Source organism: Telopea speciosissima, chromosome 11 (genome assembly GCF_018873765.1).
Source record: "Telopea speciosissima isolate NSW1024214 ecotype Mountain lineage chromosome 11, Tspe_v1, whole genome shotgun sequence".
Lineage (NCBI taxonomy): Eukaryota > Viridiplantae > Streptophyta > Magnoliopsida > Proteales > Proteaceae > Telopea > Telopea speciosissima.
Genome location: NC_057926.1, coordinates 31,021,492 through 31,093,580, shown reverse-complemented (window position 1 = coordinate 31,093,580; position 72,089 = coordinate 31,021,492). Strand labels below are relative to the sequence as shown.

General features: G+C 39.1%; 2 protein-coding genes and 1 long non-coding RNA gene across 5 annotated transcripts; all 3 read left to right on the top strand.

Annotated features, from left to right (window-relative positions):
* The first annotated feature begins 23,295 nt into the window (after positions 1–23,295).
* LOC122644656 (E3 ubiquitin-protein ligase RNF144A-like) lies at positions 23,296–24,641 on the top strand. Of its 3 annotated transcripts, none has more exons than XM_043838045.1 (2): positions 23,296–23,408; positions 23,520–24,641. In XM_043838045.1, exons 1-2 carry the CDS (start codon positions 23,319–23,321, stop codon positions 24,462–24,464), a joined length of 1,035 nt encoding a protein of 344 aa, XP_043693980.1. In that variant the 5' UTR covers positions 23,296–23,318; the 3' UTR covers positions 24,465–24,641. The 3 variants fall into 3 exon arrangements, with proteins under 3 accessions (XP_043693980.1, XP_043693981.1, XP_043693979.1); XM_043838046.1 differs by having other exon boundaries at positions 23,303–23,404; positions 23,516–24,641; XM_043838044.1 differs by having other exon boundaries at positions 23,303–24,641.
* Positions 24,642–38,438: 13,797 nt separating this feature from the next.
* On the top strand, positions 38,439–62,429 carry LOC122645650. The gene is made up of 4 exons (XR_006330496.1): positions 38,439–38,449; positions 43,180–43,184; positions 52,534–52,540; positions 62,390–62,429. It is a non-coding gene; the product is annotated as an uncharacterized LOC122645650 (long non-coding RNA).
* A 62-nt stretch (positions 62,430–62,491) lies between these two features.
* On the top strand, positions 62,492–63,106 carry LOC122644947 (protein FAR1-RELATED SEQUENCE 1-like). Its single transcript, XM_043838307.1, has one exon. It carries the CDS (start codon positions 62,492–62,494, stop codon positions 63,104–63,106), a length of 615 nt encoding a protein of 204 aa, XP_043694242.1.
* The last annotated feature ends 8,983 nt before the right edge of the window (positions 63,107–72,089 follow it).

Here is a 72,089-nt window from a genome sequence, read left to right as displayed (position 1 = left end):
AGAAGCCCAAAAGGTACTAATGTAGTCCTAGGTGGCAAGGGAACCAGCTAGGAGCCAAAGCAACAGGATCTGCTATGAACAAGCAGTCCGATTGGGCAGAATAAGGGTTCTAGTCCAAATTAGGGTTAGGGTTTGAAGGTATGGTAATGCTAGGCAGGTGTAGGGGAGTCTATTAGTATTGGTCCAGTGATGTTTTGATGAGTGGAAGGGTAAGAATTTAAATGTCAGCTAGTTAGGGTTTCGGGTTTTTGAAAAGATGGAAGTGAGGGATCTAGGGTTTAGAGATGGAATTAGGCAGGGGGTTAAAGTCGAGTTCTCTAGGGATAGAGATAGCTACTCGGCCAGGGTATAGAGGTCTGATGATGGCTGGATGTGGCTGGACAGTATTTTAGGGTTTGGGTTTAATGGATATTAAGGAAATTTATGGTTTTTGATGGTGGGATGGAGCAGAGGTCAGGATCAAGTGTGAGGGATGTTGTGAGGGGGCTGTTGTTTGAATTTGAATGAATTCTGATGTAGGATTAGGTCTGTGAGTGAATTCGGTTGTGGAAAATTGAAGAAAACAAAAGGGGGAAATTAGGGTTGGGCTGTAGAGGGTTTGGAAGAAGAAGTTTTGGGTTGGGGAGCCTTCAAACTTACTTGGAGATGCAGTGGAGGATAGGCAGAAACAGAACCTTGCTTAAAAATCGAATCTTGAAGAAGAGAACTTGAAAGAAAGCTTGTTCGAACCACCCGGGCTTCACACCGCAAGGTGTCGATTGGATCACATACCAATCCCACCTTGCTTTGATCACACACAAAGCAGTCTTCACAAGAGAAGAGAAGCAGCAGCTTGCAAACAGAAGTTTTAATTTCAAGAAGTGGAGAATGAATGAGCTCCACGATTTCATTAATTAAATAGGCTTAACAGCCTTTACTTCTACTCAGGCTAGGAGTCTAAAAGACCCCTAGCTGGCTACCTAAACACGTACTCCTTTCTAAATCTTGGGAGCGTGGTGTGGACCCAAAAAAAAAAGAAGAAAAAAATACATAATAAATAAAAGGTGACTCAAGTCACTTAAATTGAACCACTGGTTCAACCAGGTTGGGCAGGTCAATTTAAAAGCCTAAAACACTTAAAAAAAATAAGTGTGGATCCATCATTGACACTACTAACACTACTAACACTACTAACACTACTACTTGGACAGCAGCTTCCTATTCTTATTCTTCTTGCGGATGTAGTGCTTCTGCTCTGCATCAGGTACTCATGGTTTCTATAAGGCAATAAGCGATTGCTGTGGTCCGACTATCCGAGACTAATTACTTCCGAGTAACTCCCTGGAGACCCCCTCTTAACTTTCTTCCGTCTACATTGGGGACTCCGGTGCCTGTATCTACTATCTACAGCTCGCCGGTTTCAGTTCTCTTTTATATCCTTAACACGACAGTCTCCCAACCAAAACTGAGGCTTCCTTACCTCTAACACAACAAACACCTTTTGGCCAAGTAAATGCCATACCAAATGCTGCTGTTTTTACTACCCAAGTTGATCCTCAAGCAACTACATCAGTTAAGCCCTCTTTTGCCTCTACGGCTTATGTCCCATTGGCTCTTCCTGCCTTTCAAGCTCCTTCACAATATCTTATGTCTTTGTTGGATTCCACTCATGGAGCAACATCATATGCCTACAGTGTCGATCCACCTTATCCTCGATAGGTGCTGGTTGCCCTTTATTTGGACAAATACAAGAGTCTAATGTTTCATATGTATGATGCTGAAACTGGAGTTCCTATACAAGTGAGAAACTTAGGAAATTCATGAGATACTTCATAGAACCCATGCTATTAACCAAGAGTTCCCCAGTATGTGGTTTACAATTCTGAGAATTTGACTTAGAGCCTAGTCTGCCGAGCACTTGATATCAATGGGCGCTGTTACTTCTAAAACGCCACGAGTTAGAGACATAATATACGAGAGAGACATTGATTTGACAGAAAGACGTAAAAAAATTCATTTCTTTTCATTTCAAATTACATCTCATGTGCTTGTTCGCACCACATGGAAGAAGAAAATGCAACAGAGAATTCCCTAAGGACAATTTAAAAATCACTTGCTGGTTTCTAATGGCATACCGCTTCTCTGGAAGAAGCGAAGACCTCCATCAAGATAAGGATGGATATTTCAAGTTCGAACTTCAGGAAAGACAATCTTTGCAAATTCCAACCCACTCACCATTTAAAGCTAGGACCTTTCTACCCAGAAAGACAGTGGGTTGGTTGACAGTCAGCTTCCCATACCACAATCTGACAAATTATCTAATAAAGGTTCCACCAAATCTGTACTGACAAGTCCGTTGACAATCAGATGTTTAAAAGCCCCCAATATCCCTCATCTGTGGTAGAGAGAAAGCATGACGCCTCACACCTCTGGACAGCATCACCAACCACAACCTTGCCTGTGTAAGCGATGTTGGGTTCTCTCCGTATCATGAGGTAGTGATTCCAGGAGGGAAGGCACGCTAGTGCACTACAACTAACATAACAGACAGCTGAAAAACGTTAGCTAGCTAGGCTAGCGTGCTACTCTGCCTTGCTTCTGAAAGTAGAAATCGCTACTGTTAAGCCTACGCTTGCTGGCTTAACAGCCTGCAAACTCCAGTCTGGGACCCAGCAAACGGAGCAAATGAAGGCTTTCAAGCTGGAGTGCGCTAGTGCACAGTTCCACTTTGCATGAGTCTCGGGAATTTCCCGATGTTTCAAATAAAACAAACTAAACTGGGAGAAAGCATTCCTATCTTTCTTTGGCATATCGAACTATCCAGTGGCTATGTGAAATGAACCGAAGCAGGATACTGGTCAATAACAACTTTTAGAGAGCTTGGTATCCACCTTCTTAAAAGCAGAGAATGGGAAAGACTCCACAGGTTCCCATTTTCCCCAGAACCTTCTCTCTTCAACCAGGCTTCCCTGAAACATCCTAGCAGTCCATTGACTAAGAAGGGGGCCTGGAACTGAGTCTAATGTAATACTGGTTTATAAAACTAAGACAATACCAAAACAGAACTGAATGTCTGAGAATAAATTTTCAGAATAAGGAGAAAAAGTCATAAGATAAGATGAGTGTAGCAGAGATGAGGATGTTGAGAAGGATGTGTGGCAAGACCAGGAGAGATAGAGTAAGGAATGATTGTTTTAGAACTGAACTGGGAGTTGCACCAATCCAAGAGAAGCTCCGTGAGAGCCGCTTGAGGTGGTATGGTCATGTACAATGGAGACCTATGGATGCACTGGTAAGGAAGAACGACCAGATTCAGTTTGACTGAGCTAAAAGAGGTAGGGGCAGGCCTAAATTGACTATTGGAGAAGTGGTAAGAAAGGATATGCATGTGGTAGGGCTCGATCCTAGTATGACCACAGATAGAGTTGTTTGGAGGACAAAGACCCGTGTAGCCTACCCCTTATAGGGGAATGTTCTTGGGATGCTGCTTTGACTACTGCTAACCTTTACTTATTGTCTTTTTTACTTCTTTTTACTTCTTTTATTTCTATTACTGTCATAGCCTCTATCGGATCCATGTAGCCAACCCCATTTAGTTGGGATAAGGTTATGCTTCTTGTTGTAAGGAGAAAAGTCATATAACCAAATCAGAAGGTTTGATAAGATCAAAACTCAGGTCTGCTTCTGTTCTTAGGCTGAAGAACCCTTGCTGAAAGCTGAAGAACGATCCAATAGTTGGATCTGAAAAGTTTAAGATCGATCCAATGGTTGGATCTGAAATTGTAGAACAATTTTAGTGATACTAGGAGAATGGCACAACATGTTGAGTCATGGTTGTCATTGTTGTCAACACTGACAGTTGGCAGTGATGATGTGGCAAGTTAACTGATGCAGATTGTGTACCGTGGGCAATGATGATGTGGCAGTTTGTAGTGAGTTCATGCGTCAGTTGATGATATGTAGTGTGGGTCCCACATGCCATTGATGAGGTGGCCTGCATGTGTTTAGTGATGTTGCATGCATGTGCTTAATGATGTGGCATACATTTGCTTGGTGCCATATTGTGGCTTAGGTGGCAACACAGGCCATAGGCCATGACAGCATGGGAGCAGCATTAGAACAGGCACATAGGTCGGGGGCCTCACATGGGGCAGGCTGCAAGGCAAGTAATGTAGTCCTAGATTGGTAGGAGACCAACTAGGAGCCAGTAAACCAGGATCTGTTATGACACAGGTGAATCGGCTAGGTCAAAATAGGGTTTTTGATGAAATTAGGGTTAGGGTTAGGGTTTGATGTATGGGTTATGTCAAGTTGAGGTAGAGGAGTCTATCAGTGAAGGTCCTGAGATATTTTAATGGATGGAAGTATGTTGATTTGAATTAACAGCAAATTAGGGTTAGGGTTTCGGGTTTTTGAAAAGTGTAAAATAGGGGAATCTAGGGTTTAGAGTGTGAATTTTGGGCTAGCGTTTGGATCGATTATTCCTAGTGTGGGGAATGAAATTCGATTCAGGTATGGTGTGTTTTTGATGATTGGATTGGTTCGTGAAGAATTTGGGTAATGGGGGTGACCTCTAGGAATAGGTGGGATGTTGTGGTTTGAATGGGGTAATGGGAAAACAGCTTGGTTCGAGTATTCCAATTGGGCAGGGGAATACTCAATCCAATTATGTGAAAGTGTTGTTAGCTGAATGGGTTGTTAAAAATTTTGGAAGATGGGATGGTTTCAAGAGATGGGTGGGAAAATTAGGGTTTTGGGGTGGTTTGGAGGATTAGGAGAAGAATGTGTATTGATGGAATCAAACACCGATCCCACTAGCCTTGATCAAACACGAGACAAAAATCTTCAATTTAATATCAAAATTCGTGTTCAATACTTGCCCCCTTACAACCTTATATAAAAGACTCAAAAATAGATTCCTACACTAAAAAGGAAAGGCCTAACTTAATCCTCAACCTATTAGGTAACTTAAACTAACTAGAAAACTGAAATAGACTCAAAACAGAGTCCTAATCCAGCTCAATTAAACACTTAAAAGAAAACTACTAAAATCACTTAAATTGAACCATTGGTTGAACCGGTTCAATTTATGAACAAAAAACCAAAATAAAACTAAGTATGGAACTAAAACAACTAATCCCGTGTGCAACCAAATTACCAATATTTTAGGCCCATAAAAGTTGCCTATTACATAGAAAACCCATGGGATCAAAGGCCCAATAACATGTATATAACCTAACCCTAGACATATTCCCATCAAAATAAGCCTCTTTTGGTGATGTATCTGCATCAGCCAGGGGCCACGCCCAGGCCACAGCCCAGGTGGGCAGCCAAGGCCGCACATGGCAACAGGGGCCATGCGGCTAGGCCTGTGCATCTGCAAGGCCGCGTGCACACAAGGGCCGCAGAACAAGCTGCACGTGCCCAGCACGGCCTAAAGGCTTAGAAATATGGCTAACACGCTGTGCGTGCCCAGCATGACCTAAAGGTTTAAAAAAATGGCTGAGTATGGGAGTGCGGTCATAGTGTTCCATGTATTTCTTGACAGATGGGCGAAGATCGTGTTCTCTCAGGAATGAATTCCTGAATATGTGATTAATTGTAGCTCGTGACACACCATTTTGCCACGACCTGGCTTCAATGATGGTGAAGATCCTTATCTGAGGCCCACCAGCACGCAACGTCGACTAGATTATGATCCAGTGGCCGAATTCAAAGCGCACTCAAGGCGTGAGTCCAAGACGTGGTTGATTCCAGCGCGACTCCTCTCATTGGTCGTGCACTCCAAATCACCATGCACCACGAAACATGGTATCTCTGTGACGATCAAATGGATCATGCACACCGATGCATGATTAGGTTGATTCAGTTTTGAGAAGTTTCGCTGGCCGCATCGTTCGACGAATTCATGGGATTCAGAACTGCTCTATAAATAAAAAAAGGGTCATAACGGCCCCATGATTTGAGAGACTAGCCTTGAGCTTGTTGAGTTTTGTGAGAGACAAAACATGGTTCTGTGGGATTCAGAACTGCTCTACTGTGGTATGCAGTAGGTAAGTCTTTGTGTGATGCTGATAATTACTTCCACTCTTCTTCTTCAACTTCAAAGTCAGTTTCTGATTTAAACTAACGGCTGCTAAGAATAGAGTTCTGTTTCAGTTCTGGTTTTCATTCCTTAAATCTGATAATTACTCTCATTGATTAGTCCTAGTATTGTTCTAACCACAAGTTTGATTTTATTGTTGTGAATCAATTCAGATCTCACCTAGACATCAGCCCTGAGGTTTGGAGTGGCCTGCTAATGCAAAAGTCGACCTTGAATCAGGGAGAAACCAGTGAGAAATCGATTGCAGACAGGATCAACACGATAAGGATCTATTAATGGTGTGCAACAGTAGCAAATCTCACCCTGGTTGGGAGGAAGGATGCTAAGATTAGGATCTTCGAAACAGCAGCAGAGACTATGAAACTGACGCAGCCGCAGGTGTGAGAAGTGGTCTTCTTTGCGTCTGAACAGAAATAGCAGATTGATTTGATGTTTAGGATGCTTTCTAGGTTGTCGCAGATGTAGAAGCAGCACTTGGGTGCAGTCACACAACAGAAGGTACAGTAAGGAATCAAATAAGAGAAGGAGGAGAAGATAGAAGAGAAAGGGGTTAGGGGAATGGGCTCTCTCAGCCCTGGGTCTCTCACACACAGCTATCCCAGCTGTTGAACAGGGATTTTACTTCCATAATTGATTGCAAGAATGCCTCAAAACTTCATTCATTAATTTTGTCAATCAATTATAACAGCTGCCTTTATATAGACTGAGGCTAGGCTACAAAAATAGATATTAAAACTTAGCAACTGTTCGGAAAATAGAAACTAATGAAAATAGAGACTGAATAAAATTAAAAACTACAAAAGGCTTTATAACTCAGCCTTCTAAGCATGCAAAGATAACCAAATTAGAAACTAATATAATTAAGAAACTACCTAATATAAACTGAAAATATTTTCACCAAGGCAAAATAAGGGGCTGTGACACTGTTCACGTGAATAGTAATGTGAACATGTGTTCATGTGAATAGTAATGTGAACAGTGTTTGGTCTCTTTTTCTTCATATTTCGATCTACATCACCTGCATATGCAGGTTCCTAACTCCTAAGTCTGTTGAGCAAAAGCCTAGCCCCTGCAGTTGATAAGCAAAATCTAGCTTCAGTTACTAATTCTTGATAATTTCTAAATCGTGAACCTGCTTAGTCCTAGTTTCTAAATCTGATATTTTGAGTGTAACTTCTAATTGTTTCAGTGCTCGCTGGAATCTTCAACCAACTCGCTTTGATGGAGAAACTTGAATCTTCTAGTGCAAGTGCGTGTGGGAGCCCTTTTTTCTTCTCTTTCTTCTCTTGCTTACAAAACCCTCTTTAAATCTTCATCAATGCAAACCAACCCTTCAATGGCCTTTAATGGAGCTTAATGCCACTCAAGAAATGGTGGTTGAGAGAGTTACTGCAACATACTTGACCTCCTTCTTCTTCCCCTTCTTTTTCCTTGCTTTCTAGGGCTTAGCCTCACCTTTTCTTCCCACAAAGTCCATATTTCCAATTTTAGGGCATTTTGGAGCAAGGTACAAAAAACTACTCCTCATTTGGACTTAAAATCAGCTCACAATGCTCAATTGAAACTCAGCCCTTGGATCGGCAAAGGGGGAAGGGCTTAGATGGACTCAATGAAATCCAGCAGATTCCCGTGATAAAACAAAGCTTCACGACTTGGCGGCATGGCTCTAAGCGGTCCGATCATCTAAGCAGAAGGCAAGTTTAATATTAGCCCTTGGATCCCCATATCTGGTAGAAAGCCGGGGGGCTTGTATATAAGCGCACGTATTGGAATCTTTTGCATGGGTACGCTTTTTGAGGTGACACACAGGAACAGATTCAACCCATGGCTCAATTCTGGCCATTGGATCAGCTCTCAAATAGTAGGTGAGATTAAGGCTGTTCGATCATTCTCATCATGTCATGGCAATGCGGGGTTCATTGCTGTGCTTGGATTGGAATCTCGGGCACGATATTCGTTTATGCACGCAACATTGAAACGTAAGGATGATCAAGTGTTACGTGGTGCATTGTTTCACTTGCGCTTCAACCAATCGTAGAGCCCGTGCAGGTATCATAGCATTAAAATACCCTGTGCCTAAGCGCATTTTGAATTCGGCCATCGGATTTGAATATGGACAAAGTGGCTTGCTGTTGGTTGTCTGATGAGCACCTTCCGCATCAAACCACCTCTCGCGACAATTTGGTGCGTAACGCACCATACACATTCTCAAGCTACACTCCCCAAGAGCACCATGAACTTGGCCTTCATTGCGGCATTCCGTCGAATAACTCGTGGGCATTCCCATGCTTAGTCGAATTTTGGACTTTAACTCGCTGCCGCGCATGCAGGCTGCTGCATGTGGCCTGGTTGCATGTGCAGCCCACGGCCTTGCGTTGGAAAGAGGACTCAATGCTCTACAATTCTCCGGTTCATACCTCCTTCTAATTCTGCCCCTTAGCATGCCCAAGTTAGCTCCAAAGATGACATACATGCTATCACTGCTGTTCTCAGCCAAACTTGCCACTGTACACAGCTCCGACTGACAATGTTGACAATAATGACAACCATACAATAATGATATAGTCGTTCTCTTTTTATAGCTCGCAGATGATGGTTGAACCATGCGCTGTCCAACTGGGAGTGGAAATGAAGCTTGTTTTTGGCTTCTTAAGAATGGAATTTCTTAGCAAAAAAGTGAGAAATCCTTTGGAGAAACATAATAGGTAGGGGAGAGAAGTTAGAGAGGAAGAGGGAGCTTCCATGTACAAATCCTTTGCTACCTACCACTCTTGAAGGCAAGATGCATTGGTTGAAGAAAATTTTGAAGACTTAGCAAGGGTTTGAGAAGATTGAAAAGAAAAAAAAGGGGAAGAATCAGGGTTTTTAAGAAGGAAAAGAAGAGGAAGAAAAGAAGAGAAAGAGAAGGAGAGAGAGCTCCAAGTAGTAGAGCCCTAACTTCTCCAAGCTTCAATCTACATTATGCAAGTTTGGTGAATTGACCTCAAAAAGACATCACAAGGGTTTGAGAAGAAGAGGAACGACGAAGAGAAAGAGAAAGAGAAGAAGAGGAAGAAGGAATAGGAAGAGTGTTACATTGATTGGAGCCGTTCAATCTATGACATCTCCTGAGGTTACCCAGCAGTGTAGCTAACCCTTTGAACAAATCCTTGTATTGTATTTCACAGTAGGCTAGATGTTTGTGTAAATGCCTAAGTGAATACCAGTGATGTATTTGGGTGGGATTTGTAGTTGATTGAGCTTGTAATTGGGGCAACACAGATAATCCCATTATTATTTGTAATCTGGGTGTTCAATGGGTGCTGGACAGAGAGGTGTTGTAGCACTTTCACAGTTGTAGCTGTGTAAACCAGGGGTCGTAGCTTCTTGGCAGTTGTGGCTGTCTAAAGTCGGGTGTTGTAGCACCTTCACAGTTGTAGTTGTGTAAAAGCAGGAGTTGTAGCTCCTTGCAGTGGTTGCTGCTAAAGATTGTTAAGCATATGTTGAGTTTGGTGAGAGCATTACTTCGTGGATGTAGTCACATTGCCGAACCACGTATGTTCTCGTCTTGTGGTGTGTGGCTTTCTATTTGCATAGTATATTAGTTGGTATATGATGGTTTGTGTGTAAGGAGGATGGCATGTATGTTGGGTGGCTGGTGATACCCATATGTGTTTGTTGCTGCTTGTGTGTGGGTTGTGTGTGTGTGTGTGTGTATGCTCCTGCATGGTTGAGTGACTGTGACACCACCTAGTGAGTTGAGAAACGAGCGAGTTGGGGTTGTGTTTTTTAGGTAACTGATCCACCCCCCTCTCAATGACGCATTGGGACCAACAATGATGATTGTGATGTTGAACAAATCGAGGTTGTCATTCCACCCGAATAGGTGAATACTTTGAAGAGCTTGCTCCATGCTTAGAAGATTATATTCTCAACTTTCGAGAGTTTGTTATGGGTTAAAGTGGGCTGGCACCATACTAAGCTCATTCCTCAACTCTCCAAAACTCAAGGTAGAGTTTTTCCAAGTCAGGGAAAGCTGATGCAGATCTTATCATGAGGGAAACGGAGGACTTGCGGCTGTAGGAAATCAGATATTGGTCCTATGGTTCTTGTTGAACCAGATTCTTGGTCTGGGTCTGGTCTATGAGTTTGTTCATGGTTTGGTTGAATCAAATTTCAAGTCTTGCGCAGAAATAATTGAAGATTTTCTGGATTTTTCTTTACCAAGTCATTGGCTATTTCTATTATATATTTTCTTTTAGTGTTCTAGAAGGCTGGACAGTTGTCCAAGTCTCAGCATTAGTCCTAAAGGCTTGGTTCCTATTCCTTGTAAGCTAGAACTTTCTATTTTGTTTTCACTAGAAATCTCTTGCTTGTGCATGATGAGTTTCTATTTTTCTTGTACTGTTGCTAGTCTATAAATAAAGAAGGGGTCATAGCACCCCCCCACGATTTGATAAAAAGCCTTGAGCTTGTTGAGTTTGTTGAGATAGAGCATGGTTCTTGTAGGATTTAGAACTGCTCTGCTATGGGATGCAGTAGGGAAACCTTGGTGGGATGCTAAGTTTGGAGTTGGTGGGATTCCTTCTCCACATGGTTAGGTGAGAGGCTTAGCATAACTTTCTATCGTCTACTCTTCTTCAACTCATAGTCAGTTTCTGATTTAGACTCACGGCTGATAAGAATACAGTTCTGTTTCAGTCCTGGTGATCATCCCTTAAATCTGATAAATGCTCTCATTGATTATTCCTACTATTGTTCTAACCATGAGTATGGTTTTATTGTTATGAATCAATTCTAATCTCCCCTTTGGTTTCAGATTTCTTACTTCTTAGACATCAGCCTTGGGGTTTGATTGGCCCATGTATGCAGGTTCCTAAATCTGTTGGGCAAAAGCCTAGCCGTTGCAGTTTATAAACAGAACCCAGCTTTGGTTACTAATTCCTGAGAGTTTCTAAATCATGAACCTGCATGGTCCTTGTTTCTAAGTCTTAATTTTTGAGTGTACCTTGCAATTGTTCCAGTTGTACTATTTCCTGATCAGTTTCTAATTCTTTTTTGGGAACTTTCTATTTCCAAAGGCAGTGCCATATCTCTTGATCTTTCTTTTGGATTTATTCAATTTTTTTTGGGGATTCTTTCTATTATCCCCTACACTTCACCAGAGCTTCATAGAGATTTGATCCTCTGATTGAGACCACTATGTTTTAACTAGTCTCTCTTGTTTTGTGTCCTGCAATCCTATCTGCTGGGCAAAATCTGAATCCTATTTCTATGTTAAACCAGATTCTAATACATTCACTAACTGTTTTCTCTAGCTCCAATAGTAGGGCTGTAGGTATTCATTTGGGGATAAATTAATGGAAGTTCTTGGAAGCATCACACATTTGTTTGACTCAAAGAATTTCCCCTTGGATACAGAAGAAATCTTTTATACAAGAAGATCTGCCACAAAGCAAAATAGAATAGGTTATACTGAAATCATTTTAGTATGACAAAGAATTTTGCCTTGAGATCCTTGAAAGCATCACACCACATTTGTTTCAAAGATCAGATTAGCTTCATGGTGGATGAAATGCTTAACAATCTTATTATGAAAAGTAATTGAGGTATGGTTTTATGTGCGGTCCAGTTAGGGAGGCCTCCCTGAATGGCTTCAATATCTACCATGTGTCAGATAAAGTGGTGACCAAATTTGGTGACAAATATGGCACCATACCCCGCACTCGTATGTCAAATTCCAGCCAAACAAAGTTAGCAATATGAACAATCCTTCTAAAATTTATTCGAAAATCAAAATTTTGAAAATTGTTGCAAACAAGGGAACATCAGAAGAGATAAAGAGAAAAATGCCAATATATGGGATACATAATTGAATTTTCTATGATATTACACAGCCTTTTTTTCTGCCAGGTGGCAAATTTAGTGGTGTCCAACATCGTGGACGGGCAACGGTAAGGTTGCTCCTTCAGTCTATTGTGATCAAGTGGTCACTTCGAGTCTGGAAATAGCTTCTCTGCAAAAGCAGGGGTAAGGTTGCGTACATTATGACCCTCCCTAGACCCCGCAATGGAGGGAGCATCGTGCACTGGGTACCCCATTTTTTTTAACATTGTGGACGGGTACGGCCTAGGACCCCTACCTATATGTCAATTTTACTCCAAACATACTTGGCCATATGGTTAAAACAATGCTTAGAGAAATCATAAGTCAAGTTCTTGGAAATGGTTGAAAGCAATTGAGAGGCTGAAAACAGGAGAAAAATGCCAATACATGGGGCTACATAATTTTCACTATGAAATTTGTCCCATGGTTGGAATTGCCAACCACCCCTCTATATGGTGTAAATTTTGTGCACTGTAAGCGATGGTTAATTTTTGTGAGCTGCCTAAATGATCTTTTGTCAAACCACTCTAGGCCCTTCCATGAACAGCAAATGGCTAGATTCCTTGCCTTGATAGATTCAAGCTCCAAAGAACATTTCATTGCTGACTGATACAGTACCCATACTTTGGCCCTTGGCTCTCCCAGGTAACATTTGATTCATGAGGAAACCAAATTAAACAAGACAGTTGAGTTTGGGACCATGGAATAAGGCATGGAAAACTGATTGGTATAAAATACCAAGGTCAGACAAAAATAAAATGAGACAACTCGTGATTGATTGAGTTCAACTACAGCCCACAATTAAATCAGAAGTTCAAATTACAAACAGAAATGACCAAATTGATGTCCAACATCAAATAAATTAGTAGAGCTAAATGTATCAAAGTTCCCTGCAATTTCTAAATAGCTGATTTGTTCATTAACACAAATCTGATGGGTACCATTGTTTAGTTATTCAGCACTGTTTTCTATTCTGCAGAGATGAGTTGCTTTACTGGATCTATTGATCCCCAATTTTGGTGACACAGAAATTCAATCCTTTCGTTCAACTGGATCTTCTTGACTTGAACTTTCCCTCAGGTACCTGCTCAGCATAACTCATTCTTCAGCTACTATTTTTGCTCTTTTTGAGATGTTTAATGTCCAGCTTGTCTATGCAGCCCATTTATGCATGCCTATTGAATTGGTTGGTGGTCCTTTTGTCTGCCTAAAGGCAGTTGAATTTCTATGCAAACTGAAACTTGGAGTAGAAACCATAAAAAAGGAGGACTTGCACCATCTTATCTCGCATTTTTGTGAGTACCCACATACCTTGCTGGAGATAAAAAAACTCATTAGCTAGGAGTCTACAAGTCTCTTTCCTCTGCAATTTGCCTCAAGCAATACCGAGGGACTGGTGTTTTGTTTGTCTTTTCAAGATGCTTAGTTGACCTAGTGATGTGTTCAGGGTAGGAAAAGATAGGAGTAATAGAACCCAAACCCACAAGGACAGAGTTGCAATGATCCGAGTCAAGCACAATATGGCAGAATACAGATAATTAAATAATACAGAATCTAACGCTCGGATGAATCTGAAATTTGAATCAGATAACCCTCATACTAAGGTGATCCTTCCCTCCAAAAATCAAACAGATTCAAGGGTGGGATCAGATGGCACCTAACAGAATTAGAAAGTTAGCTATTAACAGAATTATAAAGTAACAAAGAAAATGATATAACTCCCAATTGGCTTGTCTGATGAGTATCAAATTTTAAACTAGGAGTACTAACATTGAGGAATGACATACTAGAAGATGGTATTCATCCAGTGGCTGGATTACTCAAATTAGTAAGTTGCTTCTTGCAGCCAGAATTAGTACTTGAATGAAGGGAAATTTACACATACCACCCCTGAGGTATCACGAAAGTATAATCATACCCCCCAGTTTTGGAAAATTCTGCATACCCCCCTGAGGTTCACAAACATTAACACACACACCCATTCCGTCAGTTTCTGACTAACAACGTTAAAAATATGAGGTGAACTAACAAAAATACCCTTGGCAATTGGGTTTCAAAGCCAATCAACCTTTTAGGGTTTGAAATTGAGGAAAAATCCCAAATCCTCTCCTTTGCGCACCTGCAACAATCAAACACAAATCTTGTCAATTTCATGTTTTGGTTTTACAGAACAACATCTGCTGCTACTAATATTACACTAACGTAACAATTTCCCCTCAAAAGTTTTGGATATAAACCAGCTAGATCACTGTGAAATTCAAGCCAAACTGGCAAAGCCCTCGTCTACTTAGCTTCTCATAGATCGCTCAGTGAAACTCCCATCTAGGACCAAAAATACTAACTACCTGAGCCTCCAAATTAGCAGAAGAATATTCAAATGTACTAATTCAAAACCTTAAAGAAGCATAGATTTGCTGAAATTATCAGCTTCAAGACAAGGAAACAGAAACCCTAGATTCACGGCCAGTAGAAAAGTATTGCAGTTTCACAGGGAATCACCATGAACCCAGTTGAGTTCATACTTTAGAATCAAAGAAATTATAGCTCAGAAGAAGAAAAAGTCTTCGATTTGGTGGGTCAGAAACAAGAAGTAGAAGAAGAACACCAAAAGTCTTTGATTTGATGGGTCCAACTCCTTGTTGTTCTCTCTCTCAAGTCTTAACGCCACATCCAGATTCAGGAACTTTTCTTTGAATTAGTACTTGATTGTTGCAGGTTCTTATTATTTCTGTGATGGACTGAGACTTTCTTGGGGGCCATACTTGAGGGTTACAGCTCTGTCTTCGTTGATGTCTCTGGTTTTTGTTTCCTTTAAGGCTTCATATTGGGGAGGAAGATGAGTTACAGGTGCGCAAAGGAGAGGATTTGGGATTTTTCCCCAACTTCAAACCCTAAACGGTTGATTGGTTTTGAAACTCAATTGCCAAGGGCAATTTTGTCAGTTCACCTCATATTTTTAACATTGTTAGTGATAAACTGACAGAATGAGTCTGTGTTAACGTTTGTGAACCTCAGGGGAGTACGCAGAATTTTCCAAAACTGGGTTGTATGATTATACTTTCGTGATACCTCAGGGGTGGTATGTGTAAATTTCCCTTAAATGAAACAAGCCCTTACCTTGCTCATCAGTGGAAATCAATTAACATATGAGGGCCAGAACACTAGGAAACAATGGAGCATAAGATCAGGCACACACATTGATGCGTGGCCTGTTACAGGAAAGTTATTATCAGAGGAAAAAGAAAAAAAAAGAAAAACCCCTCTCAAGCACTCATTAACCAGTGAACAAACCTGCTGTAAAAGGTTAGCACAGAACAGGATAACAGTATATTAAACCATGGAAAACCAAAAGAGAAACTCAGAGAAAAGTCAATATTACTTTGCTGGAAGTTGGTTAACAGAACATGCAATGGAAGAGAAAAATAAGAGAGAAAGGTAGAAGAAGAGATATAAGATCTGGCTTCACCACCAAGGCCAGGTTAGGCTTCATCACCCTTGGCTGCTACTAATTCACCATAGGAGCAAGAGCTTCAGAAGAAGACACCTTTGTCAAAATTGTGGGCTAACTCCTCCCACTTCTCTTTTATTTATAACCTTCTGAAGACCATTACAAGGAATAGAAAGTAATAAAGGTAAGACAATAAAAGAGAATCACTTTTACTTGGCCTCTAAGCCACTAACATGAGTCCTATTAGGCTTAATTAAAACTTAAAGAGGTGGGCCTATAATGGGCTTAAGTGAGATAACATATTTTAACCCATAATGGGCCCAAAACAGACTTTAAACAAGCGAAGTAAAAGCCCAGCGTAGGCTGTTTTAAACAGCTAAAGAGGGCCTGTCCAATGGCCCTTGGGCCTCCTTGAGTAAACCTTCAGCTCTGCATCGGCTAGGCAATGGAGTTGTCTCTAGGCATTGTGGTATTATAGGATGTTCAGATACTGAATAGGTCGGGTTATGCTGACAACCTCTACCACAACTTACAGTAGCCCATTTTTTAATTGATAATCATGGTCTAAAGAAATGTTTATTTGATACAAGAGATTATTGATTCTAAGTAATAACATAGCAATAAAACCTTTCATTTATTTTATTCGTTTACAAATACAATTTTTTTATATCACTGATGTATCTGTATACATATATTGTGCGAGTCTTTTATGAAATAGATTAGGCTAGCCTACTTGAGTACTTTTATTCTATTCTACAATATAGAAAGAAATATACATAATGAATGTTAGTTTTATCTTCCTCAAATTTACTTTCACTTACCAATGTGCACGTCTATTTAACTGTAAGCTGTAGCCCTGGATGAGGATTGTGGTTTGTATTCTTCTTCAGTATAATTTTCCTTCACCATTGCAATCATTTTTTGTTAACAGATCAGAATTAGAGTATAATGCTTGGATGATCAATGACTGATCCCAAGCTTTGTATTTATAATATTCAACCACAAATTACATGGACAGAATTGTCCCTAATATAACCGACTCTATTGTAGAGTCAATACAAAGTATATTGAAAGACTAAAAGACCAGAATACCCCCATGGTATTCTGTCCCATACAATCCAACACTCCCCTTCAAGTTGATGCAAATATGTCACACATGCCCAACTTGACTAAAATAGGAGGAAACACTTTGCCACTCAACCCCTTAGTGAACACATCGGCTAACTGCTCAACAGACTTCACAAAGGGAACACAGATGAGGCCAGCTTCAATCTTCTCCTTGATGAAATGTCGGTCAACCTCCACATACTTAATACGATTATGCTGGACAGGGTTATGAGCAATGCTAATGGCAGCCTTATTATCACAATACAACATCATGGGAAGATGGACAGCAACATCAATATCTTGCAACAAACCTTTAAGCCATAACAGTTCACAGATTCCTTGTGCCATGGCATGGAACTCTGCTTCAGCACTGGATCTTGCCACAACATTTTGCTTCTTGCTACGCCATGTGACAAGATTCCCACCCACAAAAGAGCAATATCCAGAGATGGATTTTCTGTCGGTAAAGCCAGCCCAATTAGCATTAGTGTAAGCTTCAATCTTCAGATGACCATTGGTAGATAAAATTATTCCTTTTCCTGGAGCAGACTTCAAATATTGTAGGATGCGAAGAATTGCCTCTATATGAGAGAAATAAGGATCATGCATAAATTGGCTTACCAAACTCATGGCAATAGCTATGTCTGGCATTGTATGAGAAAGGTAGATTAGTTTGCCAACCAATCGCTGATCGCGACCTTTGTCGACTGGTTCACCTTCTTTCTCCTTGAGCCTTGTAGTAGCTTCCATGGGAGTATTTGCAGGATGACACCCTAACAACCCAGTCTCAGACAAAGATCTAGGATATATTTTCTTTGAGAAAGGAAGTTGCCCTTTGCAGATCGAGCAACCTCTATCCCTAGAAAATATCTTAGAGTTCCCAGATCCTTTATTTCGAACTCACGACCAAGGAAGTGCTTCAATTTGTTGATTCATCACCATTATATCCAGTTACCACAATATCGTCAACATAGACTATGAGAATGGTTACCTTATCACCAATTCGTTTGATGAACAAGGTATGATCAGCATTGCTTTGCTTGTATTCCATAGAAACCATAGCTTTGTGAAACCTGCCGAACCAAGCTCTAGGTGACTGTTTCAACCCATAGAGAGCACGCTTCAATTTACAGACCTTGCCCTTGGTCATGTCATCATAAAATCCTGGTGGAATGTCTATATATACCTCTTCCTCTAGCTCTCTATGGAGGAAAGCATTCTTCACATCCAGCTGTTGAAGATCCCATCCAAGATTTACAGCACAAGTTAATAATAGTCTTACAGTATTGAGTTTCTCCATTGGTGCGAAGGTCTTCTAATAGTCAACTCCATATGTCTGAGTGAAGCCCTTTGCAACCAGACGTGCCTTATATCGATCCACTGTCCCATCAACCTTCTGTTTGACCACAAACACCCATTTACATCCCACTGGTTTTTTCCCTGGAGGAAGGGCTACAAGATCACATGTATTATTTTTTTTCAAAGCTCTCTTTTCTTCCAACATTGTTGCCTTCCAGTTTCCATCTGTAGAAGCTTCTTGCCAATTTTTAGGAATGTGAACAGAAGAAAGAGAGGACCCAAATGCACAAAAGGATGGAGAAAGAGAACTATAAGAAATAAAACGAGAAATGGGATGCTGAGTGCAAGTCCTAGTATCTTTGCGATGAGCAATAGGTAGGTCGGAAGGAGAAATCTTACCAAGAGAAGTAGGGTCTCGATCCAGAGTTGGCAACTGGATAGGTTCTGCAGCTACAGTGGATTGGAGCTGCCCTTTTCTAGAACATCCTCTTTGATAGGTTAAAATGTTGGAGTTGTCAATCCTCTTCTAAAATTCACCAATGGTTCTCTGGACTGGATTCAGCTCCCCCTGAGTAGGAATTTCACCGTCACTATTTTCCATGATCTCCCCCTATATAGGATTCTCTTTGGCTAAAGGATCAGGGGTAGCAACCAAAGGAGTAGGGGCAACAGACAAAGGAGCTAAAGGAGGAGGAATCTGAAGAGAAGGAAATACATCTTCACTAGAACTCTTCCCCTAAAGAGGTGGTGAAGAATAATAGGAAAGGCTTTCATGAAAAATGATATCCATATTGACCACAGTACGACGAGAAGGGGGATGGTAACACTTATCACCTTTCTGGGTTGGAGAATAACCCAAAAAAATACACCGTAACCCACGGGGTTCAAGTTTGCCAGGGGACTTTGTATCCCCAGCATAACACACATAACTAAACACTTTGGGTGAAACCACAAAGGAGGAATTCCCAAGTAAAACCTTAGCTGGACCACGGGAGTTAAGAACCTGAGTAGGCAACCTATTAATGAGATAGGCTACAGTGAGAACCACATCTCCCCAATATTGGGAAGGAACATGTAGAGTAGACATCGATGCTCTGGCCACTTCTAATAAGTGGCGGTTCTTCCTTTCAGCCACACCATTTTGGGCTGGGGTATTGACACAACTAGTCTGGTGAATAATACCATGGTCAGCAAGATATTTTTGGAACTGACCTTCCTTATACTTTGTTCCATTGTCACTTCTCAAAATTTTGAGAGTGGCCTGGAATTGAGTTTGAACCATCTTATGGAAATGCTGAAGACATGAAAAAACCTGATTTTTTGTGTGCAAAAGATATACCCATATGTTTCTAGAGTAACAGTCAATAAATGAAACAAACCAACAATGCCTAGAAATGGAAGTTTTATGACTAGGACCCCAAACATTAAAATGAACCATATGAAAAACAGAAGAACTTCTTTTCTTTGAAATAGAATAATGAATGAGTCTGTTTGGCCAGAATACAAGCCTAAAAAAAAATTCATTTTTATTACATTCTTTTACTAAAGTAGGAAACAAATGAGATAATCTAAAACTAAGATCCCCTCCTCATTCCTCTCCAAAGCCACAGCCTCCATCTACACTTTCATATTCTGTACGATCCCTCCTCACATGGTAATGTAGCTCTAGATAGGTAAAGGTCTTATTAGAGGCCAATTATCTAGGATCCAATGACAAAGGACCAAAGGGGCTGCTGGTTCTGTAGTTCCAATAGTGCAGAATAGGAGTTTTAGGTCAAATTCTAGGGTTAGGTTTGAGGGAATGGGGGTAATTTTTGCATGGTAATGCTAGGCAGGTGTAGGGAAGTCTAATGGTATAGGTTTTATGATGTTTGAGTGAATGGAAGTAGGTTAGGTGAGTTGAGCAGCGAGATAAGGTTATTTGAGACAATTCCTAATGGAGATAGGAGAAGGGGATTCTAGGGTTTAGGGTGGTGGGGGGTCTGATGAAACTTCGATCGAGTGTCAATAATGATGTAAGGGATGTATGCTGAAAGTTTGGTTTGAAATTGATGGACAGATTTGAAGTTATGGAGGAATCCTAGTTAGGGTAAGAGTGAGGGTATTATGGTAAATAGGGTACTAGAACTAGGGTTTAGAGATATGATTAGGTTACTAATTTCAGAATTAATGTCATGAAATCAACTACTTATTCTGAGCATGAAATCATAATCGATTATGGTTGAAGGTCTGAAACTGTGCTTTAATGGAGGTAGGGGTAGAATGGGAAATATGAGAATATATTCAAATTTGAATCACTTCCCAAAGTAGGGTTAATAGAGGTATGGTGAAAATCTGAGTTCAATCGGATGGCTGGTTTGGTAGATCTCAAAAATCACCTTGTATGTGACCTTCTCGAAGGAAGAAGAATAGTTGCAGAATTTCTTACTTGTTGCAGGTCTTCAATGGAGGCAACAGCTTTGTGATAGAAAGATAGAACACCTTCCAGCTGTAGAGGATCCTCCCAGCCGTCACGGCGTAAGGAGTTGATCAGATTCCAAAAATCCCTTTCCACCTTGATAGAACCACAAGGATGCACACTCACAAGGAGCAAATGAGCAACTATGGCAGCAAACAAAAGCTTTTTCATTAATCAAATTCGTGTCCAATGCTGGCCTCCCTTACAAACTTATATAGAAGACTCAAAAATAGACTTAGACACTAAAAAGGAAAGGCCTAACCCTATCCTTAACCTATTGAGTAACTTAAATTGACTAGGAAACTGAAATAGACTAAAAATAGAGTCCTAATCCAGCCCAACTAAACAACTAAAAGAAAAACTAATAAAATCACTTAAATTGTACCACTGGTACAAACCAGCTTTGGACCGGTTCAATTTAAACATTAAAAACATGAAAATAAACTAAGTATGGGGCTAATCCCGTATGCAACTCATGTACCCTAACTTTAGGCCCATAAAAGTGGCCTGTTATATAGAAAACCCAAGGGATCAAAGGCCCAACATGTATATAACCCAACCCTAGACTTATTTCTAAAGAAATAAGCCCATTTCGATGATGAATCTGCATCACATGGCCATTCAGATCACCCCCTATAATAACCTTTTCTCCTTGACTAAAATCTTACATTAATCCATCCATCTGCTCACAAAATTGTAACTTAGTAATTTCATCCAATCCTACTTGGGGTGCAAACCCACTGATTATATCGACAACCTTTTTCTCCAACACAAGCTTGATGACTATAATTCTAACTCCAAATACTTTGACATCTACCACATAATTCTTAAGACCTTTATCTACTACTATGCCCTCCCCACTTCTAGTACTTTTGTCTCCTGTATACCACAGTTTATAGTCGTCCAACGCGTTAGCTTTTTTACCCTTCCATCTAGTCTCCTGACTACAGGCAGTATTAATCCTTCTTCTCATGACATTTATCAATTCATGTGTGAACATAATGCTTTGAAAATATTTTGAAAAGTGAAGTCTTTGGTTGTTGGTAGAACAGGGACAATTGAGGAAACAAGGAGAAAAAACCCCATACATGATGGGTCATAGGGTTGAGTTGGGCCACCAAATTTGATACTTGATGCATCCATGTATAATATAAGACTAATTACAAGGTAATCAGTCCCAATAATTTTATCGACAAACTCCAACTATTGAAGAACAGTTTCAGAATGCAACAGTGAACAAATCTGAAATAAAACCCCGAAATTAGGTCAAATCTGAGGTATTTTATATCTCACCTAACAGGGATTAGTTAAGCCTGAAACTAGGGTTGATTGCGGGTCTTAGAAGACCCAATAAAACCTTGGAATGACAGCTTCAACAGGTCACATGTTGAGGAGACCACACCACAATAAATAGCTGGGCCAGACACAGGGCAGAATAAAGCTCAGAACGAGATTTCTGGTTGCAGCAGCAGCAGGCCTCAACTCCTTGGTTGAATGGTCCTTTCAGATGGATGAATAAACCCTGAAAAGGGCTGGCAGCTGAGTGTCGAATGGAGATCTAACAGCAGACCAAAACCTTCACAGGAATGGGACTCGATCTGGGTAGCAGGTCCATCTATTGTCTTCAAACTATGGCTGATTTTGGGATAGTCAAGTGAGCTTCCACAGGATTGGAACAATAACTCAACTCACAATAGAAGAAAGGGAAGTAAAGGAATAAGATGATAGGGTATGGAGAAATCAATGGAGGTAGTTGTGGGTGGGATAGGCTATCTCACCCTTGGGCCTCTTACCCACAGCCATCTCAGCTGTTGAAACAAAGATCTCTCTCAGATCTCAAGCAAGCAATTGCAATTTCATTGATTTCAACTATTGAATGTTACAACTGATGGTTCCTTTATATAGATTGGCCAGGCTTCTAAAAATTAGAAAGTTGAAATTTAGAAACTTACAACCAAACAGGAAAGAACACAAAAGTAGAAAGTACTCAAAATAGGAAACTACTTGCCTAACAAGGACTTGCTAAAACAAACTTACTAAAAACTAGTTTGCTTGCTTGCTGAACAATCAACGTAAGAAATAAAAATAGAGGCTAATAAAAATAGAAGCAAATCAGCCTTCTAGAAGCTGTAGCTGATCTCCCCCCCTTGCTGCTGACTTGGTTTCTAGATAAGGCAAAGTAGGGGATAGCTTTGGTCTTCAACTTGGGTCTTCTAGAAGGGCTGGGGCTTGGCGGGACCAACCTACACCAAGCTTGGTTGGACCAGCTGCTGGTCCTGGTGCTGGTCCTTGTGCTTCTTTCTCCTGCAGTATTGTTGCCCAGTGAAGGCATCTACATCAATGTAGTTCCTCTTTTATCCAATGGTCAGGATGAACAAATTACGACCCAAAATGAAAAAAATATTCCTGAAATGTGTGCTGGAATTTTTTTTTACTCATACTTCAAATTAAAAACTTGTACATTACATCCTCATTATAAATCAAACCCATATTCTTATTTATGGTTGATTGGTAATTTTTTAATCTATTATTTCACTATATCTCAAGATTCATTTTCATAAAGATACTGGTTGTAAGGTTATTCTCTCTGAATCTTGGTGGAAGAGAACAGATAAAATAGAAGTGGTTTGCATTTGCTTTCTAGCCTTGTTCAACTTATCAAATGAAAACAAACAAATTCCAGAATCTTTATTATTTGATATCTAGAGCTTGTTCACACCATTGTCTTCTTGGTTCTTACAAAACTCAGTATAATTTCTAATGTATGCACAACATGAGTATAGTTAATTTATTAGGGTGTTTTTGCTACCATTTTCTCAATCTTGGTTGTTGGTTTTTTTTGGGGGGGGGGGTGTTGGGCGATGGATTTCTATTGTGTTTGTACTATACCAATAATTTCACTATTTTAGCACCTGGGTTTTACTTTAAGCTTTGGTTTCCAAAAGTGTATGTAAATATATAATTTTTTTTGGGGTTCAACGTACAGGTTTTTTTATCAGTTTATGCTAAAAGGAAAACTTATGGAAGAAGAGAACACAGAGTGTAATGACGAAAAAATGAAGAAAAAATGTGAAAGCAGCAAAGAGAGGAAGCTCGGAGATGATGATGCAGCAAGGCCAATTGAGATAATTGATATTGAAAATGTTCTCCTTAACACTCCCATCTCATTGATAGGACCCAACAAAGAGAGGGACGCACCACAGAAACAATGTGACAGCAGCAAAGAGAAGGAGCTGCGAGATGATGATGGAAGGCCCATAGAGATAATTGATATTGAAAATGTTCCCCTTTTCACTCACATCTCATTGAGAGGACGTAACAAGAAGGATCCAATCTTGGTTGAGCAATATGCAGAAGACAGAGAACTTCAACAAGCAATCCACACCTCAAACCTTCAAGCTAGATCAATTATTGACCTCTCAGAAGAAGATGAACTAGAGGAAATAGAGCCCAATATAGCATTAAGGTTTCGAAAGACAGCCTTTTTAAATCCTTCAGTGACTGAAATTGAACAATCTTCTAATTCAAATTCTTCCATGACTGAAACTGGGCAAGCTTCCAGCTCAAATGATCCAACAGTTGTTTGTGAAATCTGTGTCGAGCTCAAATCACAGAGTGAGTTGTTCAACATAAAGGGCTGCACACACTCATACTGTTCAGAGTGCATGGTCAAGTATGTGGCCTCAAAGATCCAAGAGAACATAACATTGATCCGATGTCCTGAATCGAATTGTAAAGGAGTGTTGGAACCTGAGTTCTGTCAGTCCATTCTTCCCCCTGAGGTGTTTGACCGCTGGGGAAATGCTCTATGTGAGTCTCTTTTTCTTGGATCACAGAAACTTTACTGCCCATACAAGGACTGTTCTGCACTCCTACTAGATGATGGAGGGGAAGTTGTTCAAGAATCAGAATGTCCAAATTGTCGTAGATTGTTTTGTGCACAATGCAAGGTACCCTGGCATTCTGGGATTTACTGTCAGGACTTCCAGAAATTAAGTGAGAATGAGAGATCGAGAGAGGATATCATGTTAATGATGCTTGCAAAGCAGAAAAAATGGCAGAGGTGTCCTAAGTGCAAAGCAATAGTTGAGAGAATTGATGGTTGCTTGTATATGAAATGCAGGTGTACATATGCCTTCTGTTACAACTGTGGGTCTGAAATGACTGGTAACAGCCATTACTGTATCAAGTGTAGGCATTAATCTTCAGAAAGAGTCTAGATACCTTTTGCCATCAACATTAAGGTCACCGTTGAGTGATTTCTCTTTTACATGTATAGATCTCTAAATTCAAGGGATGACAAACATAGATGCCATTGGTTTATACTGGATGCTGGAACATTTTAAAATGCAAATATTGTGAAGTAGTTTTAGATTTTAGTGTTATGAGCACAACGTTCTTATTAATTCAATGGAACACAAACCCTAGATGCCATTGGTTTATACTGGAGTATTTTAGAACGTAAATATTGTGAATCAGTTTGAGGTTTTACTGTTATGAACACAGCATTCTTATTTATTTATTTTGTTTTGGAATTACATCATGACCTTGAACTTCCTATTAGCCAGGCTTTGGGGCTGGGCTCTGAAGTAATGTATTAAGTATCATTTCTTCATCTACAGTGGTGTTTGCTAGAAGGAATAGTACAACTAGCCAATCCACAGCTATTACAAACCCTCACAGAGGTATCTAATGTGTGATTTCTTATTTTTCAATCTAAAAACCTATTTGGTTGGTTCTTTCCTCCAGCAAACAACAGGGATTTCAGATAAACACAGAATACACTACAGTTTTCACTTCCCGTTCTCATCATGAGAAGAGCTACAAATGGATGATCAGTTCCATTTTTTGCTTGTTTCTTCCTTCTATGCTTGTCTACATCATGCATTGCAGATACTGTATATTTGAATTAGTTGATATAAGATAGCAAACCATACAGTCTCTGCTGGTGGTGTTTTTGAATTGGGATTCTTCAGTTCCAAGGTTCCAAGAACCTATCCTCTGGGATATGGTTTCATGATTATCAACCACAAACAGTGGTGTGAGTGGCCAACAAAGAATACAAACTCACAGATTCTGCTGGAATTCTTACCCTACAAAGAAATGGAAAGTTTGCTATTTCTTTTTTTAATTGAGAAAGGAGAGCCATCTGTTGGATATATGTGTCCATCAAGTCCATTTCGATAAAAATTGAGTTTTTTAATTTGCGATGATATTCTCTTTGTAAGGGTTGGTCTAGGTATGACCTTAAAGTATTCACAGTTGAAGACATAATTAAGCATTCTGTTCTTATGATTGTCACACTATATATTTTCTCACAATGTGATTGTAGAATTAAGTGCAATTATTCATATGATATGTGTGTTAAACATGATCATTCAATATTTTTGTATGGAATACCACCGATTGTTTGAGCAATAAGAATCTCTGATAATTGTTGTCTCTATACTTGAGAGATCTTTACTGTTGCAATTGCACATTATGCGTTTGTGTTGTACCTAAGGTTGATGTATACACTAGCTACATATCGGTGTGCTTAGCATACAATGCCCGTTGTAGATGGAAATGATAATAAACAAGGTATCCACTTCTTGAAGAATAAAATTCTAGAGTTGTCCGACTATGTTTGGATGAAAATGTTGATACCAGTGGCAGTTTTGTAAATTGTTTACATTATATTTTAAATAGCGCAAGAGATCTCTACTTGGTTGCATGATCTCTACACAAGTGTCTGGGCCAATGGGTGCGCACGTCTGGGTATCTACCTAGGGGGTAGAGGTGTCATCGCACGGTACCTTGTGAGAGGGCATAGGAAACACCACCAAGTAGAGATTTTTTTCCTTTTAAAATATTATTATAAATATGGATAAAAGTTGTGCACAATGCCAGCTCAAAATGAAATTGCATACCCCTCTCATATATCACACACAGAGTCCATATTGTCAGTTACATCATCTCTAACTTTAGATATTCTAACATCTAACTTTTGAGCTATATTAACATAATTCCTATCCTTCTTCATAATACAGACCTTAGCAAAACATTTAACGAGAGTCACGATGTCTAGTAGAATAGTAAAGATCTCACATTGCCATTGTAAATTACTTCACTCAACCCACATTGCTAAATCTTGATGGTCAGTCCAGATGTCTACGCATTTGGCTCCCAATGATCTTGCTTTTTGCAACCGCTGGAGCATTCCCCTTGCTTCCGCTTCCAGACCACTCCCTACAGAGCCAAAATCCATAGATGCAACAGAAAAAACTTGTATTAATAATGACAACCAAAGCCCATCCCTCTTCATTGGTTTCAATTTTTAAGCATATATAGTATCCATAGGAGTAGAAATGCAGGAGTTGATTCTATTAACCTTAAAAAAAACCCTTGATCAGGCTATTTAACTAGTCGGTTGAACACTTTATCTACATTTTGGTTGAAGTTGATTACAAGAGGGTTAGAACAAGAAATTATCTACAATTGAAATGGATCAATAAAGTTTACAAGCCATAACAATTGTTTATTAATGGTATGGAATAAAGCTTTGTAGGGGTGTGTACCGCCGTTTATGCTCAAACATAGTGGGAGTAAAATAACCGCTCTATCCCCTATGAAATATGGAAATTCCACCCCTAAGATGCTTCCACACACCCTCTCATTGGCCCCCATGTGTGTAGGGGCCATGTTCCCCAAGAGAGAATGCTCACCCTAATGGTTAATAACATGTAACAACACTAGGCTGTTCGTTGGTTGTTGAGCGGTTGAGCCCATCGCCAGTTCTCTTTTTCAGTTATATGACTTTACATAGATTGTAAGTTTCTAACGTTCTACAACCTATGCCTTCTTGTCTCTTTCTTGTTTTGACCCTCACTCATCTCCATGTCTTTTCTCTGTGAAACATGTCACATAGAAGCCCACTGGATCAGAGCAGTTCACAGCAGAACCAAAACCAGGCCTAACGTAAAAAACTACTTTATCAGTTGGTCGGTGGTTTCTCAGAATGCATGCCATTGAAGGTCAAGGGACTGATTATCCCATTTCACAATTTTGTCATGAAGCACCTTTCTCCCCTACCCCTAGTAGTCATGGTTTTAGTGCACGATATTGGATTGGATATCAGTTACCTTAAAAATCGATAGATATTGATATGATACCGGCATGTATCAACCATATCGTTTCACTGATATAGTATCGGCTAGATATCAATATCGATCACCTTCAAAATCGTGGAGTATTAATCGTATCAAGCGATCCAATACCAATACCTTAGACTATGCTTGTAGTGGTTAACAAATTTCTTGTGACTAGTTATAGTGAGTCAGGATCCTCTCCAATGACATTTAATCACTAGAGTCGATCTCCCAGAGGTGGTCCCCACACCCCATGGATGGTGGGAGATTGACTCTAGTGGTTAAATGTCATTGGAGAGGATCTGAATTCATAGTTAAAGTCCTATTGGAAAGATAGACAGGATAGGAAAATAAAAAAGGTCAATACCCAACTTTTTTGTAGAGGTCTAGCACCAACTCTCCATAAGTATATGACAAACAAACATTACCTGAAAAAAGTAAAGGCGAGAGTTTTTGTACATGGCCGTGCATGGTTGCACGGTCATACTTTCAACCGTTGGATGGGTATGATCATTATTCTTTCTTGTTCCATTCTATTTGGAATATATTCTTGGTACTTACTTGACTTTCACATGTATAGGAGGGAACAATGTGGACTTGATAGGGACTATTCAGGGCCTAAGCACGTTGCTGGCTGAGGCAGAGGGGGGCCTTTGCCTTCCTCGGAGAGCAGGTAGAGGACATGAAGAGGCGATTGACTATGGTGTATCATAACCAGGGGAGTCCAATGCCACAAGGGAGTGTCTGGACTCCCTCGAGGGCATGCAAGAAGAGGATACTAGTCGGGGTTTTGATGCTAGTGAGAGTAGGACTTAGGTGTCCTGAGATGTTATAAAACATGTATCATTTTTTATTTTTTTAACATTCCTTTTTCTTTTTTCTTTTTAATATGCATTTTGTGATTATGGATAGAACACATTAATTTTAAATAGGATCTTAAAGAATTGTCCAAGGATCCTCCTCAACATGAGAGGGGGTGTATTTATAGTTGTAGAGGGATGAGTGCACTCCCAAATTCATACTAGGACCTTGAGTTTGATCCCGATCATCGGTGGGGCATCAGAATTGCTACCTTTGCACCGACGGTGAGTGTCTAGTCAAGGTTATGGCCAATGGGGTGTGGGCAAGTGGTTTGTTTCCAAAGAAGGAGTTGCTTGGGGCCTAAGGAAGCCAAAATTTGCATCCAAATTTCCATGTATAGGCTTGGGTGTGAAAGAAAGTTAAATCTGAGCTAAATATGGCAAGATTGGGTATTTCGGATTTGCACAGGGTTGACAATGAACTGGGTCGAGTCGACATCAAGAAGGCGGTAGGTCGACATCGAGCTATTTTTTATGAACAACCATATGCATTGGTGAAGGTATTTTTGGATGTTGGTGTGAATGGTCTAAGTCTCAAATGAGGATAGATATTTACATAGTTCTATTCGATATTCAAGGGAGGTGGGTCGATATCGATGGAAGGTAAGGTCGATATCGACTTGAGGACTTCCAATGTCGGCTCTAGGTATGGCTGTCGACAGGGATTTTAAGACTGTTTGGGCTGGTTCTGTGTTAGACCAAGTTGGTTCCAAAGAGGTCTAGGATAGGGCTAGCCTTTATAGGGGTGGTTTGTAGTGCTCTAGGGCTTTAGTTTTGGCTCCAATAGGTTTTACAGGGTTTTTCTTCTTGAGGGTATCGAGGGTGAATGATCTGTGGACGAAATTAGGAGTTGCACACTTGCGCTATATTTAGATAATACATTGACTCTAGGCCATGGAGGATGCTCATCATCATCATTGGCAACCTCCGGGTGGAAAGACAAAATGGAGTATCTACACAAGGTGGCACAGTGTTCATTTGCCCTTCCTGTTTTAGTTTGGTAAAGAGTAATGTTGGACACATACCCCCAGGCCTGTGCAGTGTCTCTTAGGGGGGTTTTGGCAGCTATAGATTTGACTATAATATGATTTGAGGGTAAGTCGACTGTTGGCTTGTCCCAACGACCTTTACTTCTTGGTTCTTGCCTTTATTTCCTCATACGTTCCTTCCGGGATGCATCCCAGTAGCCTCGTGAGAGGTGGTCTGTCCTTGAACCTCTTTAAATAGCACATCCTCTATATGTCTCCCCATAGCAATAAGTTCATCAAAGGTCCGAATATGCTGGTAATTGAGGCGGTCATAGTTTGACCCATACTAGTTTTCGACAATCAATTCAATTTGTTTGGCCACTAAAGGATGATTCCACATTTTGGTGCCCTTCCCTCTGAAATTGCTAGTGAACTTTGAAAACCCCTCATTTGTCCTCTACCTTACAGTTTCTAGCTCCCGATGTGTAATGTCGACTTCCACATTGTATGAATATTTCTTGGTAAAAGCCTTTATGACACCCGACAATGTCTACATCTGATTGCAATCTAACTGCGTTAACCATCGCAGATCCGATCCTGAATTAAGGAATGGTTGTCCCATTTGGTCCTCGGTAAGTCTCAAGATCTACCTACACTCATAAACAACTTGAGGTGAGCCTTGGAGTCTCCAGTTCTGTCAAACTTGTTGGGTTTCCATTTGAAATCTTCTGGCACTTTACCCCTAGAGAATAAAGTCATCTCATCATCCTCTGTCATTTTTGGATTCTTGTCATCCTTGATATTGGCTTCTAGATTTTTTTATTTTTTTATTTTTATTTTATCTTCTCTCTCATCCTCCATTTTCTCTCAGTTTCAGGATATTCTTGAGGGGCACTATATACTGTGGGGGTAGCCCTGGGACTTATAGGTCGAACACATTCTGATTCTTCGAAGGTGGGGGCAATGTCTCCTCAAGACTGGACCTGCACAATCTAAAATATTTGGGCCATAACTTGTCTTATCTCTATTATTTCTTCCAGTAAGTGACTGCCTGAAAGATCCATGCTGATTCTATTTGGAGACATCTTAGTTGGATTTTGCCTTAAAAGGTTGGATGGAGAGGGAAGTTATGAGGTCTTTGGTGTGTGGAGGAAGTGGAGACTAGGTCAGACTGATTTAGGTTAGTCTGTTATCTTGACAAGTTCATGCAGGTAGCGGAAAGCATTTTTAGAGTGGAGCGGTGCCTTACATAAAGCAAGAGGAAATTTATTTCAAGACGTAGAGAGATTTTTCCCCCCTAAATATCATATTTGTATTAAGGGCTAAGAGAAAGAATGTACAAAAGAACCTCAACCTGGACAGGCTCAAAAGAGGAGCAAGAAAAGAATAAGATCCAGGGCTCCACCTTCGGCATTGCCATTAGCAGAGACCCTGGACCCCAAAACCCATCCAACAAAAATGAAATCTAGCCTTCCCAGCAGCGTCCCAAGAGAGGTCCTCTTGTGTCATCCTAGGGAAGGGTAAATCAATATAGGATGATCTTCATTTTGTTGCATCTTTAGCCAAATAATCAGCAATTGGATTGACTTCTTTAAAGCAATGTGAAATGTTCCATGAAATGGCTAACAAGTATGAAAGTAAAAACACCCAATCCTGACGAATAAACCATGGACACATTTGCCGTTGGATTGAAAATACTACTACTACCGAGTCACATTCAACCCAAAGTTTTTGGATCCCTAACTCCATCCTCCAAACCATACCATGCGTAAAAGCAAAGAACTCCGCTTCAAAGTTTGTTGCTATTCCTAGGAAATTTGAGAAGGAAGAAACCACCATTCCATTATGTCTCTGAATCGCACCACCTGCACCAGCTCATCTTGGGTTTCCAAAGGTGCACCCATCAATATCTAGCTTTATCCAGTCCGACTCTAGTTTACACCAAAACACTAGCAGAATCCTAGTGGATTTAGGAAGAGGTATATTAATTCCATTTCTTCTTGTAGCAACCAGATCTGCTGATGTCTTAACAACACCCTAAAAATGACAACCCAACTCACGCATCGATCCCAAGATCAGGCCAAATACCACTTTTGGAGGATGCACCATACATTCAAATCTTCTAGAGTTCCATTCCTATTAGATAAAAAAAGGAATTGATTCCGTTCAAACCAGATAAAAAAAAGGAATTGATACAAACCCAGCCAATCAAGCCCCTTTTAGCCCTAAAAGACGCCCTTTTCTTGTCCACCAAACCAACAGCTCCTCTAAGGAATTTGGTGATTGCCAAAGAACCCCATTGATCCCAGAGAATTTGGTCCACAAATACTTTGCAAAATCACAATCAAAGAAAAGGTGTGAAAAAGATTTACCCCCATTCCTACAAAGATCACATCTTGAGATCAGTTGTACTCCTTTGGAAGAAATTTCCTCAACCATTGGTAGTTTTCGATGAAAAAATCTCTAGTAAAAAAACCAAGTGCCTAGGCAGAAGCCTTGACTTCCAAACAACACTACACCAAGGAACCTTTGGATTTTTTAACCGAATCTCCTCCCAAGCCAACTTCACTGAAAATTTTCCAGGCGGCTCTAATTTCCAAACACACGAATCACTCTGGGGAAACAAAGGGATTCTAATCTTCTTTGCCTTTTCAACTACACTTTGTATAAGAGTTAAGCTAACCAAAGGAAACTGCCACTCTTTGTCAGAAATAAAATTTGCCACCTTCAGAGACAGGTTTGAAAAGAAATCAAGATCCAGCCATGAAGCTTCAGCTATCGAACTTCCCTCCAACCATCTATCCATCAAAAAATTAATTGACCGGCCATCTCCCACAACCAAATTCTCCTGTTTAGCCAGAAAATTCCACACCATCCTAACACCAAGCTAAATCGAGGAAGCTTTTTACCCCCTTCTCAATTGCCCATTGGCATTAATAAATATTGCCCTAAAATATTGAGCCCCCATAGAATCACAATGCTTTTTATTCGAAGCCTGTTTACAAAGCAAAGCCCGATTCACCTATCGAAGATGATGAATGCCTAGTCCACTCTCTGATCGAGGTTTACACATATCAACCCACTGAACCACCACAACTTTGGTAGAATCAACATCATCCATCCAAAAAAAAAAATTTATCCATCGTTCAAAAATAACAATCAAGGAGGAAGGCCACCAATACACCGAAAATTATGCACAAGCATACCCAAAATTACAGACTTAACCAACTCCACCCCACCAGCCATATATAGAAGTTCATCTTTCCAACCCGTCAAACGCCATTTTATTCTATCAACCAAAGGCAGAAGCGGCTCTTTAGTTCCCCTTGAAAATATTTACTCCCAAATATTTCATTGGGAAGAGGCACACTAGAATCCCCAAGACACCTAGAAGTCTTTGTCTACGAGCAATGGTAACATCACCCACAAACATTTTGCTCTTTTCCAAACTCATATGCTAACCAGAAAATTCTTCATACTTTGATAGAAACCCTTTCAAGTTCCTAGAAAATCTTACAGAAACATTCATAAAGATAAAAATATCATCAGCATATAACAAATGAAAAGGACTGAAGTACCTTTAGGGCCCTGTAGAGGCAAGATCTTCTTTTCTAACACCAGGCTTCTAATTCCCCTACAAAGGACTTCCTTAGCCAAGATAAAGAGCATGGGAGAAATGGGTTCTCCCTGGCATAACCCCCTCTCCACCCCAAAGAATCCCACTAGGTCCCCATTCAACATAATAGATAAATGGGTAGATACCAACAGCCAATGAATCCAACAAACCAATTGATCACTGAAGCCAAACTTCTTCATTAATGCAAACAGAAAATCCCATGAAAGGGCATCATAAGCCTTCTGGATGTCAATCTTAAGGCCTACACCTCCCCTCTTACAGACCTATGCAACAAGTTTGTTAACTTTGATGCCAAACTGATATTTTCAAAGATCACCTTCCCCTTCTGAAAAGTACCCTGCTCTTCTAAAATTAAACGTGGAAGAATCCCATTAAGCCTGAGTGCCAAAATGTTAGATAGAACCTTGCATACAAAATTGCCCATGCATATTGGGCAAAATTTATCTAAGCAGCACCTTCTAATTTAGGAATCAAGGTAATAAAATTATTATTTACCCCTTTCATCAGAACGCCCGACCTGAAAAAATCTCTGACCGTCGCCACCAGATCCTTCTCCACCACCTACCAACAAGACTGGAAACAAACCCAAGAAAACCATCTAGCCCAGGGGAGATATCCAGATCTAGGTCCCAAACAACTGCCTTAATTTCTCCCTCTGAAGGGATAAATTCCAGCCGTCTCTTATCATCATCACCAATAAGCGAAGGAATACAAGCCAAAATTTTTGGGTGTGCCACAGTAGTTGATGGCTTATGAAAGTTCTCAAAATTCTCTGCCACATAGTCTGCCAACTATCTCTGTTCACTCACCACCGAACCATCATCCCTCCTTAGAAACCAAATCCTATTTCTTGCCCTTCGCATCTTCGTAGTAAGATGAAAAAACTTTGAATTTTTATCACCATGGGTTAGCCATTTCACACGAGATTTTTCTGCCCACAATCTTTCATGCAAATCTAAGGACTCAGAATACTTAGTTTTAGCTGCAGCTTCATGGTCAAAGAGATCTTCATTAAAACTCACCACCTCCATCATATGCAGAGAGATTGATTTATTATGAGTAAATTTTAATGTAAATATGTACAAACAAGGTTAGTTCACATGATGACACGTCATTCATCATTATTTCACCTTACTTAAGTAATTAATCGTATGACCACATCATCTTAGGTTGAACAACATCGGGACTCATGTCAAATCCAGAGGGATTACTCTCGGCCGACATCCCTCGTTATTAAAATGTGGCTGATGTAGTCATATCATACTCCTTCATAGTTTTGTGGATACTATGTTACACACAAATCGTGACATGAGGACGAAATAAGGTGGCTCAAGTAAGAATAACCCAGTGGTTAACTCTATGATAATACGAAGTTCCATTTGTCCGCAGACAGTTCGATCTTCCCTTTTGTAATCATTTCGTATTAAGAAGGATGTACCAACGAGAATTCTAGTCCTGTCCTTAAATAGAGTCAGTTCGTGGTTTAATTTCCTACTTGATAAATGCTGTTTAAGTTAAAATAAAACCGCAAGCGTACGGGTCAATCGTAGCTACGGGTCGAACACGAGGAGATATATGCCACTCTATTTAACTAACTTAAAAGTAATGCAAAGTGAACCAAATTAAAGTGTTAAATTAAACTAATTAAACAAATGAAAATCAATGCATCCTAACTCATAAGCATCTAACAAAATTAAGGGATTAAATCGGCGTCCTAACACATGAGCATCTAACCTATCAAACTAAAGCGAATTGAAAGGAATAAAAATGCAGCCACACATACTAACCACATAAAAAGAAATAAGGGAATAAAAATGCATCCATAAACTACAACCATATAAAATTAAAATAAAAGAAATAGAGGGGGAAGAAGAAGAAGATAGAGAGAGATAGAGGAGATGGAGAATGAGATTGAGAGTTTAGATAGTAAAACTTGGATGTGCTTGCATGAATGTAAATGAAAAGCTTGAATACTTGCATAAACTTACCATGGCCTCCTCTTCTAAATCTTCAAGTCTTGTCATCAACTTAAGAACTTAGACTAGAAGGCTGAAAACCTAAACTAGAATTAAGAAATTACAACCCAATTGAAGACTTAAATTAAAATTAAAGCATAAACTAAACCTATTATAACCATTAACTAAAAATCATAAAAGCAAACTAGAACTTAGAAAAGCCAAAAATCACAAATTAGAAGGAGAAGAAGAGAAGAAATTTCACTAAGTGAATGAACTAAAAATTACACTAAAAACTGAATTAAAATTGAACTAGAAACTAATTAAAAACTGAACTAAAAAACTAACTTTCTACAACCCAAAGGGCAAGGGGTATTTATAGGGGGGAGAGAAGAGAAGAGAGAAGAGGGAAGTGTAGGAGAAATATTCCCTAAGAAAAGAGAATATTCTCTTCTCCTTCCTCTTTTACAATGCCTTGAATCCTAAGAAAAAAGGAAAAAAATAGAAAGAAGAAGAAGAGAAAATTGTTTACATAGAACTTCTATTTCTAGAAAAGTAAACTTCCAATTCTAACAAGTGCTTCCTTTTCTTTGTAGATATCTTCTCCAAGCAATAAAATCAAAGATGCTTTGACTTTTCAACTTTCCATAGGTGAGATAATATCTTTCAAAATAAATCTATCCCAAGTAGAATTCCAGAAGTGCCCTTGAGAAGTTAGAGGAGAGAGAGAGTAAGGGTGATGACTAGGATTTCTTCAAGAATAAATAAAATACCCATTCTGTCCTTCAGAAAACGTGGAGCATGGGATGCTTATATAGGCCTCACCATTATGTTCCTTGCAAAAAATCACCCAAAATAGATCCAAATTTAGTCCAATTTGGAGTTCGGGAGCCCAAGATATCTCAAATTGAAGTTGGACTGTCCAGAGCCCTCTAAATGGAATCTTTCGGGTACAGGAAATATAACTTCTGGTTATTACGTTACGGCCCCTAGAATCCGAACTTTCGCTTCACTTTGTCTCCGGCCGACTGTCAATAATTGTAAATAAACCCCTACAGACCATTTTCGCGCTTCGTTACGGAAACGGCCGTAACTTCTTCGTTTCAACTCGGAATCAAGTGCCGTTTGAACCGTTACGAAGCTGACTCGATGGGCTACGCATCCAAGCCATTAACACTTTTAAACAGATTAAAAACATTCCTTAGCATCATCTCCTCTATTTTCACAAGAATTCACCTAAAACCTGAAAAGCACAAGAAAGCACCGAGTAACTCTGTCCAATGTGGTAAAATGTATGCTTTATACCCTAAGATTTCACACATAAATGTGTGAATCAGATTCCCCCACACTTGAAAGTTACTTGTCCTCAAGTAAAGCAAAAGAAAAACTAACCTAGAATGCAGAAAATCCTAACTCACTTTCGTAGGAATCACGGTTGCACTTAGCATGTGCAACAAGCCTTTCAACCCCTAGATTACCCCTAGTGGACGAGTTGTGTCTCGTGGGTATTTGCAGTGAATATACACCCAAAATTCAATAAATAAAAAAGAATGATGTAAATTTTTCTCATGCCATAAGTAAGATAGGGCACACAATCTCAAAGAAACACTCAACTAAAGATTAAGGAGCCAAAGGTTCCCCCACACTTGAATTTTATCACCCCACATCAATTCAAGTAACAAGCATGCAACAAGTTCAAGGGATCTCCTCATATTTTCTGAACACTACTCACTTTCAAGTAAACCCCCCCCATAGCATCGATGGAACCAAAGACTTAGGCATTGAGTATTGTTGACCATACTTTTTTTTTTTTTCAGGCATTAAGGCAAAAATTTTTTTCTTTCTCAACCACAAACTCTATTTCTATTCCACTACTGTTCTCTGAATGACATGGTGGAGCATACACCAGACACCCAAATACTTGGTAGCTTCGCTTTTTGCATATATCCATAGAGACTTTGAGACATTGATGCAAGAGTTTTTTGAGTTTCCTTCCAAGGAATTTCGATCAAGTCACCCTGCTTCATGAGGCATAATGCCCTGTCTAGTCCTAAGGAATTCCACTTTCTTTTCTGTTTCTTTTTTTTTTCTTTTTTTTCATTCACTTCCACTTTCATGCTTTGCCTTGCCACAAACAAATTGGTCTCAACTACTAGCCAAAAGATCAAAGGGTCCATAAAACACAGAGTAATCTAGCCATCAAATGAAATAGCACTCATATTTTCCAATTCAATCCCCATCACCGGATACAAACTAATTACAGTCCTTGAAAAAGGATTTTTTATTATTTCGCATGCTAGAACACCTAATTCCATCTTTCTCTCGTTTTGCATTCAAAGAGCCATATGCACAAAACCAAACTATTGTCAAAATCAAAATTCACCAATTAAGCCCAACATCCCCCCCCCCACACTTAATTCATGCATTGTCCTCAATGCATGCATAAAAAAAAGAATAAGGACAAGGGAGAAGATGAAGGGGCTTACCAGATATAATAAAAAAAAGGGCCATAAAGAATGATGAGCTCTACAAAAAGTGCTAGGAGTAGCAATAGAAATCTCAATCCATGGCTAGTAAATGGAGAAATAGCTTCAGAACCAGAAAACACTCGACCATGAATTTTAGTAAAGCGAGAAATAATACGGAAGTTAAGCACAACTGAGAAATATCCAATAGAAAAATCTGTACTCATGGGACAGTGAAAAATGAAGGCAATAAAACTCAGGCCATAAATCCGTCCCTCCTCTCCCGTTTGCAATGTAGAACACCCATCATTTTTTGAAAAACCAATCAAAAATGGATCACAATAAGCATAAAAAGGATTATGAATAACCTCATCTAAATAATCATAAAAAATTGGAGGTTTACTCAAATCAATCCTAGCAATACAACTATCCGCTCTTTGCATAACTTGGTTTGCCAAATAAGGATCATGGAAATATGCTTGAAAGGCATTATGACTGACATTGTCCTCCTCAATAAAATCCTCAAACCTAGGAGGTTTGGACAAATCAACATGTGAGACAATGAAATCCTCAAAATGACAATTATCTAAGTTTTCCAAAGAGAGAGGGGGAGATCGAATTTCTTGGCTTTCTATGTTATCATGAAAATCTGATTCTAAATCAATAAATTCACTAGGCTCACTAAAATCAGAAATTTCAGGCAAAAGGTGGACTTCCCCAAGTAGCTTATCAAACCTCGCTTCACTAATATCTTTAGGAGACTCAATCTCAACAAATAAATTGTCATGAAAAACATCTTGTTGGGAGTGACTCTCATTAACCTCAAATTGGGGTGGTGGACTTTCAATATCATTAAATTGGGGATGGAGTGGTTCATTCTGAACAGGAATCTGATAACATAGACTAGGTTCAGGCTGACTAGGTAATGTACCCATTTCCTCCTCCTGCTCCATGGTGATCAGTTGAGAGAGTTGCTTCTCCATGGTATTTTGGCTTGTTGTGAGAAGATCTATGTATTTCTCAAGTTCATTCAGTCTGGCCTCCTCACCCATGTTCTGAAATTCAGGGGGTTGGTGGTATGGTTCAAGAAGAGGTGGCCCATTGAGATTCAATGGAGGGTTGGGCATTAGAGGACCATACTGACCATGATATTGGAAATTGGGTGATCCAACTTGGTTATTCCATTGATCCCACGAGAAATAGGGATGATCACTCCACCCGTGATTGTAAGTGCCAAAAAAATTATATTGAAATTGAGGACTCACATTCTCATCACCATTGCTACCCCCATAAAGATTAGGGCATCCTTCCATAACATGGATAGTCTGGGGATGTGACCAATCAAAATTTCCCGAAAGCCCATAGTTGGGTTGGGGAGCAAAATTGTACTGGGGTGGTGCAAAATTGTTATCTATCTCACTACTTTTGGCTTCCCTAACCTGTTTAAACATTTCCTCCAAAATCATGGTTGCCTTAGCATAGGTCCATCTTTCCCCCAAAGTCTTATAAGGAAGTGTATCTCCCATTATTCTAAATTAACCACCTATCCCAAATTGAGGTCTCCCATAAAAAAAAGTTTAAAGAAAAATAAAATACTAGAAAAAAAAAATACTAAAAACAAGAGGGAGCCCAAGGTAGATAGTGCATCTATCCCTCAGAAATCGAAACAATGGTTCCAAAGCTGTAAGGTTGTCATATAGGTTGACAGCAAGGGAACCCGTATAGTCTTCACGAGCCACCTACGGGCAACTCCAAATGGATTCTGATGTAGGGTGGAGGACTACTATACGTTTATGTTTCCAACGCTCTCACTATGTCGCTTTCCTGTTATCAAGAGTGGTCACCTCCAAAGATAAGTCACATGTCAATCCAAACCACCCAACGAATCAAGGGGCACCAAGATTGGCTGAGTTTGAGCATATGAAGGACTTTAGATTAGGCGCATACTATTTGAAACAGAAGAGAAACAGGAGGAGGTTTTCAAAAATTTTTTTTTTTTTTAAAAAGAAAGAGGAGAAAGAGAAGAAACTAAAGCACTTCGAATTACTTAAAAATAAAAAAAATAAAGTGGTCAATAATCTCCCCGGCAACGGCGCCAAAAACTTGTTTAAGTTAAAATAAAACCGCAAGAGTACGGGTCAATCGTAGCTACGGGTCGAATACGAGGAGATATACGCCACTCTATTTAACTAACTTAAAAGTAATGCAAAGTGAACCAAATTAAAGTGTTAAATTAAACTAATTAAACAAACAAAAATCATTGCATCCTAACTCATAAGCATCTAACAAAATTAAGGGATTAAATCGGTGTCCTAACACATGAGCATCTAACCTATCAAACTAAAGCGAATTGAAAGGAATAAAAATGCATCCATAAACCACAATCATATAAAATTAAAATAAAAGAAATAGAGGGGGAAGAAGAAGAAGATAGAGAGAGATAGAGGAGATGGAGAATGAGATTGAGAGTTTAGATAGTAAAATCTGGATGTGCTTGCATGAATGTAAATGAAAAGCTTGAATACTTGCATAAACTTACAATGACCTCCTCTTCTAAATCTTCAAGTCTTGTCATCAACTTAAGAACTTAGACTAGAAGGCTTAAAACCTAAACTAGAATTAAGAAATTACAACCCAATTGAAGACTTAAATTAAAATTAAAGCATAAACTAAACCTATTATAACCATTAACTAAAAATCATAAAAGCAAACTAGAACTTAGAAAAACCAAAAATCACAAATTAGAAGGAGAAGAAGAGAAGAAATTTCACTAAGTGAATGAACTAAAAATTACACTAAAAACGGAATTAAAATTAAACTAGAAACTAACTAAAAACTGAACTAAAAAACTAACTTTCTACAACCCAAAGGGCAAGGGGTATTTATAGGGGGGAGAGAATAGAAGAGAGAAGAGGGAAGTGTAGGAGAAATATTCCCTAAGAAAAGAGAATATTCTCTTCTCCTTCCTCTTTTACAATGCCTTGAATCCTAAGAAAAAAAGAAAAAAATAGAAAGAAGAAGAAGAGAAAATTGTTTACATAGAACTTCTATTTCTAGAAAAGTAAACTTCCAATTCTAACAAGTGCTTCCTTCTCTTTGTAGATATCTTCTCCAAGCAATAAAATCAAAGATGCTTTGACTTTTCAACTTTCCATAGGTGAGAGAATATCTTTTAAAATAAATCTATCATAAGTAGAATTCCAGAAGTGCCCTTGAGAAGTTGGAGGAGAGAGAGAGTAAGGGTGATGACTAGGATTTCTTCAAGAATAAATAAAATACCCATTCTGTCCTTCAGAAAACGTGGAGCATGGGATGCTTATATAGGCCTCACCATTGTGTTCCTTGCAAAAAATCACCCAAAATAGACCCAAATTTAGTCCAATTTGGAGTTCGGGAGCCCAAGATATCTCAAGTTGAAGTTGGATTGTCCAGAGCCCTCCAAATGGAATCTTTCGGGTACAAGAAATATAACTTCTAGTTATTACATTACAGTCCCTATAATCCGAACTTTCACTTCATTTTGTCTCCGGCCGACTGTCAATAATTATAAATAAACCCCTACAGACCATTTTCGCGCTTCGTTACGGAAACGGCCGCAACTTCTTCGTTTCAACTCGGAATCAAGTGCCGTTTGAACCGTTATGAAGCTGACTCGATGGGCTACGCATCCAAGCCATTAACACCTTTAAACAGATTAAAAACATTTCCTTAGCATCATCTCCTCCATTTTCACAAGAATTCACCTAAAACCTGAAAAGCACAAGAAAGCACCGAGTAACTCTGTCCAATGTGGTAAAATGTATGCTTTATGCCCTAAGATTTCACACATAAATGTGCGAATCAAATGCGAAGGGATAGGTTGTAGGACATAAAAGGTCACCCATGACAAAACCAATATACCTATCACTCGTAAATACAAAGTGAGTTGGGGGTATGTGGTTCCTTTCCTATACCAATCAGTACAAGATCATCGATTGTTGCTTCATCGAGGATTACCCATGATAACATATGGGGTGCAATGACTAACCATGGGGTTGAGCTATCATGTATTGTAAATTTGTACATGTGTGTAGTGCAGAAAATGGCCATGAATTGATCGCAAGATTCCCACAAGGAGCATCCTTGTTGCCTGATTTCCCTTTGAACACTCTTGTGCAAGAAGCGGCTATCATCTAATCTCAAAGTGCTTAGTATGATGTGTCCCACCTCCCCGGGGCTAGAGTCACAACAGAGAGCACTCTAGTCATTTGGTGTCATTTTGACCACAATGCATGATGCGGTTAAAAGAATCATGATACAATAATAGGGTTAGCTAAACATGTTATCATACAAGTGATGTTCAAGAAAGAATGTTCTTCTATTAAAACAAAGCATTTAGTAGTGAAAGCTTGACCTTAAATCCTGTCTCATGGAGTCGCCACTATAGGTACCACGACTTAGGGGAGGTTTCGAAAGATGAAATTCCTCTCTCATTTGGGTCCCTTGGTTACTGGAATTCGAGATATGCATGATAAAAGGAGTCACTACCTAGGATGAAGGCCTAGGACCCATAAGCGTAGCTTGATCCATGGTGTGTGAAAAGGGATAGATTTGATTCCATATGGTTTGGTCACTGTCTGGGTCAGAGGTTAGGTTATGGGGTGGGAAGGTTTTAGGCACCCACCTCACCCTGTTGAACCAGTCTTTCTATCAGATGATGAAGTTCTCCCGATTATAACATGTACTATAACACAACAAGCATGGCAAATATTTGATTAATTTATTGGACATTAAAAAAAAACTACATGTCATTCCTACGCATACTATTACTATTTACACTAACTCATGTTGCTTTAATGATCTATATTTTGCCAAATTAAAGGGAAGATGAAGAAATTATACATGAGGTCAAACCTGGAGTAGGGTCAAAATAGGGGGCCCCTTCTCTCTGAAGGATGAATATATATAATCGGATGAATATATATGATCTCACAACTTAGGTGTAGGTAGGTGGACTGTCTGCTTCTCTTTGGATGGGCATCACTCTTGGAGGGTCTTAGAAGGCTTTGGGGTTTTAGGACACCAAAAGGTGACTGAGGGCGTCGAAGAATACCAAAAAATGGCAAAACAAAGCTTGGGCATGAATTCTAAGGCAATAGATCCATCTTGGGAAATAGGAGGGGACCTCTATTTATAATGGGACCCCTATAATTCCATTCCTCCATGAAATGTAGTTTCTTATTTTGTGGCTCCATGGTGGTATGAATCCTTAGCACAATGCCACAGGTTCTGCCACGAGGGTTGGCCTTGTATAGCCACGGGGTCACGGGTGTTTGTATTCCACAATGCGGTTGCATGGAAATAGCCGCAGAAGACGTCCCACGACACCATAGAAATCCCTTAAGCAATGGGTGGACCCGTAGAGTCTTTTTTGGGTTTTTTTTATGATGTGGTGTACTTCAATTGGTCAGTTTGGGTTTTTGTGGTGATGGTGGTTAGACGGGCCCTTCTTGAGAGAGAAGCGGGTGTCTATTCACATACAGTTGTTGTATTTGCTGGAGGGTGAAAAAGTTTAGTGTCTACAAGTATCAATATCAATGTAATGCAACCTCACCTAGGCTACTTGAATAAAGGATCAGGAGAGTGAGCCAAACTCAACTACAAAAAGGCGAAATATGATAGATTCGCACCCTATTAGTAAAATGGCAATAACATTGTACTCATAGATCGGTTTGGGATGAATCAAGTTGCAGATTCGAGATAAGAGAAAGGGCTACAATGTTTATAAATAAGTCTTCTTCAGAAAATAAATGGAAAGTTCTATAAAACACTCATGAAGTTAGTGCACGAATTCTGAAAAATAAAATTAAACAAAAACAAAGGATAGAGATAGGAACTGTTATGGGATGAAACTCAACTCTTCTAGGATGTGTTTGCAACTCCAAGGTTCTTAAAACTCTTCCAGGATGCAAAGAAGATAGGGAAAGCTCCTACTCTTCAAGAAAGGAGTAAAATTCTTCAAGGTTTTAAGTACATATAGAAAACACGAACCCTTCAAGGTTGATGAAAAACACTCTTCAAGTTTTTTAAGAGATGAACTCAATTTGGTTCAAAGAGATGCCAAAGGCACTTTCATTCAAAATCATCAAAATTCACTATTACAAACAAGATAGGTAGGCCTTTTATAGGCAAAACAAAGCTAAACCCTAAAAGCTCCTACAATATCTTGACCGTCCATTAACAATGTGATTCTAGGGTTAAGATTAAGTTGCTACACAACTTACTAAGGAAGAAAATGACTTTCAAACAAAGACAATCCACTATCTAGTGGGTTGAACCTCCATTATATGCCAACATATAGATTCTAACTCCCATGTCTTGGTGTAATCTTTCATATATTGAAGTAATTCTTTGTGTTGAAGTTGAACTTTCCAAGACTTTCTTTGTGAAGACTCAAGATATAGTTTGTAGAAGACCAAAATAGTGCTCATAGGATGAAGTGTAGCATGGAAAAGACCAAAAGACTTTGACTAGGATTCCACTACTAGTTTTAAGCCACTCTGGAGTGGGGCTATATTGTTGGGATGAAAAGTAGCCTAGGCACTTGGTGCTTGGTTCCCTCTTGGCATTGGTTCAAATGGATCAAATGGGCTTGGCACCGGATATGGGCTGACCTCCTTAGGGGCTGCACTTGTGTATGCACTTGGACTTGGGTTTCATTATTCTAGGTTGCATCACAATGCATACCGTAAATACTATCCTAAATTAGAAGAGTCAACTCTTGAGGTTGTGGATGTCATACAATACCATCTATTGGTGATGGATATGGGTATTAATACGGATTTCCAAGTATTGGAATTTGGCTTCCAACAAACCGAGGCTGGGGCATTAAACCATGCACTTGCATCGCAGGAATGGGTCCATAAGCAGGTGGAAGTTCATAGTTGAACATTGGCTTGGACATGCAGGTAGTTGAATGCTCAGATACCCGATCTCCACCATGAAAATTTATAGAAAGCTCGGTTATTGAGTGGGAACTAGAGCGATTTCTATTTGCCATGCAACATTTCCATCTTTCTACTTTTTTCTCTCTTTGATGAGAATTATGATGGCCACCTAATGCTTGTGGCATTGAGAAAATCTTGGAGCAATATCTCCATGGATGATTCCAATCCACCACATGCTGATTTTCTTTGTCATTGTTTTTACTTGCCATAACATTTGAGTTCAGCTCAGATGGCTCTTGACAATCGCTTGACCCTAAAGCAATATTAGATTTGTTCTGCATCATGATGAAACTTAAGGAAAATGAAAAATACAAAGAAAAAAGAAGAAGAGTAATGGATGGATGAGGTGGCAGATTAAGATCCCAAAGATCAACATAGGAGAAAGAAAAGTTTGAAAGCTCTACAACATAATAGAAAGTAGATGAAATAGAAAATAGATGAAAAGTGCGGTTTTCAGGAGACATTTATCAATCACTTTACCAAGAGGTAACCTTAGATTAGTCCTTTATGGTGATAAATTGTTATAAAAATGAAAAACAATAACAGAGTGAAGGAAGAGGAGGATCAATTAACTATATTGATATCCAAATATCAATATAGAGAAAAAAATGTTTCAAAGTTGTGCAACAGAACGAAAAGTAATGAGAAAAGAAATTGAAGGAGAAGCTTCTCAAAGGCTCTTAACAATTGCTTGATCCAAAGGTAGTCGTAGAGTAGTTTTGCATGGTGATGAAAGATAAAAAAAAAAAGAAAAAAAGAAGTGATAAACCAGAAATAATGAAAAGAACAGAGAATGGAGGAAGAGGAGGAGGATGAAGAGCAGGTGATCCCAAATATCAAAATAGGAACGCTTGAGAGCTCTGCAATATAATAGCTATGGAAAAGATAAGAAGGAAGGCTGTGTGGGTTTCTCATTGCCTCACTGTCTCCTCAGTCAGACTAATTATAGATATTTAAACAATTTATTAGTTTAGAATCCACACTACGGCTTTCTTTATTGGTGTGCAGATGGCATGCGACAAGCACATTGGACAACTGTGGATTGAATGTGATGCAGAGATGGTTGTGATTGCTATAAAAAATGGGAACATCCCATGGAAATTCAAACAGGCTTGGCTCGGTGTGGCAAACTATCTCCAAGGCATCAGGTGGAAAATCACTCATAGCTTCAGGGAGGCAAATACAGTGGCTGACATTATTGCAAAGAAATGTGCCTCTACTCACACTTCTCAACGATGGGATAAAGCACCTTCCTATGCTCACTATGAGATTGAATGGGACTTGCAAGAGAGCAGCCGATTTCGGTTTCGATGATGGTGGAATTCTAACCCCTGATTTGTGCTGGTGTAGGTACTCCTTGACTTCCTGTTGATGGTAATGCCGAAGGTGGGATTTCAGGGATGTCCTATAACTGGTTTATTGTAGGCATAGTGCCAAGGATGTTGCTATATCTTGGGTGTCCCCTACATGGGAGCATTCTTGAACTTGTACTTTACTCATTTTTCTAATATATACTTTGCTGACTTTCAGCAAAAAAAAAGAATCCATGGAGATTGTTATAAAGTATATATTATTTAATATGGTGGATACCTAATTGTATGAAAATAGGAGGTGATTTCATATTTATATGTCATTCGTATGCATAAGTATATCCACCAAGTAATATTTTGGGAAAAAAGAACTTTGTCGTGAGTGTAGCTTACACCAGCACTCTCAAGAGTCTATCTCTCCTCCCCATATGAAAAGACACCTATGCCTCCTTGTTTTGAGGAGGTGAGAGATAGACACATGAGCAGAAAACTACTTCACAATAATAAATCTTTGAGTTCATTAGAGATTTAATTAAACTTATATAAAGGAAGTGTAGTGTGATTTTGTAATGTTGCATTTTACCACATATAGAAGGATAATTGTGATAATGCTAAAACACAAAAGAGGATAGTTGTGACTTATTAGGCAATCCCCTAGGGCAAAGTTTAATATAAAGTTATTTTTATTAGAGCTCATATAGTTATGGATGTACATTAGGTGTAGCCATGTGTATGTTTCTATTAGGTTCTAGAACCTTTTTGTTGTATATATATTGACACTATTTCATTAATAAAATATCTTTTGGAAGTCATTTCACAACATGGTATCAGTTTTCTGTTCTTTGACTCTCACGAGCGTCGATCCTGCCTCGTGATCTGCTCTTCCCTTTCTTTATTTTTTGGTTTTTCGTTTTCTGCGTTTTCTTGGTTGTTGTGTGCCATGTCTCTCTCTCAGTTCTTTTTCTGTGTCTTTCTTGAATGCTTCTTCTTCTCTCTCATGGTGCACTCGTCTTTGCTTTCTGGCTCTGCACCGGAGGTTTCTCAAACTCCTTTGGTTGTTGCATTGATTGTTTCTCCGCATCTGCCATTTAAGCTTTCGTCCTTCAATTATATGCTTTGGAGAGCTCAGTTTCTTCCTCTTCTGAGAGAATATGATTTTCTTGGCTTTATTGACAGTAGCTCTCCCAGACCGTCCTCGGCTGATTCGTCTGCTTCGCTCTGGGATCGCCAGGATCAGCTCATTCTGAGCTGGATCATCTCTTCCCTTTCTGAGTCGACGATCTGGCAGGTGGTCAGTTCTCCGACTGCACGGCATGCCTGGGATACTTTGGCTCGAATTTATGCCCCGTCGTCTCGCACAAGGATTCTTGATCTGAAAGAACGCTTGACTCGTATTCGAAAGGCTCTGACTTTGTTGCCGCTTACTTGCTTAGGGTTCGATCTTTGTCTGATGCCCTAGCAGCGATCGATCAGCCGATTCAAGATGAAGATCTTGTCCTTACAACTCTTCGGGGTCTTGGTCCTGATTTCAAGGATTTCGCGACTTCGATTCGTCTTCGAGCAGAACCTGTTACATTCATGGATCTTATGGATCTGCTGTCCATCCATGAAAGCTACTTGCAATCAATCATTGATGAGGTTACAACCGCTCTTGCACTGCTAATATGGCATCCTCTGGCTCCTTTGGGACTGCTGGTTCCTATAGCTCGTCTGGCTCTTATGGATCTTCTGTGCCTGATTCCTCTAAGCCTGCACTTTATCAGCGCAATAAGCGCTATATTCAGTCTCGTTTTCATGGCAATCGTCGACAGAACTCACGCACCTCTCCGAGGTACCAAGATCAGAATACTCAGCCATGGTCTAGCAATCAATCTGGCTCCTCTGGATCTTGTGATTTCTCTGTGAGTAATTCCCCTGGTTCTAAGGACTCGTCTGAAACTCATGGTAAGTCTTCCCCTCACAAATCTGCGTCTCTGTGCCAAATTTGCACTCGTGAAGGTCATGTTGCTTCTCATTGCCCCCAACACTTCAATCATGCAATCTTGGGTAATTGTTTTGCAACTTCTTTCAGTGATACCTCTGTTGCTCACTCTACTTGGCTTTTAGACTCAGGGTCTAACAATCATCTCACTACAGATATGAGCAATCTTGCTCTTACCTATCCCTTCTGTGGTCCTGAACAGATCATTGTTGGGAATGGTCAAGGTGTGTCCATTGCTGGTTCAGGCTCTACTTTGCTTCATACTTCTGGCCGTAATTTTGTTTTGACTAACATTCTTTTGGTGCCTGGCATTCATAGGAATCTTTTATCTATCCAGCATTTTTGTGCTGACAATGGTGTGTTCTTTGAGTTTAATTCTGATTCTTTTTTTTTATCAAGGATCGGAGAACGACACGGGTGCTATTCCAAGGCCGGAGTAGCAACGGCCTGTATGAGTTGTCCCTTCCAGCGAATACCAGTGGTTCTCATGGTGTTGCTCATTCTGCTGTGCGTGTTTCTCTGGATCATTGGCATTCTCGGTTGGGGCATCCTGCTCTTCCTACTGTGAAAAATGTTATTCGTGATTTTGCTTTGCCTGTTTCCAGTACTACTTTCAGTTTCTGTAAGGCTTGTAATTGCACTAAGAGCCATCGGCTCCATTTACCTTCTTCTTCCTCTGTTAGCACTGCACCTCTTGCACTGATACATTGTGATGTTTGGGGCCCTGCCCCTATGCTTTCTCATGATAAATTTCGATTCTATGTGCTCTTTGTGGATGACTAGAGTAGGTATAATTGGTTGTTTCCTATTACACGCAAATCTGATGTGTTACCTGTGTTTGTTAAGTTCAAGACCATGGTTGAAAATTTCTTCTCTACTTCCATAAAATGCATCCAAACTGATGGGGGAGGGGAGTTTCAAATGCTTGATTCTTTTTTGGGAACCCATGGCATCTCTAGACAGGTTTCCTATCCTCATACGCAAACCCAGAATGGCATTGTTGAACGTAAGCATAGACATGTTGTGGAATCTGGTCTGGCCTTGCTATTTCATTCTCATGTTCCTTCCACTTTTTGGTCATATGCTTTTCTCACGGCTGTTTATTTGATAAATTGCATTCCTTCCCCAGTCCTTGGTGGTGCGTGTCCCCTTTACAAATTGTTTGGGACAGCCCCTGATTACAGGTTTCTAAAGACCTTTGGATGTCTCTGTTTTCCATGGTTAAGACCGTATGCACCCAACAAACTTGAGCCTCGGTCTGTACCTTGTCTCTTCGGTCTGTACCTTGTCTCTTCTTGGGATACTCTCTTACTCACAAAGGCTACAAGTGTCTGGATACTGTGACCAGTAGACTGTACATCAGTCGCCATGTCACTTTTCATGAGACTCTGTTTCCCTTCTCCGGGTTACCTTCCTCTTGCTCTCCTGCTAGTCAGCCCATGGTTGATTCCTGGTGTTTTGATACACCACCGCTACTATATCCCTGCACCACCGTCCCTCCTGGGGTCCCTACACCACCTTTGGTCTCGGCTACTTCACCACCCATTGCAGATCTCCAACCACGGATTTCTCCGTGCGTGACTGCTGGCCCACTCACGAGCCCATGAGAGGTTGCTAATCTGGTGCCTAAACAATGATAGTGTTCCAGGTTCAAACGTTGGAAATGGATTACCTGAAGACAATAGGCTCACTGCAGACCCACCACATATTAGGTCGTCAGGTGTTGGCGTTTTGGCTCCCACAGGCCCATCCAATAATATTGGGCCATCAGATTTTGGGCCTTCACGGGCTGCACCAGTATCCACCCATCCTATGATAACAAGCTCTCGGACTGGCTCTTTACGAGCACCTTCTCGGCTCACTCTCGGGGCTGCTAAGCAGCCTATTGATTACAGTATGGTTGAATCTGCCAGTCCGAGTCAGGCCATGAAATCTCCAGAGTGGCGACATGCCATGGACGTTGAGTTTACAGCTCTTCTTCACAATGGCACGTGGTCCTTGGTTCCTCCTTCACCCAAATAGAATGTTGTTGGGTGCAAATGGCGATATAAAGCCCGATTAGTGGCTAAGGGGTTTCATCAATGCCCCAGTATTGATTACACAGACACGTTTAGTCCAGTCATCAAACAAGCCACCATTCGGCTCATTTTGGCCATTGCGGTTACTCAACACTGGTCGATTCGGCAATTGGATATTAATAATGCCTTTCTCCATAGACGGTTGACTGAGGATGTTTACATGCTTTAGCCTCCGGGATTTGTTGATCCGGCCCATCCGGACTATGTTTGCCATCTCCATAAATCACTATATTGTCTAAAGCAAGCCCCGCGTGCATGGTACACTCGCTTGAGTGATTTCTTGTTATCTTATGGCTTTATCGCTTCCAAGACAGACACATCCTTATCTATTATCGCAACAAGGATGTTGTTTTGTATTGTTTGGTCTATGTTGACGACCTTGTCATTACGGGCTCCTGCTCAGTTACCATACGCACCCTGATCAGTGTGCTATCTACCACTTTTGCACTAAAGGATCTAGGAGATTTACACTATTTTTTGGGTTTGGAGGTATCTCGGTCTTCTATTGGTTTGTTTATATCTCAACGCAAATATGTCATGGATCTTCTTTAGAGTACTGGTATGCCACTTGCTAAACCCATAGCAACACCGATTGCGTCTGGGGCACCTTTGTCTATCTCTGCCGGGATTCCATTGGCTGATGGTACGGAGTTTCTTATGACCCGACCAGACATCAGTTTTGCTGTCAATTGTTTGGCCTAGTTTATGCATTGCCCCATAGATGTTCATTGGGCAGCGGCTAAACGACTTTTAAGGTATTTGAAGCACTCTAGTGAGGATGGTCTTCATATTAAACCGAGTTCTACCTTCTCGTTACAAGCTTATACGGATGCAGATTGGGCAGGGTGCCATGATGATTGCAAGTCCACTACTGGTTATGCTATCTTTTTTGGGTCCACACTGGTGTCGTGGGTATCCAAGAAGCAAAAGACCGTTTCCCACTCCAGTACAAAGGCTGAATATCGGGCTGTGGCATCTGCTGCTACTGAATTAGTGTGGTTACGTTCATTGCTTCAGGAACTTGGTCTATTTCTACCTCAACAACCTATGGTCTGGTGTGATAATGTTGGGGCTACATTTCTTTCGGCCAAACCCGTGTTTCATGCCCGAATGAAACACATTGAGATTGACTATCACTTTGTGCATGATATGGTTGCATCAGGTCATCTTGCTGTTCGTTATGTCTCTACTGTGGATCAATATGTCGACATCCTCACCAAGGGTCTGTCTCGTGTTCGGTTTACTTGGCTTCGTGGCAAGCTCACTGTTGGCTCACCCCCATTGAGCTTGAGGGGGGCTGTTATGGATGTACATTAGGTGTAGCCACGTGTATGTTTCTATTTCATTAATAAAATATCTTTTGGAATTCATTTCACAACACATACAATAAGAAATGTCCCAAGATAATTACGATGATCCTCATTACATTAGACAAAGTCAATATCATCATCAATTCATCAATTGGAATCATTTGATTTAAAGTTTACCCTTGCATTATTTATAGCCCAAAACTTAAACCAAATTTGTAAGTTACTTTGAATAAATAGCGGTTTATGCTGAGGCATTTTCCTCAGTGTTACTAAAAAGAGTTAAACTATCATGTGATTCTAGTTATTATGAATAAACACATAAATACAAAATTTAAACTAATTTTGATTAAAAATGCTACATTATAAATATCTGTTTTCAATCGCAGAATTCTAGGATACTGCACAATCTATTATTTTTTATTAATATAGAAATAATGAAAGAAAGTGTAAGTGGTATCTTCCCGCCATTTCAATAATTAGACATTAACTTTCCCGACATTTGTAACTTTTATTACATGCACTTATTCATTCTTTGGAACTGGACACGTTTCGTGTCACATAATTGACAAAGTAACTATTATGTATCAGTTAATTTTTTAGCACTTTAAAAGCAATTGCCCTTGACAAGCACATTCATCTGGAGAGAGTACCCATTGCAATGCTTGTCGGGAGATACATTCTAACTGTGTATAAACTTTAATTTTTATTAATGTAGAAATACTAAAAGAAAGTATAAGTGGTATCTTCCCGCCATTTCATTAATTATACATTAACTTTTCTGATATTTGTAATTTTTATTACATGCATCTATTCATTCTTTAGAACTAGACACGTTTCGTGTCACATAATCGACAAAGTAACTATTATGTATCAATTAATTTTTGAGCACTCTAAAAGCAGTTGCCCTTGACAAGCACATATATTTGGAGAAAGTACCCATTGCCATGCTTGTCGGGAGATACATTGTAACTGTGGATAAACTTTAGGTACCTAGGTTGGAATTATGGAGACCTTGGAATAATTTTTAAAAAAAAAAATAAATAAAACAAGTATATGGTAAATAATTTAACAACAATAGGATTGAATGTAGGATAGTGAAAATTGATACTACAGAGATACTCCCAAGTATTAATTTTAAATAGTTAAGTTAAATCATAAATAAAGAAGGTTAAGAGAGAATGATTTTGGACAAAGAATTAGACCTAGGTGGATAAAGGGTAGGGCTACTTTTGGAATGTTGTGTGATTGGTTTATTCTTTTATCTCAAAGAAAAATTTTATAGGATAGTTATACGACTAGCAGTGATACATGGAGGTTTTTTTTTGTGATAAAAAATATATTAAGGAAAAGAGCAAAGCAAAACAAAATAGCCAAACTGGCTATCCAAGAGTGAGGGAACCCAAACAACAGAAATAATACAACTAATAAAAAGGAAGAAGCATAAAAAACTAAGGAGGGAAACAAAAATAGAAAGATGACACATAAAAAATGGGAGGGAATAAACAATAGTCAAAGGATTATACATCAAGAATCTGAGGGAAGGGAGAAATAAGTGGAAAATCCTAAGAGGAGACAAAATGCCTATTTCTCAAAGTGTCCAGGTTCACATATCGAAAAAAGTTAAATTTTGATTTCAAAAGTGATGCATGAAGTTGAATGTTGGGGATTGAAGAAACAATATATGTTGGCATATTAGATTTTGCCCAATACTTCATAATGTGAAATATATTTTAGTAATAATGAAACATGAATATCACGGTGGCAGTCTGATAAACTGGACACCTTGGTGTTAACCTAATGATCATGACAGTTTTGGGAATACTACTGAAAGCATCAAGCCTATTAATTGAATTAGGTGGTGTGTCTATAAAACTATTGGGTTAGGTATGGGACTTTGAAACACTAGGGTTGTATATGGTTGTCTTAAGTAAAATCAATGGGTTGGTTATGATCCCAAGAAAACAATAAGTGTCTTCCCACTAGGATAAGTAACACTTAATGTTTTGGATGGCACCATGAAAAGCTATACCAGGGTTAAAGTCCCGGTTATCCTGGGTGTATTTTCTTGTGTTTGTTTTGTAACAGTAGCTTGCTTCATCATATGAAGATAGTGCACGTACTTAGGATTTCTAGTTCACTCCCCCCCTTGGGCTACATCTTTTGGTCAATTACATATTATCAAACTAGTTGTTTTTATCACCCAAGAATGTAAAATCTACGTAGAATGCATTCAAAGAATGTATACTAAACACACTCTTACTATAATTGAAATAAGAACCCATCCAATCTCTGAGTGCTTAGTATGATGTGTCCCATCTCCCTGAGGGTAGAGACACAACAAAGAACACCCTTGTCGTTTGATTTCATTTCGAACAGAATGCATGATGTGGTTGAAACAATCATGATACAACAATAGGGTTAGCTAAACATGTTATTATACAAGTGATGTTTAAGGAAGAATGTTCTTGCATTAAAAAAGAGCATTTAATATTGAAAACTTGACCTTAAATCCTCCCTAGAAGAGTCACCATTGTGGGTACTGCGACCTGGGGGAGGTTCCGAAGGATGAAATTCTTCTCTCATTTAGGTCCCTTGGCGATCGAAATTTGGGATATACATGATAAAAGGAGTCATCACCTAGGATGAGGGTCTAAGACCTATAGGTGTAGCCTGATCCATTGCATGTGAAAAGGGATAGATTTGATACCATATGGTCTGGTCACAGTTTAGGTAAGAGGTTAGGTTATGGGGTGGGAAGGTGTTAGGCACCCACCACACCCAGTTGAACCAGTTGAATATTTGATTAACTTATTGTACAGTAACAACGTCAAAAGAAAGCTACATGTCATTCCTATGCATACTATCACTATTTACACTAACTCATGGGGCTTTAATGATCAATATTTTGCCAAATTAAAGGGAAAATGAAGAAATTATACCTGGCGTCGACCCTGGAGTAGGGTCAAAATGGGAGGGTCCCTTCTCTCCCAAAGATGAATACATCTCGCAGCTTTGGTATAGGCGGGTTGATTGTCTTCTTCTCTCTCGATGGGCATCGCTCTTGGAGGGTCTAAAAAGCCTTTGGAGTTTTAGGATACCAAAAGGTGACTGAGGGCGTCGAAGAACACCAAAAAGTGGCAAAACAAAGCTTGGGCATAAATTCTAAGGCAATAGGTCCGTCTTGAGAAATAGGAGGGGACCCCTATGATTCCATGGCACCATGGAATGTACTTTCTTCTATTGTGGCTCTAATCCTTACCACAAAGCCATAGATGCTGCCACAAGGCTTGGCCTTGTACCATGTATAGACGTGGGGACATGGGTGTATGTATTCCACATCGCGGCTGTGCGAAAACAGCAGCAAAAGATGTCCGACGACATCATGGGAACCCCTGAAGCAATGTGTGGAGCCGTAGAGTCTTTTTTGGGTTTTTTAATGATGTGGCACACTTGTATGGGTTAGTTTTGATTTTTTTTTTATGGTGATGGTGGTTAGATGGGCCCTGCTTGAGAGAGGAGCTGGTGTCTATTCACATCCAATTGTTGTCTTTGCTGGAGGGTGGCAAATTTTAGTGTCTAAGTATCAATATCAATGCATAGGATAAATACTATCCTAAATTTTCCATGTCTTTTTTGCCATTACTTGAGAATTTTAATGGGAGAGTTTAAGGTTAAATGGAGAGATTTTTGGGTGTTATTTTTAGTAAGAAATTTAATGGTGTTTATGGAATAAATTTTATAAAAAAAACTTATTGAAACTCTTACCATTTAGAGAAAACAATGGTTCCACCCCTCTTTTGTTCTTTTAAGGGATGCGGTATCAATTCATGCACAAAAAGTAAAACAATAACTTTTTTATTATAAAATAATATTTACACAGTTTTATTTACAAAGAAAAATATAAAAAGGACAAACTACGAAATGACAAGAAAGGGTGAGAAAATACAAGTAACAGCATGGGGGGGAGAGAGAGAGAGAGAGATCCCAAACATTATTTTACAACTTCAAAGTTAGATCCACACTTCCAGTTGAATTCACATCGTCTTCAACCAACAACTTTGGCTCTTCTTCTCTTAGAAGATCAACTCCTGAGGTTGTGGATGCCATACAATACCCTCTATTGGTGGTGGATATGGGTAGAAATATGGATTTTCAAGTATTGGAATTTGGCCTCCAACAAACCTAAGCTGGGGCATTAAACCGTGCAAAATTGGGCAAATATTGGAATCCAGTTGGAGGTTCATACTGGAACATTAGCTTGGACATGCGGGTCGATGAATGCTCAGATACCCGATCTCCACCATGAAAATTTACTGAAAGCTCGGTTATTGAGTGGGAACTAGAGCGATTTTTATTTGCCATGCGATGTTTCCTTCTTTCCTTAGCTTTCTCTCTTCGATGAGCATTCTGATGGCCACCTAAAGCTTGTGGTGTTGAGAAAATCTTGGAGCAATAGCTGCATGGATGATTCCAGTCCACCACATGCTGATTTTCTTTCTCTTTGTTTATACTTGGCATGACATTTGAGTTCGGCTCAAATGGCTCAGGGAAATTGCTTGACCCTAAAGCAACATTAGATCCATTCTGCATCGTGATGAAACTTAAGGAAAATGAAAACAAAAAAAAACAAAAAAACAAAAAAAACAAAAAAGAAGAAGAGGAAGAGGAAGAAGAGTAGGTGATCCCAAATATCAAAATAGGAACGCTTCAGAGTACTGCAATAAAATAACTATGGGAAAGATAAGAGGGAAGGATATGGGTTTCTTTCTCATTGCCTCACTACCTTCTCAATGAGACTATTTATAGAAATTTAAACAATTTATTAAGTTAAAATCCAAGGAGATTCTTATAAAGTATATTTTAATTAATAGGGTGGATACCTAATTGTATGAAAACAGGATGTGATTTCATATATGTATGTCTTTTGTATGCATAAGTATATCCACCTAGTAATATTTTGGGAAAAAGAACTCTATGGGAGTGTAGCCTATGCCAGTACTCCTAGGTGTCCATTTCTCTCCTCCACATATGAAAAGACACCTATGCCCCCTTGTTTTGACAAGGAGAGAGATAGACATATGAGCAGAAAACTACTTCACAATAGTAAATCTTTGAGTTCATTATAGATTTAATTAAACTTATATGGAGGAAGTGGAGTGTGATTTTGTAATACTATATTTTACCACATATAGAAGGATAATTGTGATAATGCTAAAGTAAAAAAGAGGATATTGTGACTTGTTAGGCAATCCCCTAGGGCAAAGTTTAATATAAAGTTATTTTTATTAGAGCTCATACAATAAGAAATATCCCAAGAAAATTACGATGATCCTCATTACATCAGACAAAGTCAATATGATCATTACTTTATCAATTGGAATCATTTGATTTAAAGTTTACCCTTGCATTATTTATAGCCGAAAACTTAAACCAAATTTATAAGTTACTTTGAATAGATAGCGGTTTAAGCTGAGGCATTTTCCTCAGTGTTACTAAAAAGAGTTTAACTATCATGTGATTGTAGTTATCATGAACAAATACATAAATACAAAATTTAAACTTATTTTTATTACTAATGCTCCATTATGCATACTTGTTTTCAACCATAGATTTCTAGAATACGGCATAATCCGTAAAATTTTATGAACGTAGAAATAATGAAAGAAAGTATAAGTGGTATTTTCCCGCCATTTCAATAATTAGACATTAAAATTTCTGACATTTATAACTTTTATTACTTGCACTTGTTCATTCTTTGGAACTGGACACGTTTCGTGTCACATAATCAACAAAGTAACTATTATGTATCAGTTTATTTTTGAGCACTTTAAAAGCAGTTGCCCTTGACAAGCACATACATCTGGAGAGAGTACCCATTGCAATGCTTGTCGGGAGATACATTGTAATTGTGGATAAACTTTAGGCACCTAGGTTGGAATTATGGAGACCTTGGAATAAAAACACTTCTAAAATAAGTAGCAAGTATGGTGAATAATTTAACAACAATAGGATTGAATGTAGGGCAGTGAAAATTGATAATGCAAAGATACTCCCGAGTATTAAGTTTAGATAGTTAGGTTCAATCATAAATAAAGAAGGGTACAACGAGGATGGCTTTGGAATTTTATGTGATTGGCTTATTCTTTTAACTCGATGAAAAATTTTATAGGACAGTTATACGACTAGCAATGATACATATAGTTTTTTTTTTGTGAATGAAAAATACATTAAGGAAAAGTGCATAGCAAAACAATTAAAATAACCAAACTGGCTATCCAAGAGTGGGGGAACCCAAACAAGAGAATAATACAACTAAAAAAAAAGGAAGAAACATCAAAATCCAAATTGGGAGGGCGGGGGGGGGGGGGGGAGAAACCATAAAGGATTATACATCAAGATCCGAGGGAGGGAAGAAATAAGTGGAAGATCTCGAGATAAAATGCCTATTTCTTAAAGTGTCTGGGTTCACATATCGAAAAAAAGTCTATTTCTGATCTCAAAAGTGATTCATGGAGTTGAATGGTGAGGATTGAAGAAATAACATATGTTAGCATATTAGATTTTTTCATAATACTTCATAATGTACAATATATTTTAGTAATGATGAAACATTAACATTCTGGTGACAGTTTGGCAAACTGGACACCTTGGTAGCAACCTGATGGTCATGATAGTTTTTGGAAATACTAATGATTTGTTAAGTGTTGAAAGGTTCATATACTCCTACCAACCTCGAGAAGAACAAATAATGAAGCATGAAAACATCAGGCCTAATAACTGAATTAGGTGGCGAGTCAATAAAACTATTGGGTTAGGTATGAGACTATGAAACACTAGGATTTGTAAGTGGTAATTGTCTTGAGTAAAATCAATGGGTTAGTTATGAGCCCAAGAAAACAAGTATCATCCCATTAGGATAAGTTGGACTTAACAGTTTGAATAGCACCAGGAAAAGCTATACTTTGGATTTCCAGGATCCTTGGGCTACATATTTGGATCAATAACATATTATAAAACATAGTGCAGAGAAATAAGAACCCAACAGTTTGGCCAACATTTGTGAGGTTTAGGTTAATGGGTTGATGGTTTGAGTTTAATTTGTCAATAGTTTTCTTGATCATCTCACCGGTCTTCATGGAGTTCTATCTAAGGTTTATGGTTTTAATTTAGTTATTTATTTATTTTCTTTTGAAAAAAAAAAAACGCTATCTGGTCGTGTGCAGTGTGTGGCTCCTGTATCAAGACACAGGGCCACATGAAATGATCGCTGTTGCACCCCCATGAAATGGCGTTTATCTCTGAGGGCACGATGGTCATTTTGTGCAGTCTATGCCCATACGACTGAGTAACGTTCACTTCTCATAAATGGGAAACTTTTTTTCGCATAATTGGAATTTTTAATGTGTATGTATTTGTATACACAAAATACATACATACAAAATATTCATATATGTAGCATACAAAAATGTACGTCTCTCTTTGTGGATAACTATTGGCCCCAAGGAAAGATTGGGAACAAAATCACATGAATGCATATTCAGGATTTTTATCGCCCCAGTACTTATCCCCCATTTCTCCTCAAGTACTCACTGGTAGCTCGACACGTGGCTTATATTAATCCAACTGTCACTATTGAAAAACCAAATTTTAACCTCAAAACCGTAAATCCCAGATTTTCCCTCCATTTCCATTCTCTCCTCTCGGTGAACGACGACGACGACGACGAGAGTCCCTCCATTCAACGAAAATCCTCTCCGTGAACGACGGCCAAATCAGAGCTGCAATCGAACTTCTTGGGTTTGGAATCCCTAACTCCCTCCCTGCCAAACTCTGAGACGATAATTCATCTTCCTGCAACTTCAATCACTCTAGGTATTTCTTTCTAAGAACTATTATCAATTATATGAAAGTTCCAAGGGACAATTTGTTTTCTCAAATTTTTATTCTGTTTAGTTTACTTGCTGGAGTTTCTTTCTTAATGCGAATCGGTAATTGAGTTATTTTCTCCCAAAACTAGTGGGTTTCACTCTTGAATTACCTTGTGCATTTATTTTTTCTGTACGGTTTATTGAGCCCTTATGAGTCTACCCACCACTAGGGGTGGGGGAGGGGAAGAGTATTGCTATGACTTTTGCAGTGATGAAGAAAGGATTTCTTGTTTAGTGTTATTTCTGGGCATAATTATTTTCTTCTTGGTCAAAGCAGCATTGATAGGGATTCAGGTTTTTTCCGGAAGAATTTGGTTATGGGATTCCTTGGTGAGGCTTCTTACGTTTCATCCATTGCTAAGTCCAACTGTTAGGAATTTATTCTTGTCAGAATTAATTTTTCCTCCAAAGTAAATGTAAAATGTTATCTCCTAACCTGGAGTTGGATATGTTTCTGAAACATTATTCTAGATTTCCCCCTGAACCAACCAGGATTATGATAAATTTTTAGTGAATCTGACAAGCTGTCTATGGTTTTCACTTCCTTGATTTATGAGAGGGGAATAATATCCCTAGTGTGGGTTCTTATCATGGAGATTCCTTGTTTTGATTGAACTGAGAGATTTCCTACAACCATTGTACTATTTAACATCTGCTTAGTGCACACATTTGAAGCTTGAAGCAAGGAAATATTGGTTTATTATGTTCTACATGTGCATATATATCATCTAGATGTCAATCTCACTTCAATGCTGTGTTTAGAGTTAAGCCGGTTAGTATCATCATGGCATTATCTTCTTATCTGCATCAGTTGCTGCATAAATCATGCGCATTCCCTACTCCATGTTCATATATTGCACATTCTATATATGGTATTTCGTTAGATCTTAATTAGAAACCTATCATGGTGTTTGTGAAAAAGTGTATTTAATCTTATAATAGTAATTAATCTCTGTTCACACCTTGTCACCCATTTATCTGATCAATATCAATGAGGATTCTCTTGATATTGTATCTAAGATTCCTAGTTTCCTCCCCCTGTGTAGGAAAACCACAAGGTATAGGAGCAAAAGTTATAAAGGAGAGATATATAGATTGAAAGAATGAAAGAAGAAGAAAAAAAAGAAGGAAATTACTTAAAAGCTTAGGTTTCCATGGCAAAAAAGGATGGCTGGGAGCAATGATGAGTGTTTCCTATAGAGGGGAAAGGATGATCAGGAATCTGCCATTTTCATTGTTTAATGGAGTGAAAGGGAGAGAAATAAAGGAGAATTAAAAACCAAAGTGAAAAGAACAAAATTCAAGCCTTGTAACAATCTTCGTGGGTTCTCCCTCTTTAAACCTCTTCTCTCTCTCTCTGTTTCTTCTCTATTATACCTTTCCTTCTCTCTCTGAATTTCTTTTTCCTTAACACCCCTCTAAAGAGGTCAGTAGGAATAAGGGACAGGGAAGAGAAGAGAAGAGAAAGAGAACCAAGAGAGTATAGTGAGATGAAATGAATATGGGTGGAAGTATACAACACCCATTATATACATATATAGGGAAAAGTTTTTGCTGTCATTCTACATGGGTTGTGTATTTGTAACTTGTGTGTTTATTTTGGGTGATTTAAGTTTGACTGTTTGACTGATATTCTACAGCTTATTCTTCCATAATTCCATTCCATGATGAACATCTATCTGCACTTTCCATCTGAAAATTGAAAGTAAATGGATAGGTCTTGGAAACAGAATACACTATTCCATTGTATTAAGAACTGACGATTACATTTCTTTGTTTACGCATGGGAAAAAGTTTTGAACTGAAAAGATTCGGTTCAGGTTTTCATTTAAGAACATTTACTTACCTTTCTCAAATGGCTTGCAACTCTCTATATTATTATATAATATTAACTGAGTGTCATGAACATGTAAATTGATTTTTGGATTTTGCTTTCCATTATGACCATTTAGGAGTTGGATGTCAAATTGCTCGGCAGATTTGGTTGGAGTTGGATGTCACAGAAGTTTGATAATGTTTTTTCTTTTCTTTTCTTCTTAATGTGAATGGAACCATTGCATTTGTATATCAATTGATCAAAAACAAATCCATGTTATTTGGATACGATTTGGATCATGATTTGACTGTATCTGAAGAAGAGTTCTGCATATGCCATTGATGTAGATCTTTGAGTCTTAGACCTCTACTTTTTGCTATTGTTTAGGTGGGTTTATGGATAATCCAATAGTCACACCGGATAAAGACATAGGTACAGATGATGAGATTAAGCCTAAGATTGGCATGCAATTTAAATCAGACAAGGATGCATTTGATTTCTATAATAGTTACGGAAGAAGATTGGGTTTTAGTATCAGGAGGGAATATGCAAACAAGTGCAAAAAAGATAAGACAATAATAACTTCGAGGAGATTCGTATGTAATAAAGAAGGTGTTCGGAAGGAAGACAAACATGGTGGTGTAAAGAATCCTCGAGTGGAGACGAGATCCAATTGTCCCGCTCGCATGGGAATAAAAATTTTGAAAAATGGTTTATACCAATGCTATGATTTTGTTGAAAATCATAATCATGAGCTTCATTTACCATCTACCACCCACAAGATGCGGTCACAACGGCAAGTTTCGGCGATACATGAGCATGAAATTGACTTAGCCGATGATTCTGGAATTAGACTTAAGGCCGCATTTGAGTACATGGGTAGACAGGCAGGTGGGAAACAGAACCTTGGTTATACACCAGTGGATCATTACAATTATCTCCGAAGTAAACGTCAACGTGACTTAGAGTATGGTGTTGCCGGGAGTTTGTTACGGTATTTTGGGAAACAAACAAGGATCAATCCCTCTTTTAGCTACAGTGTGCAGTTGGATACAGATGAGCAAATAACTAATATTTTTTAGGCAGATGCGAGAATGGTAATGGATTATTCCCTTTTTGGTGATGTTGTGACCTTTGATACTACATTTTGTACAAACAAGGAGAATAGGCCTTTTGGTATTTTTTCTGGATTTAATCATCACAGAGGAGTTGTTATATTTGGGGCAACACTTTTATATTATGAGACGGCTGAATCATTTAAATGGTTGTTTGAGGCTTTCTTGGAAAGTCATGGGCAAAAAAAACCTAAAACAATATTTACAGATCAAGATGCTGCCATGGCAAAGGCAATTTCGGAGGTGTTTATTGGAACATGGCATGGTTTGTGTACTTGGCATTTAATGCAAAATGGCATTAGGCATCTAGGTAACTTAATGAAGGATGGGTCAAGCTTTCTATCAGATCTGAAGATGTGTATATATCATTATGATGAGGAAGCACAATTTGAGACTGCATGGGAACAATTAAGGAGTAATTATCGGGTTGAAAATGGTTCATGGTTGGATCGTATAAATGGACTTAAACGGAAGTGGGCCAAATGTTTCATGAAGAATACATTTACAGGAGGTATGCAGAGTACACAGCTAAGTGAAAGTATAAATGCTGATTTGAAGGATTATACAAAGTCTACTTTAGACATTATACAGTTTTTAAAGCATTTTGAAAGAGTAGTTAATGATAAGCGTGCTAATGAATTGAAGGCTGAGTCTGAGGCAAGAAATAAGCTCCCAAGGAACTTGTTTTCCAACATGCCCCTAATGAAACATGCAGGAGAAGTTTACACTCCTTTAATCTTTGGCTTAGTTCAGGATGAGTACACATGCATTGGTTCTTGCTACATAAAAGGGAAGGATGACAGTAATAGCTTGCATAAGTATGATGTTGGTATTCATGGTTCAGATGTGGAATTTAAGGTTGTGTGTAATCCATCCGAGTTTATTGTTGAATGCAGCTGTAGAAAATCTGAGACATTTGGTATCCTATATCGTCATGCTTTGAAAATTTTTGAAAGGTTAGATATCACGTTAATTCCTGAAGCTTATGTTTTAAGTAAATGGACACGTGTAGCAAGAAGCATGACAGTGGAAGATATCAAGGGAATACAAATTGAGGAAGATGTTAATTTGGACTTTACAAAGCGTTATAGAATTCTTTGTCCTAAACTAGTAAAGATTGCATCACAAGCATCTAATTCAGCAGAGGGATATGCATTGGTGAGCAGTGTTGCCAATGATTTGTGTAAACAGTTAGATAATCTTCAAATTGGGAATCCAATTCCAACTCGAGATGAGTCAACTGAGGAGCATAATGTGAATATTGCGAAAGGGCTTAAAAAGAAAGAGAAGAAGAAGAAAGAGGGCTAAAAAACAATTGAACGATGGAAACCTTGGATGGAAACACAAGGACATCCGCCAAAACCAGCCCCCAAGAAAAAATCAAGGAAAGCAGTGCGAAGCCACGGAAGTTCTACCATGATAAACCCCATTACACCATGCAATATAGTGCATTTGAATCAACTGGATGGATCTAAAGAAAATGAACCCAACAGTAGTTACATGGATCTGCTTATGGTAATTTTCTACTAATTTTGGTAATTGCTTTTTGAACTTTTAAATTCTTTGCTTCACTTTTGTGATTCTTTGTTTGTTATATTATAGTCACAGGAGTCATTCGAGCATTCTATACCTCCTATATATTCCTCCCAAGCCACCACATCTCAGGTATTGCTTTAGTAACTTAAATTTAGGGTATGATTGATGAAAATATTTTATTTATGTTTAGTTGCTTCATGTGCAGGTGAATGTTGATCAATTTGCCTCCCGGTCTTCCTTACCTTCTGTACCTGCTGCTTCAACGGAGGACTTAGAGTCGTGTTAGGTAATTTACAATTATATTGTAATCGAAGATTGGGTACTCTCTCTCTCTCTCTCTCATATATGCCTAATGTCTCTTTTTCTGGCTCATTACGTTTAAAAGAGAGAAAGAAAAAAAAAAGAATCAATCTCATCATCTCTGGTTCTTCCATTTTACTGGTAAGGAGAAAAAAAAATCCAATGTTATAAATTCAGTATCGTCATCTTTGTCTCTCATCTCTTATGGGTTTTTATCAGTTTATCATTAAATGAGTTTTCTGATATATTTCTGGTTGTTGCAGGTGATTATGAGTATATAGATATTATGATACAAGATGATAAAGCGGGTTTTGGAAGATTGATAGTTGACAAGATGACAAAGGGGGTTCAGGAAGATTGATAGTTGACATAGACATAGAGATGAAGAAAGCAGTGGTGTTGTACAAAGTTCTTCCCAGTTTAGCAAATGGGCACCTCCAGCTCCAATAGTGAAGTCTAGTAGAAGAGAATTGGACTTTTTGTTTTTGTTGATTACAATTTTAGTGGAGGTCTATTTTTGATGTGATCAATTAGGCATTTGCCTTCATATTAACAATTAAAATAGAGTTACATTTTAGCTTCAAATGTTATCTTCATTAATACCATTTTCTGTTTTTGTTCCCCTCCCCTTCTCCTATTTTTTTGTTATGATTCAACTAAAGAAAGCCTAATATTCTTTTCTCATTTTCCTTGGTATATCTTAGGGTTATTAATAATTTGTTATGTCAGGTGCTGATTCATGCATCATCATATCATTTGATAATTAGGCAAGGACTGCATTCTCAGTCCAAATAAGTAGGCTCAGCTTGGATGATGGGGCAAGGATTGATTAGAAGAAGTTCTTTGGATGATGGGCCAAGGATTGATTAAAAAAACTACTGTTCAGCCCTTCGTGTCTTGTTTTGGAGCTGCTAAAATATGGAATGGTGCCTTCTTTTTCACCTGCATGTGTACTGATGTTACCATAAAAGCCCCATTAGAACAGTGTTGGATGCATACCATTTCAGCATAGAAGGAACTCTTATGAATCCTCAGATCATTCAGAGACTAGAGGAGCTGAAGAAGACATTTACTTATTATGTTATTAAATTAGTGAAAACTTGTGATCAACATGATTTTCTCAATCTTAATGTGAGGATCTTCTTAGATTTTGTGTTATATGTTTGTCAGGCCAGTCTTCAAGTCACGGCTGAGCATTGGTTTTAAATTATATCATTGTATTTTGCAAATTTAAGAAGTATGTTCTATAACCATCAGTAGACAATAGGTCATGGACTTGTGTACCATCGATCAATTGAGTTGATTTATTTGTGAAGTCCCTTGGCTGGTGAGTACACATTGTATATTGGAATTTGTCACATGTACTGTAAATTTCAAAATCTATTGCAATGGTTCATCATGGCAGCTCCATTTTTGAGAAATTTATGTACTTAGGTTGAATGCCTGAATCTCTGCCCCTGAACCCAAGATGTTGATTGTCCAATCAATATTTGCCTCCAAATCAAGGATTAAATCACAGATCCAAGGATATAGATTGGCCGATATGCTTGATCCAAAGTGTTGCATATCAATCAGTTTCTTTTAAAAAAACCCAGGAGGAAAGAAAAAGGAACAAGAATAAATTGGATGGAGTCATTTCCTTGTGCTGTATCCAAACCATGAGAAGAACAAAAAAAGCCTCAAAAGAAGAATCCAATCTTACTCCTCCCACAAATGCCATCCAAAGCAAAAGAGAATTTGAACAGCCCCAACCAGCTTTCCACTTGAATAAGCACAATGCGGAAGAAGGGCTTCAATATCTCCATCCAGTCTAAGAATTGTTTCACTTTTGCTTGGGAAGGTCCTTCTACATCTCGATATACAAACCCCATAAGGTAAAAGGCATGATAAAATCACTGATGGTCTAAAGAATCAGCATTAATTTACACAAATAGAGCATGATAAAGCTTTTCTTCTTTTATGTCTTTTTCTTCTCCTTTGGCTGCACCATAATACTTTAAAAAAAAAAAAAAAAAAACAGCAACTCCAAGGCCATCACCCACACCTAAAACAAATAACTCTGAAAGGAAGACAGCAATTCCAAGGTCAGAATTTGAAAGAAAACTCATTAAATTAGTCAACATGAGAGTCATGATGGACTCGAACCATCATCTCCTGGTAAAAAACCAGTTTCTCTTCCTTTTTGAGCTAAAGACTCACCCTCATCAATTAAAACCATGTTAGTTTATACAAGAAAAGCTTAAGTGATAGGTAGTTATTTTTTAAGAACTAAAAAAAATTGTGTCAACTGATGATGCAAAAGCTATTAGGGTAAAATATCAGCTCTGTGCTTTCCCTTTCAAAGATATTCATGAAATATCAATTTGAGAAACCAAATTCAGAAGGGGGGGGGGGGGATTCAAACAGTTCACCATTCTTGAACAGCTAACAAATAAGAATGCAACAAATTTTAACAAATGAAAAAGGGGGTTTTAGGGATTCAAAACTTCTTCACCATTCCATAACCCACCTGAAGAGAGCTTAGGCAAGGACTTAACAGCCAATTTTGAAGAATAGTCCTCTTTTATTTTAAGATTTTATGAAAAATCTAGCAAACATTCAATATAACAACAGTTTTTGTCTTGATTGGAAGTCAAAACAGAGAAGTCGATGTTGGAACAGAGGAGGATGAGGAGAACAGAAGTGGGAAAATGCATGGGAACTTCATAACATTGACCATGTTCCCAGTGGCATCTCCTCTGAGTTAGAAGCTTTTACAATTATTATTTGAAGAGCTATGTCTCTCTTTTATAAAAATAGAAGCATGGAAGAATGTCCCTGTTTCAACTTTCAACTTCTTCTAAGTAACCTGCTTAATTTTATGGGTTCCATTAATGAATCTCTATTCATAATCCTGCCAGGAAAAAAGAAGAAAATAATAAGGCAATAATTACAAAAGAATCAGCTTCTTAAATAACCTCTTAATTTCACCTTTTCTGATTACTGTGATAACACCAGGAAAAAAAAAAGAATACAATTCTCAGAGATAAACAGATATATCACAGAATAAATTAATAATCTCAGTGATAAAACAGATATTTCACATAATAGATGACTAACATCGTTTTCCCCCCTTGATTAACACATGTTCATTAATATATCAAATTGTTATAACTGCATGCAGCTTCTTAAGGCCTAAGCATAAAGGGTTCATGATCACTTTTGTTAATTCAGAATGACAAGGTCTTTTGTTGATTCTGTGGGATCTATGATAGAAGATTCCTCAGTTGACAGTTGCCTATCAGGGTCTTGCCGAACAAGTTTCACGGCCATGTCCTCCACTGCCACCTTGACTACATCAGTTCTAACACCTATATCTGTAGCATACCTGTTTGCACAATACATCCCAGCTGCTGCAGTTGCAACCCCAACAAGTCCAGGCATTAACAATTTCAGAGGAGATGAAAGAAGTGCCGCCAAAGGGGCGCCAATGAAAGAAGAAGCTTGACCACTTCTACCCACAGCTGACTCACTATCATGTACCAGAAGTCCAGTCTTGCAGTACAGTGCAAAATCCTCACATCATAGTTCCCAAACCCATTTTGAAGCAGATACATTGCCCTGTGGATTACTGTTTCTGGGGGATCAGATGTCGCTGTGGTACATGTCCCACCCCAGACCTTGGCAACGAAAGCGGAAGGCGTAACTCCATAATAAACCAATATTTCCTTGCTTCAAGCATCAAATGTGTGCACTAAGCAGATGTTAAACAGTACAATGGTTGTAGGAAATCTCTCAGTTCAATCAAAACAAGGAATCTCCATGATAAGAACCCACACTAGGGATATTATTCCCCTCTCATAAATCAAGGAAGTGAAAACCATAGACAGCTTGTCAGATTCACTCAAATTTATCATAATCCTGGTTGGTTCAGGGGGAAATCTAGAATAATGTTTCAGAAACATATCCAACTCCAGGTTAGGAGATACATTTGACATTTACTTTGGAGGAAAAATTAATTCTGACAAGAATAAATTCCTAACAGTTGGACTTAGCAATGGATGTAACGTAAGAAGCCTCACCAAGGAATCCCATAACCAAATTCTTCTGGAAAAAACCTGAATCCCTATCAATGCTGCTTTGACCAAAAAGAAAATAATTATGCCCAGAAATAACACTAAACAAGAAATCCTTTCTTCATCACTGCAAAAGTCATAGCAATACTCTTCCCCTCCCCCCACCCCTACTGGTGGGTAGACTCATAAGGGCTCAATAAACCGTACAGAAAAAAAAAATGCACAAGGTAATTCAAGAGTGAAACTCACTACTTTTGGGAGAAAATAACTCAATTACCGATTCGCATTAAGAAAGAAACTCCAGCAAGTAAACTAAACAGAATAAAAATTTGAGAAAACAAATTGTCCCTTGGAACTTTCATATAATTGATAATAGTTCTTAGAAAGAAATACCTGGAGTGATTGAAGTTGCAGGAAGATGACCGATCATCTCAGAGTTTGGCAGGGAGGGAGTTAGGGATTCCAAACCCAAGAAGTTCGATTGCAGCTCTGATTTGGCCGTCATTCACGGAGAGGATTTTCGTTGAATGGAGGGACTCTCGTCGTCGTTCACCGAGAGGAGAGAATGGAGGGACTCTCGTCGTTGTCGTCGGTCACGGAGAGGAGAGAATGACTCTCGTCGTTGTTCACCGAGAGGAGAGAATGGAGGGACTCTCGTCGTTGTCGTCGTTCACGGAGAGGAGAGAATGACTCTCGTCGTCGTTCACCGAGAGGAGAGAATGGAGGGACTGTCGTCGTCGTCGTCGTTCACGGAGAGGAGAGAATGGAGGGAAAATCTGGGATTTATGGTTTTGAGGTTAAAATTTGGTTTTTCAATAGTGACCGTTGGATTAATATAAGCCATGTGTCGAGCTACAAGCGAGTACTTGAGGAGAAATGGGGGATAAGTACTGGGGCGATAAAAATCCGCATATTCACCACTTGTCCCATGCATTTAGTACTATTTTCTCCACCTATCAATGGACTCCAGTAACTCCCACTACCCTATCAATAAAGTTTACAAGCCATAACAATTATCTATTAATGGTAAGGAGAAAAGCTTTGTAGGGGAGTGTATCGCCGTTTATGCTCAGACATAGTGGGGGTGAAATAACTGCCCTGTCCCTTTTGAAAGATGGAATTCCACGCCTATGATGCTTCCATGCACCCTCTCATTGGCCCCCATGTGTGTAGGGCCCACGCTCAGCCTATTGGTTATTAGCATGTAACAACACTGGGCTGTTCGTTGGTGGTTGGGCGGTTGAGCCCATCTCCAGTTCTCTTTTTCAGTTATATGACTTTACATAGGTTGTAAGTTTGTAACGCTCTATAACCTCCGCCTTCTTGTCTCATTCTTGTTTTGACCCTAAAATACATGTGAAAACTCTTGTCTTCTTGTCTCTTTCTTGTTTTGACCCTCAAGTACACGTGAACTCATCTCCATTTCTTTTCTTTGTGAACACATGTCACATAGAATCCCACTGGATCGGAGCAGTTCAGAGCTGAACCAAAACAAGGCCTAATGTAAAAAACTACTTTATCAGTTGGTCGGTGGCTTGTCAGAATGCATGCCATAGAGGGGCTAGGGACTGATTATCCGGTTTCACAATTTTGTCATGAGGCACCTTTCTCCCCCTTTCCCTTGTAGTCATGGTTTTAGTGCACGATATTGGATTGGACCCTAGAGGTGATCCCCACATTCTAAGGATGGTGGGAGGTCGACTCTGGTGGTTAAAGTCCCATTGAAAAGATAGACAGGATAGGAAATTAAAAAGGTCAATACCCAACGTTATTATAGAGGTCTAGCACCAACTCTCCATAAGTATATGACAAACAAACATTACCTAAAAAAAGGAAAGGCGAGAATTTTTGTACATGGCCATGCATGGATGCCCGGTCATACTTTCAACCATTGGATGGACATGATCACGTACAGTACATGATACCTCATCCTCATCCAATGGTTGTAAGTACTATCGTGCACCATGCACGGCCATGCATGAAACCTTTACCAAAAGCGAAGTGAAAGTTTTCTTGTACACCCACCGATGGAAGGTCATAATTACTTTGACCTTTACTATTTAAAAGTCTGAAATGCCCTTGCAAATCCCATGGATTTATTCAAGTAAGGGTGTTTAATGGTCCAATTTGGTTCGTTTCAACATGATTGGGAGTAGAAACCAAAATCAAACCGTTTAACTAAACGGTTTCAAAAACAAAACCTGAACCATTTACTATATGGTTTTATTAGGTTTTTGTAATTTATTTTAATTAAAGCAATTTCTTTCACTTTGAATATTTTTTATTAAATAAAAGTAAACTTAACATTGAATCAAATTGTTTATTGTTACATGTTTTCTTTTAATAGTTGCAAGGTTATAGTTGGATATCAGTTACTTTCAAAATCGATAGATATTGTTATGATATCGGCATGGATCAACCATATCGTTTCACTGATATCTAGATATCGGTATCGATCACCTTCAAAATTATGGAGTATAGATCATATCAAGCGTTCCAATACCAATACCTCAGACTATGCTTGTAGTGGTTAAAAAATTTCTTGTGACTATAGTTAGAGTGAGTGAAGATCCTCTCCAATGACATTTAACCACCAGAGTCGATCTCCAACCATCCATGGCATGTGGGGACTACCTCTGGACCCCAGAGATGGTCCCACATCCCATGGATGGTGGGAGATCGACTCTGGTGGTCAAATGTCATTGGAGAGGATCTTAATTCGTAGTTAAAGTCCCATTGGAAAGATAGACCGGATAGGAAAATAAAAAAGGTCAATGCCTAACATTATTGTAGAGGTTTAGTACCAAGTCTCCATAGGTATAGGATAAACAAACATTACCTAAAAAAAGCAAAGGCCAAAGTTTTCGTACATGGCCGTGCATGGTTGCACGGTCATACTTACAACCATTGGATGGGCATGATCATTATTCTTTCTTGTTTCTTTCTATTTGGAATATGTTCTTGGTACTTACCTGACTTTCACATGTATAGGAGGGAACAATGCGGACTTGATAGGGACTATTCAGGGCCTTCGCACGCAGCTGGCTGAGGCAGAGGGAGGCCTTTGCATTCTTCAGAGAGTAGGTGGAGGACATGAAGAGGCGAATGGCTATGGTGTATCATAACCAAGGGAGTCCAGTGCCACAAGGGAGTGTCTGGACTCCCTCGGTGGCATGCAAGAAGAGGATACTGGTCGGGGTTTTGTTGCTGGCGGGAGTAGGACCTAGGTGTCCTGAGATGTTATTAAACTTGTATCATTTTTTATTTTTTTGACATTCCTTTTTCTTTCTTCTTTTTAATGTACATTTGCGATTATGAATAGAACACATTATTTTTAAATAGGATCTTAGAGAATTGTCCAAGGATCCTCCTCAACATGAGAGGGGGTGTATTTATAGTTGTAGAGGGGTGTGTGCACTCCCAAATTCATACTAGGACCTTGAGTTTGATCCAGATCATTGGTGGGGCATTGAAATTGCTATCTTCGCATCGAAGGTGAGTGTTTGGTCAAGGTTATGACCAATGGGGTGTGCGCAAATGGTTTGTTGCAAAAGAAGGAGTTGCTTGGGGCCTAAGGAAGCCGAAATTTGCATTCAAATTTTCAAGTAAAGGATTGGGCGTGAAAGGAAGCGAAATCGGAGCTAAATATGGCATTATTGGGTGTTCAAATTTGCACAGGATCGACAATGAACTAGGTCAAGTCAACTTCAAAGAGGGGGTAGGTCGACATCGAGCTATTTTTGATGAACAACCATCGACATTAGTGAAGGTATTTTTGGATGTTGGTGTGAATGGTCTAAGTCTCAAATAAGGATAGACATTTACGTAGTTCTATTCGATATTCAAGGGAGGTGGGTTGATATCGATGGAAGGTAAGGTCAATGTCGACTCGAGGACTTCCAATGTCAGCTCCAGGTAGGGGTGTTGATAGGGATTTTAAGGCTATTTGGGCTGGTTCTGTGTTGGACCGGGCTAGTTCCAAAGTGTTTTGGACAGGGCTAGCCTATCTAGAGGTGATTTGTAGTGCTCCAGGGCTCTAGTTTTGGCTCCAATAGGTTTTATAGGGTTTTCCCTCTTGAGGGTATCGAGGTTGAATGATCTGTGGACGAAATCCAAAGTTGCACACTTGCGCTACATTTACAGAATACATTGACTCTAGGCCTTGGAGGATGCTCATCATCATCACGGGAAACCTCCAGGTGGAATGACATAATGAAGTATCTACACAAGATGGCACAATGTACATCTGCCCTTCCCGTTTTAGTTTGGTAAAGAGTAATGTTGGACACATACCCCTAGGTCTGTGAAGTGTCTCTTTGGGGGGTTTTGGCAGCTAGAGATTTGACTATAATATGATTTGAGGGGAAGTCGGCTGTTGACTTGTCCCAATGACCTTTACT

Coding starts and splice junctions, on each gene's coding strand:
- LOC122644656 (XM_043838044.1), top strand. CDS start 23,319: ATGAAGAAAAAATGTGAAAGCAGCAAAGAGAGGAAGCTCGGAGATGAT.
- LOC122644947 (XM_043838307.1), top strand. CDS start 62,492: ATGCCCCTAATGAAACATGCAGGAGAAGTTTACACTCCTTTAATCTTT.